The 72,089-nt window shown below is 40.6% G+C and overlaps 1 protein-coding gene and 1 long non-coding RNA gene across 4 annotated transcripts; one reads left to right on the forward strand and one right to left on the reverse strand.

The window, feature by feature from the left end:
- Nucleotides 1–24,708: 24,708 nt before the first annotated feature.
- Nucleotides 24,709–44,397, reverse strand: LOC118368427 (uncharacterized). 3 transcript variants are annotated; one of them, XR_008093127.1, is made up of 7 exons: nt 44,248–44,397; nt 43,312–43,470; nt 42,936–43,044; nt 42,513–42,723; nt 38,111–38,142; nt 33,953–34,599; nt 24,709–29,047 (listed from the first exon to the last, which is right to left on the reverse strand). It is a non-coding gene; the product is annotated as an uncharacterized LOC118368427 (long non-coding RNA). The 3 variants fall into 3 exon arrangements; XR_004822328.2 differs by lacking the exon at nt 24,709–29,047 and having other exon boundaries at nt 29,054–36,940; nt 44,248–44,396; XR_004822327.2 differs by lacking the exon at nt 24,709–29,047 and having other exon boundaries at nt 29,054–34,599; nt 44,248–44,395.
- A 152-nt stretch (nt 44,398–44,549) lies between these two features.
- LOC118368426 (paired box protein Pax-1-like) lies at nt 44,550–49,273 on the forward strand. The gene is made up of 5 exons (XM_035752506.2): nt 44,550–44,750; nt 45,215–45,841; nt 46,809–46,942; nt 47,223–47,430; nt 48,582–49,273. Exons 1-5 carry the CDS (start codon nt 44,747–44,749, stop codon nt 48,674–48,676), a joined length of 1,068 nt encoding a protein of 355 aa, XP_035608399.1. The 5' UTR covers nt 44,550–44,746; the 3' UTR covers nt 48,677–49,273.
- Nucleotides 49,274–72,089: the final 22,816 nt, after the last annotated feature.

Raw genomic sequence — 72,089 nt, forward strand, 5'->3', positions numbered from 1 at the left:
CACAGAGTTGGTGAATGGATGATCTCCGCATTTGTGGTTCCCACCGTGAAACATGGTGGAGGAGGAGTGATGGTGTGGGGGTGCTTTGCTGGTGACACTGTCAGTAATTTATTTAGAATTCAAGGCACACTTAATCAGCATGGGTACCACAGCATTCTGCAGCGATACGCCATCCCATCTGGTTTGCGCTTAGTGGGACAAATTTTTTTTTCAACAGGACAATGACCCAAAACACACCTCCAGGCTGTGTAAGGGCTATTTGACCATGAAGCAGAGTGATGGTGCTGCATCAGATGACCTGGCCTCCACATTCACCTGACCTCAACCCAATTGAGATGGTTTTGGATGAGTTGTACCACAGAGTGAAGGAAAAGCAGCCAACAAGTGCTCAGCAAATGTGGGAACTCAATCAAGACTGTTGGAAAAACAATACCCCTGAAGCTGGTTGAGAGAATGCCAAGAGTGTGCAAAGCTGTCATCAAGGCAAAGTGTGGCTATTTTGAATAATGCAAAATATAAAATACGGTTTGATTTGTTTAATACTTTTGACTGGTACTGTTCATAAATGAGATATTTCTGTATTTCATTTTCATCAAATTTGCTGAAATTTCTCAAAACATTTTAAGAAAGCCTGTCTCTTTAAGAACTCAGTGATGATGTCACTGCTATCAGAAGCTGACAGAGTGTTCAGTTCATTAACCTATTGCATCAGGATAAAAACTGAATGTTTCTAAATGTGAAATCTTATGTTTATTTGACTTTAATGATAAAGAAATAGAAAATATTCCTGTAAAGGACTGTGTTAAATATTTAGGAATACATCTGTCAAAAAACCACTTTGTCAGACAACATTTGAATATCTCTCCTAAAATTAAGAAAGCCAAAAATGTATTCAATAATTGGCTCCAAAGCGATCTTTCTATACTTGGGAAAGTACTTCTGTCTCGTTATGTGTACCCCACATTATCGTTATGTGTAAATCCTACTACTTGTAAAGAGATCAATAAGACCTTTCTTGACTTCATCTGGAAAAATAAGTCTCACAAACTAAAAAGTCAGTCCTTTCTAACAAAAGAGCTGAAGGCGGACTAGAAGTGTTGGATTTTGTTGACATAAATAACACTTTCAAGATAAACTGGTTCAATATGGTATTTCATTCCAAACAGTGTTTTTAATAAGTTGGGAGCTCTTCAATTTTTACTGAAATGTAATTATATTCCTGAAAGATGACCTGCTAAATTGGCTAGGTTTCACCAACAAGCTTTAATGGCCTGGAAAATATGTTTCCTGCACAATTTTTCCCCACATAAAACTATTTTGTGGAACAATTCAGACATAACTATAAGGAATAAGTCATTGTTCTACCCCAGCTGGCAAGAGAGGAATGTTGATTTTGTTCTTGATGTTTTTGACAACAACGGTAATATTCTCACATATGAACAATTTATAACATTGAAAGAGTTTCCAATACCTTTCAAAAAGTTTATTTCTGTGATCAAAGCCATTCCCAGTGGTCTAACTACACTAATGAAAACTAATCTTAGCTTTGGTAATGATCACAAAGTTTATCCAGAACTCAGATTGGAAGGCATGGGCTTACTTGAGAAATCATGTTGTAATAAATAAACAAGACACATTCTTCATTCACAAAACCAACTTACACCGAGAAGAAAGTTTTTCTGGAACATGCTTATTCCTGACATTGTCTGGAAAAATGCATGGTTAAGGCCTTACAAATACTGTATACCAAACAAAGTTAAGGAAGTGCAATTTTGCATAAGATATATCCATGTAATTCTATGATATCCAAATTTGTGGCTATTGATGATATCTGCGTTTTCTGTGAAAAAGAAGGTGAGAATCTGTCTCACTTGTTCTTTGAATGTAAATTTGTGTCAGAATTTTGGGAAAACCTTGCAAAGTACTTATTTACCATTATGAACACTACCTATGTTTTTGACATGAAATATATAATATGTTACTATTGCAATGATAACAAGACCACTGAAATTATTGTGCATTTTTTTTATTCTTGTTGCGAAATACTTCATACACAAACAAAAATTCAAAAATTCTATACTAAATATATATTTTTGATTTAATTAGATTTTATTAAAACATTAACCCTTGTGAACAATAACAATAAGATTTTTTCAGAGTGATTACAATTGCACTTTTTTAAATATCTTTTGTTTGTTTCAGTATTTTCTCGTTAATACCTGCGTTCTGTTTTGTATGATGTAAGAATGTAAATTGTTGACCTGTAATTTGAATTTAAAAAATAAAAATGTACATAAAAAAATAAAAAAATAAATGTTCAGTTCATTAACAAGTGCAGCTCGCCACTTACTACTGTGAACACAAATAAAAAAAAAATCTGACCAATTTATTCCGTCACTGTGCGTGAATACCAGTAATGTAAGTAAGGTATTTGTTTTCCCCCTGTTTTACTGACAAAGTTGTCAATAGTTAACATTTTTCATCATTATTACAGCATTCTGTATCTTGTTTTGACGCTAACTATCTAACATTGTTAGCAAACATTTCACCTGTAATTGTTTGCTGGTTAGTCTGATCTTGCTTGCTAATTGTATGTTCATTTCAGTCATTGGATTATTATAACACATCAGACCTGTATAACTTGTTTTGTTATTGCTAAATTAATATGTGCCTTATCTTAGTATTGATGCCATTGTATACATGTTTATTATTATTTCCAGAACACATTTTGTATGGATAAAAGGACAGTAAATTGGATAATCACAGCTGGGTGACATGGCACAGAATTGCAAAAATGGTTCATCTCCAATCAACATTAAAGAACCCTAAACTGAGCAACTGGCTCTTTCACCGTCTCTCTAATAGGAGTAACTTTACCTACTCTCTAATTCAAAGGTTTTCACTTTGTCATTATGGGGTATTGTGTGTAGATGGGTGAGATTTATTTTGTTGAATGAATCCATTTTGAACTCAGGCTGTAACCAAATGTGGAATAAGTCAAAGGGTATGCATTCTTTCTGAAGGCACTGTGGTGTATAAGAGATCATACAAGATGTTTTGTAATGATTTCTATGTTGAAGACCTAAATAATATTTGGCAGTCTGGTCTGTGTAATGAGGAGCAACCAGACGCTGCACATAACACATTTACAGTGTATTTGGAAAGTATTCAGACCCCTTGACCTTTTCCACATTTTGTTACATTACAGCGTTATTCTAAAATGGATTAAATCATTTCTCCCCTCATCAATCTACACACAATACCCCATAATGACAAAGCAACAACTGGTTTTTAGAGATTTGTGCAAATTTATTCAAACAGAAATCTTACATTTACATAAGTATTCAGACCCTTTACTCAGTACTTTGTTGAAGCACTTTTGGCAGTGATTACAGCCTTGGGAATGATGCTACAAACTTGGCACACCTGTATTTGGGGAGTTTCTGCAATTCTTCTCTGCAGATCCTCTCAAGCTCTGTCAGGTTGGATGGGAAGCATTGCTGCACAGATATTTTTCAGGTCTCTCCAGAAATGTTCGATCAGGTTCAAGTCCGGGCTCTGGCTGGTCCACTCAAGGACATTCAGAGACTTGTCCTGAAGCCACTCCTATGTTGTCCTGGTTGTGTGCTTAGGGTCGTTGTCCTGTTGGAAGGTGAACCTTCACCCCAGTTTCAGGTCCTGAGCACTCTGGAGCAGGTTTTCATCAAGGATCTCTCTGTACTTTGCTCTGTTCGTCATTCTCTCAATCCTGACTAGTCTCACAGTCCCTGCTGCTGAAAAACATCCACACAGCATGATGCTGCCACCACTATGCTTCACTGTAGGGATAGTGCCAGGTTTCCTCCAGGTGTGATGCTTGGCATTCAGGCCAAAGAGTTCAATCTTGTTTTCTTTAGACCAGAGAATCTTGTTTCTCATGGTCTGATTCCTTTAGGTGCCTTTTGGCAAACTCCAAGCTGACTGTCATGTGCCTTTTACTAAGGAGTGGCTTCTGTCTGGCTACTCTACTATTAAGGCCTGATTGGTGGAGTCCTGCAGAGATGGTTGTTTTTCTGGAAGGTTCTTCCATCTCCACAGAGGAACTCTGGAACTCTGTCAGAGTGACCATCGGGTTCTTGGTCACCTCCCTGACCCAGGCCCCTCTACCCCAATTGCTCAGTAAGGCCTGGTGGCCAGGTCTAGAAGGAGTGTTGGTGGTTCCAAACTTCTTCCATTTAAGAATAATGGAGGCCACTGTTCTTAGGGACCTTCAATGCTGCAGAAATATTGTGGTACCCTTCCCCAGATCTGTCCCTTGACACGTTCCTGTCTCGGAGCTCTACGGTGGACTCCAATCAAGTTGTAGAAACATCTGAAGGATGATCAATGGAAACAAGATTCACCTGAGCTCTATTTCGAGTCTCATAGCAAAGGGTCTGAATACTTATGTAAATAAGATATTTCTGTTTTTAATTTTTAATACATTAGCAAAAAATAAACAACAAAAAGGTGTTTGCTTTGTCTTTATTAGGCATTGTGTGTAGATTGATTAGAACAAAAAAAAAATTAAATACATTTTTGAGTAAGGTTGTAACATAACAAAATGTGGAAAAAGCCACTTCAGAACACTTCCGAATGCATTGTATGAAAAGGCTTGTTCCAGTTACGAATAAGCATTATGGTAAAAACTGCTAAATCCTTGTGGCTTGATGTGGAACTGAAAAATGTTGTGGTTGAGAGGAATGAGGAAAAAGGAATGGCAAATGAGTCTGGCTGCCCAGCTGATCGTCAAACGTGCTGTAAATTGAGAAGTCATGTGACTAAACTAAACAAAAAGAATAAGAAACTTTACAAATAAGCAAAGATAAATTATATAAAGAATGATGGTAAAAAAGCTTTGGAGCAACTTAAATACAATTTTGGGCAAAAACGCAAACACAGCCCCATCCTTCATTGAATCAGATGATTGATTCATCACAAAACACATTTATATTTCCAACTACATAAAATAAACAAATAATTGACAAGATCAGCAAACTTAGGCATGACATGACAACAACAAACTCTGAATCTACTTATCCATTCATAACATACCAAAGTATGAAAGACAAGCATTGTAATTTTGAATTCCAGAAAGTCAGTGTGGAAGAGGTGAAAAAATGATTATTGTCTATCAACAATGACAAGCACCTTGGTCTGCTTACTTGGATAGAAAACTACTGAGAATGATAGCAAACCTTATTGCCACTCTTATTTGCCCACTCTTTAATCTAAGCCTACAGGAAAGTGTGTGCCCTCTGGCCTGGAGGGAAGCAAAAGTCATTCTGCTACCCAAGAATAGCAAAGCACCCTTTGCTGGCTCAAACAGCCGACCAATCAGCCTGCTACCAACCCTTAGTCAACTTTTATAAAAAATGGTGTTTTACCAAATACAGTGCTATTTAACAGTAAACATCTGACTTTCAACATGCTTATAGGTAGGTGCACTCAACATGTACAGATAGCACTTACACAAATGATTGATGATTGGCTAAAATAAATTGATAATAAGAAGCTTGTGGAAGCTGTTTTGTTAGACTTCAGTGCTGCTTTTGACATTTTCGTTCATAATCTGCTGCTGGAAAAACATGTGTTATGTCTTTACATCCCCTGCTATATTGTGGATCGAGAGTTCACTGTCTAACAGAACACAGAGGATGTTCTTTAATGGAAGCCTCTCCAACATAATCCAAGTAGAGTCAGGCATTCCCCAGGGCAGTTTGCTAGGCCCCTTACTTTTTCCAATCTTACTAATTACCTGTCACTTGCACTGAGCAAAGCCTGTGTTATCTATGTATGCCGATGAATCAACATTATACACGTCTGCTACCACAGCAAGTGAAATCACTGCAACCCTTAACAAAGGGTGACTAATAAGCTAGTGATAAATATTTCCAAAACTAAAAGCATTATATTTGGGACAAACCATTTGCTCAATCCTAAACCTCAACTTAATCTTGTAATGGATCATTTGGAAATTGAGCAAGTTGAGGGGACTAAACTGCTTGGTGTGACCCTGGATTGTAAACTGTCATTGTAAAAACATATTGATGCAATTGTAGCTGAGATGGGGAGAGGTATGTCCATTACAAAGCACTGCTCTGCTTTCTTGACAAGGCTACCAACAAACAAGTCATACAGGCCTAGTTTTGTCGCACCTGGGCTACTGTCCAATCATATGGTCAAGTGCCACAAATAGGGCCATAGGCAAATTATAGTTGTCCCAGAACAGAGCAGCACGCCTTGAACCTTAATTGTACACAGAGAGCTAACATCAATGACATAGATGTCAATCTCTTCTGGTTAAAAGTAGAGGAGAGATTGACCGCATCGCTACTTGTCTTTGTGAGAGGGATTGACATGTTGCAAGTACCGAGTTGTCTGCTCAAGCGACTAGTGCACAGCTCAGACACCCATGCATACCCCACAAGACATGCAACCACGGGTCTCTTCATAGTCCCCAGGTCCAGAATAGACTCCGGGAAACACAGTACCACACAGAGCCATGACTACAGGGAACTCTATTCCACATCAAGTAACTCATGCAAGCAGTAAAATTTTATAGAAAAAACAGATAAAACTACACCTTATGGAACAACTCAGACTGTGAAGAGACATACAGGAACACACACATGCTAGCACACACACTGTACACACACTTACCTTTTAATATTGATGTATAGTGGTATTGTACATTTGTGCTGTGGATATGTAGTGGTGTGCTAGCAGTAATACAGTAATGGTTCTCCATAGAACAATAAACTATGGATGTGTAAAGATGGTTGAATGTGGTTGTAGAGGTTAATTTTTGTTGACATTATTATAACACAGCCATGAAGGCACGGGCCTACACACTGGGGGGCCAAGCCCACTGTGCAAAACCTGGTTGAATCAATGTTCTTTCCACATCATTTCAACAACAACAAAAATTATGTGATGATGTCGAATCAATGTCGAAAATTGATTGGATTTGCAAAAAGTCATCAATGTAACGGAATTTAACATTTTTTCACTCAAATTTGTACCTAAATCCAATGACAGGGTGAATTTTCTTTTGTTGATTTCACATTGAATTCATGTTAGTTGACAACTCAACCAAATGTAAATCAAAACTAGATGTTGCACTAACGTCTGTGCACAGTGGGTCTCTACTTGCCAGTGTTCCAAACAGGACATTATTTGTCTTTTTTACCTAAACATACAAACACAATCAGATAGAATTCATAGCAAGCAGTGGACTAAAATGACATTTAGATGAACTGGGATGACATTTACCCTCATGGGATGGGTGGCCAAAAAGTAGCTAACTAAAAGCCACGAATATGACCTCATTGAGGCTGTCACTGTGCTTCTATGGCTATATGCATCATGCCACTGCTTATTTCATTTGTTCATTTAGAAAATAAGACAGCGCACAATCCAGTGCCTTTATCACAGTCAACACATCTATATTTCAGCTTTAATTAGCTTTAAAATGCAACATTTTCTCTCAGCTTCATTGCAAAATGTGTAGAATAGTATGAGACTAGGTATAAAACTGTACATTTTCATCTCTACCTCATCGCAAAATGTGTAGAATTGCAGGAAATTAGCATCAAAACAGCAAGATTTTCTCTCAGCCTCATGACAAAATGTGTAGAATAAAATGATTCATTTTTTTGGGGGGGGGCACACCCACATTTTTGCTGGCCCACCCTAATGAATATCTGGTTACGCTACTGTCACAACATCATTATAACAGCATCACTCTTAGAATTTGCACTTTCAACTAGCCTTTGTTTTGGTTAGCACTTAACGTGCTTCATTTCATGGCACATTTACATGACTTGGACTTCATAGTTGATATAAAGAGTCTTCAAACAAATAATTATATTATGCATACACAACATAGAGTATTAGGCCTATTGTGTAATGTGTACTTCATATCCAGTCTCTTTTAAAGCTACATTTGAAAGTATATTGAGAGCTTTATCGAAGTGCCTTTGAAGGTAGGAAAAGACTAATCTACTTTGTTCACTAATACAAAGAAGAATCCTATAAAATGTTTCACTCGAGAACAGATTAAATGATATGGAGCTCTAAAGAATTTTATGACAATGCTCTTTCGGATAACGGCCAATTGTTCAATGATGGCAAGTGAAATACCCTTGAAATGTGATTGCATGTGATTAAGTTGTCTTCTGTCAAGGAGAAGTCCTGTAGAATTTTTAAGCAAGACATTTAGCTCACTTAGAAACAAACTAATTGTTATTTTTATTAGATATTATAGCCCCCCCTGCCTTCCGGAACTGTATAAACCTACAGTATATACCCTATATCTGTATCTGTAGAAGGCATATTGTACTAGTATCAACTGTATTTTTGTCTTATTATTCTTGATAACAGTTTCTATGTATTACATATGCTAAAAATGTAGGCATATACTAAATCTGACATAGTAAGCACTAAGCATACAGTAATCTAGTTTTTGAAAACTACCAGAGTCTCAGGGTTTATATTCTGATCTCAAACATGTTGACGTGAAAATAAAAGCCTTTTTGGACCTTAGATGGTGCTGAAATCAGCAATGACTACTCATCTGTGAGTCACACCTGGTAATCAGTGCTTGCCTCTCTGCATTGTAGACCTTATAGTGTGTTTTTGAGCATTTATGTGTGTGTATGTGTGTGTGTGTTCATAAGCTTCTGAAAGTAGTCCGTATGGTGCACAGTGAAACATCAAGATCCAATCCAGATACATCACTCATAGAGCACAATGGAGTGAAACAGGAGGGCCCAAAAGGATGTAACACTCACCTTGAACCAGACCAATCCTTAAAGAAGCAAGCATTACCCATCTGCACATTTCTGAAGCCTTTTGATTAACAATGTGTCCAAAATAAAAGCAGAAAAGGGAAAATGCAATTTATAAATGTCAGTGTTGCTTTTACAGATGGGCAGCCAACATATCAGGATAATTAAGTTGTAGATATTCTTTTATGCAGGCCCACGATAGCAATTAACACATTTTGTGGAGAGGTGAAAACTTTTTTCGAAAGTGGTGAAGATAGATAGAAATCCATTAGAGGAGGTAATAAAATTGGACTCCCATTATAAAAAATTGAAAGGACGCCTTTATAAAGTGATATCAATTGAAAAATAAACCTCCAAGGGCAAATTAATGACTGAGAACTCATCTTTAATTGGCCATCTTGTTGGTTTATATGAATACAACTCCATTAAAAAGGTAAGGCCCATCCACATTTTCCTTTGACTGCATGGCAAGGCCCTCTTGAGCTATGGGTTCTAGAAAGCAAGGGGGGTTATAATATCGACTAAAAATAACCATTTGTGCATTGCTAAGCTAGCTAAATGTCTTGCTTAACGCAATATAAAACACGATTCTACATGCTCACCTAAGTTGAATCATTGTAGGAAGCTGAATAAGAACAACAATGCCTGTTAAGAATAACAAGTATATTTTCAATCTCTTAAAAGTTTGACAGCAACCTATTCTTTATGCTTAATTTTACAGTGACATGATTTACATCTTGTGTCTTCACCGCCAACCTTGTGTAATTCACTTGTTGTTTCAAACAGTGAACTCTGGTGCTGAATAAAGTACTATTGGTGTGATAAAAAATACTCATGAAACTATTATATGTGAATACAGCAGTCATGAGGATAGAATAGAATGACATTCAAGTGATTGCGGCTATTTGGCAAGGGGAGGATATTTATTCTGCACATAGACCAGCTCAATGTCTATTACAGAACCTGAATGAGGTATCTATCACACAGTTTATTCACTATTACTATGGTGGACTATTCCTAATTTCTCAATATCCATTCCCCAGAGTAATCACAGTGTATTGGTTTTTGATTTACAGACAACTTTCTAAGTGCGCTTTTCATGCCAGTTTTCCTCAGGGTCTAGACTAGATTGTACATCTCTCTACTCCCCTCTCTGTCGCCATCTAATGGTGGGAGTATATTCAGTCTAAGCCCTGGAGCCCAGCTGAGGAAGAGTAGCAGTAGCAGCAGCAGCACATCGTCCCCTCTCAGGTAATTACTTCTTTTATCCCAGAACCACAAACAGCTACTTTCACATTGGACATCCAGCCGTCCTAATGGCCCATTATTTAAATAAATGGGGGTAACAGTGTGGGGTTGGTGACCCCCTCAGAGCCGGCAGGCCTCTCCATACAGGCACACCTGCTTAGACAAGGTAACGTTTATAACTGACACCTTCACGGGCCACAACAAAATGGCTGGCGGGGTCAGTGCTGGAGGAGTGCACCGGGCCCATCATATTGCAAACATATCCATTTGCTCAAGCTTTGCTCTTGTGGTTGCCAGGCTACCAACTAATATACGGTGACCAAGCGTGCGTCAGAAAAACAGAAGTAAGATGTTGACTTTGAGATAAGTACCTCTTCAAATTAAACAGCGCCATCACATTGCATTGAAAAATAACATTTCAAGAGGTCGACTTTAAATGGCTCCCATTTGGCAAAAAAAAATCCCTGTGTTCTTTAACTCTCTAAAATCCCAGAATTTGCATACCAGTTGTGTTAGTTAGGACCAATTAATCATTAATGTTTTAATTGCGTAGAATGAAGGGGATAATATCATTCTACCACATTTTTTAGTCTGTGCTTATGTCAACTGAACATTCAGATGTCTCCTTATTAAAGTACACAAAAAGATCATTATGTCCTGCGGTGTTTAAACGTTGTTATCGTGCTGTTTGAGGGAACATTTGGTGAATTGGATACAGGAGAGGGTTAGGCCTCGTTTGGCTAATGTGATCGGTCACACTTACACACTGATAGTCAAGGCATGTCAACTCCCTCTCTCAATGTTCCAGACTCAAGGTTCAGGTAAAATATTTTTTGATGGAGCTGATTGTACCACTAACCACACTCACCATGAAGTGTCCATTGGGCCTGTTGGGAAGGAGCCAAAGCAGACACAGGGCCAGAGTGATGCTCAGTAGTACAACACATTTGAATGTTGCTGAAATCAAAGGGCCCAGTCTACCCTTGTTTTAGATTAAGTTATACACTGTTAATGTATGTATTATTTGGTCAGTTTCTGATAATAGATAGGTAACTGGAATGAAGAGATAGAAGTTCTTCTTCTATGTTTTTGTTTTATTATTTCACTGCCATATTGTGTGCCATCTTGTCTATCCATCTTGTCTCAAGAGGACCACAATGGAAATAAGTCCCAGACTTTATTGTGTGTTATCCTCGATGATTTTATTCAATGTGCATGTATGTCTTTTTTGCTTGTTTTTTAAATGGTTGAATTAATAAACTAAACAAAACTAAACATCACCCAAACTCCTCTGATGGCCAACTCCCACGAGTTCGTTGGATTTCCAATCCTCCAGATAACCCTTGGGGTGGGGGGTCTGTTGAGGAGAGGGGGGTGGGGTACTTAAAACGTCCATTCTGGGTTCAGGAGTCGGTGGCATGATGAAGCCTTTTTCTTACCAACTCTCCCACGAAACTCCTATCACCTGGAATGGCCCCAGTGAAAGGAGAGGCTGATGTCACCGGGGAGGAGGTATTGATTGACCGGGAGAAGCAGAGGGCGATGCAATTAAGGGACAGAAAAAATACAGCGTCAAAGACTGTGTACATAAAGAGACACTGCAGTGGGGCCACACAAAGGCCAGGCCAGGGCCCATTCAGACCTTGTTGTTCCAAGTTGGTCTGGGGTCTTCTCCAAGGACTGAAGGCCTGTGTGGGGAGGACACTGGATGTTGCTAGGATGTCACTGAGTGGCTGAAGAGAGCAGAGCTCCCGTTGTCTGGAACTATCAGGGTGTCAGGTAATTACGGATGATAAACATCTCAAGGGGGGACCAACTGAGATAACCGGAGACTGGCTCGTCACAACCCATTCTCTTTCTTTTCCCTTTTCCCTTCTCCTCCTTTTTCTCTTTCTAGAATGGTGTGTAGGAGTAATAAGTTGCGACGGACTAACAATATGTGATGTGGCTCTAAACCCTTCATGGTGTAGGAGCCGAGCTCATTTCTATGCCTGAATAGAGGTCATATATGGGATTAGAGGATTGGAGATATTAGCTATAAATGCATTTGATGCATAACAGAACAATCTTTCATTAGTTAGACAAAACATTCTTAACACTTTTGGATACGTCCTTTGAGGAAATATACCATTCTCTGACATAAGGAGATCGTTGTTGAATCTATTTAAGTCATGGTAGAGTGGTAATGAATTGAATAGTGTCTCTCCTTAAATCTGTGGGTGGTTTTGAATTGGGCTCAGCCTGCATTTACCCACAAAAAAAAACTGAATTCCACAGTGTTTATTTACCAAATGCCTTTTCCACTCACCCTGGGTGTGCTGAATGATTTCTGAGAACTGCTTGTGAAACATAATAGCACAAGCCTGCACTGTGCCCGTTCATTCAAATGGTATGCATTGTGAAAATGTCCAGTGTTAACACCAATATAACTGAGCTTCATATCTCTCTGTATCTACAGAGTATGTGCTCACATCAGCTGCCAGTAAATGTTGTAAAGAGATACAGTATGGATTTTATTTAGGCAGGAATGAATAGGTTCAGTGTGAGGAAGTGGCTCCTCACCTGAAGACATTCTGGTTTTATCCTATTTATTTCTTTAAGAGCAAGTTGTGTTTTGTGTATGTATTTAGTCACTCATTCACTTGCACATCTTTAACAGTTCTAAAGTTAACTTATCCGCCATCTCAACCTCAACAGCAAATTGTGTTCATGTGTTTAGTTGTTTCTTTGTTTCTATTGGCTGAGATCTAACGATGTGGCTAATTGAGGTTGTGGTTACCAGATAGCATGTGAACACGTCAGAATTATAGGACATTTGTGTTAAAACTATAAAAATGTCTCTCAGCCTCAGGCAAACTGTGTAGAACAGCAGAAAATTAGCTCAGAGATTCTTGAAAGTCAAGACAATCTTTGAAAAAAATAGATTTTGTTACATTATTTGAGCGTTATATGTACATTTAGGGGAATTGTATAAGGGAAAGATTTGTTTTAGGACATTTCTACATGCTTTCAATATTATTCATTTCCATGTCGGCTCTATGCCCTTGTCCAAAACAAAGGATCCCAATTTCAAAGTCTCCAAAAAAGTGTTGTTAACAAAAAAAACAGGCATTCATGGAAATTAACAGAAAAATCTTCTAATTTAGTTTCTTGCAATAGCCTTCTGACTTTAAAGATGATTCCTCTCAAAAGTGTAATTCCTAAGAGATGTGTCCGGAGTTTGTGTCGACTCCGTCAGATTTGTTTCAAATCCTAAATGAATCAGGAATGAGCTTGGTCAACTATACAACAAGGACCCCTTATTCATGTAATTACACGTAGTGCAACAAGACCACTCATGGTCTATAAAGTTTTCCACTGTTGATAGATTTAAACAAACAATGTTGGAATCACCACGGTCACAACAATTAACTATCAATTCCATCTACATGATAGATAAAGATAGAATATGAATAGTGGTTCAAATATATTGCATTTAATTAGGTTTCAGTCAAAGCTACTGAGGGAAAAAAAATGCTATTGTGTATACCACTTGAATAAAAAACAAAAAAACTCCTTAAAACATCAACTCCATCAGATTTTTGTTTCAAGTCAATGCCATCAGAATGCTGAAAGATCTGAGAGTGGTTATTAGTATTGGGGATTTTCAAATTAATAATTTTCCACATTTTACAAATGTTTGTATTGAACTTTTATTTTGAAAGGAAAATATATGTATGTTTTGAGTATCTATTGTCGTGGCTTGTGAACTCCGTCACTGATGGAGTCAATATTTTTTTGTCAATAAAATATTATAATCACTATTCTGCAACATATGCTTACATTTTTTAAAGTATTTGCTGTACCAGACCTAAAGGATAAGGTTGGCTTTATAAATGCAATTTTTTTCTAAATGTAGAAAAAACATGCCTAAATGCTAACGAAATTTGCCCTGGAGCATTTAATGGTGCTTTAAAACAAAACAAAAAGAAGTTTGGAGATTTGTATTACATATTTCATTAACCTTGCTCGGTCCTATTGATTTAGGACCATGGAGAGTTACTGCAAGTTGCAAAGACATCAGGAGCTGCCTCCACTATTCCGGCACCATTTCAACTTCATCGTTTCAATACCATCAAATCACCTATACAGTGATAACTTAAAGATACTAAAAAACAACTTAGTCTAATCAAGGTAAGCTGAATATCATGTTGCTGTCCATTGTACTGATTTATGTGTGTGTGTGTGTGTGTGCGTGTGTGTGTGTGTGTGTGTGCAGCAGCGTCATGCACATAGGGGGCACAGGGGCACAGGGGCAGGTGCCCCCTCAGATTTGTCCTGTTTTTGTTTCTCTGTAATACTATTAGCCACCTAACAATCCCCATCTCCAGGACCATTCACAGTTGAACTCACTCAGTTTAGCTCAACACTGATTGGCTTTTATTTATACTTTTTTTATCAAGGGATACCAAGTGCTTGCTGGCTTCCCTTGCTGTTGAATTCAATGCTACGGGCGGCAACAATGTCAGACTCTTTTTGGGCTACACATACTGAGACAGATGGGTGGTGTTTTGCGCTCTCGGATGCTTTCTTCGGTGAGATACATTCAACCACTTGCGAGTTGAAGAACAATTATGAAACAGAGAGACGAAGGATAAATTCTACATGATTCTATTTTATTTTTGTTAGCATTGTTGGGGACGCCTGGCTTCCCTTGACACCCATGATTACACACCACTGATTCTTGGTTGAGTTTAGCCCCTTCAAATCAAATCAAATCAAATGTATTTATATAGCCCTTCTTAGATCAGCTGATATCTCAAAGTGCTGTACAGAAACCCAGCCTAAAATCCCAAACAGCAAGCAATGCAGGTGTAGAAGCACGGGGGCTAGGAAAAACTCTAGGCCAACATTTAGGAAGAAACCTGCATTAAAAGTGTTCTTATAAAAATAGTAATTTTAAGAAATGTAATTGACAGGAAGAAGCACCCCAGATGCATCATCACTTTCCATCATCATATCTCTTCTATGTCGACTATGTAGATGATCACTCGTACAGTGTGTTACTGCTTCTTGATGTTGTGTTGCTGTAGCCCCCTGTGTTCATCCTGTATTCTACCTGTGGACTGTAGAACCAGTGATGAGGAGGATGCCTTCCATCCACTCACAGAGACACTGGGACAGGTCGACCCTGTCGACCCCTGGCACCCTGCATTTGATCGGCCACTTCTCCTGGAGACAGAGAGCCCCCCCTCCACTTCATGTGGTGTCACCTGTCCTGATGAGCTTCCTCTGACCCCCCTCACACACACAAACACACACGCACACACGTTAACAGAAAGACACCCTGTGCATCTGTCTGTACCCATGAGCACAATCCGAGCTCATCCGTCACCCAGGTGTCAAGCTGAATGTGCTCCGCCGCTAATTTCTCCCCTCATCCTTGTTTCTACATCAAATTGAGGCCACCGTCTGCCTGTCATTGGAAACTCATTTGCATTTTCTCATTAGCCAGCCACCTTTTATCATTCAAATGTGTACAATATCTCTCTTTCCATGCACATCGCCCCAAACAATAAAGAAAGGCTAGAGGTGGCGGGCAAGCGCTTAAACATCCACTTCATACGCCACCTGAAGATGCAGCAGGATCCTACCCGAAAATATTTATTCTCTGTGTTCCGTGTACACTACATTTACAAATAAAATAAAATTGTATTTGTCACATGCACTGAATACAACAGGTGTAGTAGACCTTACAGTGAAATATTTACTTACAAGCCCTTAACAACAAGTAAAAAATATAATAAAAAGTAACACAATAAAATAACAATAGGAAGGCTATATGCAGGGGGTACCGGTACCGAGTCAATGTGCGGGGGTACAGGTTATTTTTTACATGTAGGTAAGGGTAAAGTGACTATGTATAGATAATAAACAGTGAGTAGCAGCAGTGTACAAACAGAGAGGGGATGGGGGAGTCAATGTAAATAGTCCAAGTGGCCATTTGATCAATTGTTCAGCAGTCTTATGGCTTGGGGGTAGAAGCTGTTAAGGAGCCTTGGGTGATTGGAGTCTTTGACAATTTGTTGGGCCTTCCTCTGACACCGCCTAGTAAATAGGTCCTGGATGTCAGGAATCTTGGCCCCAGTGATGTACTGGACCATACGCATTACTCTCTGTAGCGCCATGCCGAGCAGTTGCCATAGAAGACGGTGATGCAACCGGTCCAGATGCTGTGCAGCGGTATGACTTTTTTAGGATCTGGGGACCCATGCCAAATCTTTTCAGTCTCCTGAGGGGGAAAATGTGTTGTCGTGCCCTCTTCATGACTGTCTTGGTGTGTTTGGACCATGATAGTTGGTGATGTGGAGACCAAGGATCTTGAAACTCTCGACCCGCTCCACTACACCCCCATCAATGTGAATGGAGGTGAGTTCGGCCCTGTTTTTCCTGTAGTTTACAATCAGCTCCTTCGTCTTGCTCATGTTGAGGGAGAGATTGTTGTCCTGGCACCACACTGCCAGCTCTCTGACATCCTCCTTATAGGGTGTCTAATTGTTGTCGGTGATCACTGTTGTGTCGTCAAAAAACGTAATGATGGTGTTGGAGTCGTGCTTGGTCACGCAGTCGTGGGTGAACAGGGATTACAGGAGGGGACTAAGCATGCATCCCTGAGGGGCCCCAGTGTTGAGGATCAGCGTGGCAGATGTGTTATTGCCTACACTTACCACCTGGGGGAAGCCCGTCAGGAAGTTCAGGATCCAGTTGCAGAGGAAGGTGTTAAGTCCCAGGGTCCTTAGTTTACTGATGAGCTTTGTGAGCACTAGGGTGTTGAACGCTGAGCTGTAGTCAATAAATAGCATTCTCACATAGGTGTTACTTTTGTCCAGGTGGGAAAGGGCAGTGTGGAGTGTGATTGAGATTGCGTCATCTGTGGATCTGTTGTGGTGGTATGCGAATTGAAGTGGGTCTAGGGTTTCCGTGATGATGGTCTTGTTGTGAGCCATGACCAGCCTTTCAAAGCACTTCATGGCTACCGACGAGAGTGCTATGCGGCGGTATCCATTTAGGCAGGTTACCTTCGCTTTCTTGGGCACAGGGACTATGGAGGTTTGCTTGAAACATGTAGATATTACAGACTCGGTCAGGGAGAGGTTGAAAATGTCAGTGAAGACACTTGCCAGTTGGTCTGCGCGTGCTCTGTGTACACATCCTGGTAATCCGTCTGGCCCCACGGCCTTGTGAATGTTGATCTGATTAAAGGTCTTGCTCACATCGGCTACGGAGAGTGTGATCACACAATCACACAAACAGCTGGTGCTCTCATTCATGCTTCAGTGTCGCTTGCCTCAAAGCGAGCATAAAAGGCATTCAGCTCATCTGGTAGGCTCGCGTCACTGGGCAGCTCGCGGCTGGGTCTCCCTTTGTAGTTTGCAATCCCTGCCACATTCGAACGAGCATCAGAGCCGGTGTAGTAGGATTCAATCTTAGTTCTGTATTGACGCTTTGCCTGTTTGATGGTTCGTCTGAGGGTATAGCGGGATTAGTGAAAAGAGCACTTAGTACTTAAAACTTGTAGTATGTCCAACAAGAACAGGCCTACTTGTTTGATATTGTTTGGCAATGCTTTGGTAGAAGAATCTCTATTCTCTTTTTAGGTTTTATTTGTGTGGTAGCCTTTTTCCTCTGCAGAGACAGCTACAAATATTCTGCATTGTCTACCACTTGACCATGATTTAAAACATTCTGCCACTTTTTTACATGTTCAGTGAGACTATGAATGTGAAATAAGCATGGCCCATGGAATCAGAATATTTCCAATAAACATAGCTCTCAACGACTATCTGCTTCATAAAGGGAAGGGAAAGGGGATACCAAGTCAGTTGCACAACTGAACGCATTCAACCAAAATGTGTCTTCCACATTTAAACCATCCCCTCTGAATCAGAGACGTGCGGGGGGCTGGTTTAATCGACGTCCACGTTTTCAGTGCCCGGGGAACAATTGTTGTGGGGGTTTACTGTATTGCTTAAGGGCAGAACAAACAATTTTTCCATCTTGCCAGCTTGGGGATTTGAACAAGCAACCTTTGGTTACTGTCCCAAAAGTTACTGCACTTCAACTCAGTATATGGAAGGTGTTCCTTGGTATACTCAGTGTATATGTGTGTTTAATAATGGTCAGCACAACCTGTATTTAATCTAAACTAAATCATTTTCCAAACATTGAATATAATATATAATATAATAATATATGACAGTAAAAAATTAAGACTAAATCAGAAACTTTATTAATAATTTCGCTAGTCTAAAAAAGCAGTACTATTTTCTAGTCTAAGGGCTGGATTCAATCCGTATCGCCGAATTATTGCAGAAGACAGTGCATGACAGAGCAAAAGCCAAGCCATGAGGTCGAAGGAATTGTCCGTAGGGTCCCCAAGACCACAGTGGCCTCCATCATCCTGATGGAACGGAATAAGTTTGAAACCACAAAGACTCTTCCTAGAGCTGGCCGCCCGGCCAAACAGAGCAATCGGTTGAGAAGGTCAATTGTTTACAGACAGATTATTTCACTTATAATTCACTGTATCACAATTCCAGTGGGTCAGAAGTTTGCATACACTAAGTTGACTGTGCATTTAAATAGCTTGGAAAATTCCAGAAAATGACTTTAGAAGCTACAGATAGTCTAATTGACATAATTTGAGTCAATTGGAGGTGTATCTGTCAAATAATTTCAAGGCCTACCTTCAAACGCAGTGCCTCTTTGCTTGACATCATGGGAAAATCAAAAGAAATCAGCCAAGACCGCAGAAAACAATTGTAGACCTCCACAAGTCTGGTTCATCCTTGGGAGCAATTTACAAATGCCTGAAGGTACCATGTTCACCTGTACAAACAATAGTATGGAAGTATAAACATCATGGGACCATGCAGCATTCATAGCGCTCAGGAAGGAGACGCGTTCTGTCTCCTAGAGATAAACGTACTTTGGTGCGAAAAGTGCAACTCAATCCCAGAACAACAGCAAAGGACCTTGTGAAAATGCTGGAGGAAACAGGTACAAACATATCTATATCCACAGTAAAACGAGTCCTATATCGACATAACCTGAAAGGCTTCTCAGCAAGGAAGAAGACACTGCTCCAAAACAGCCATAAAAAACAGCACATGGGGACAAAGATCATACTTTTTGGAAAAATGTCCTCCGGTCTGATGAAACAAAAATAGAACTGTTTGGCCATAATGACCATTGTTATGTTTGGAGGAAAAAGGGGGAGGCTTGCAAGCCGAAGGACACCATCCCAACAGTGAAGCAAGGGGGTGGCAGCATCATGTTGTGGTGGTGCTTTGCTGCAGGAGGGACTGGTGCACTTCACAAAATAGATGGCATCATGAGGACGGAAAATTATGTGGATATATTGAAGCAACATCTCAAGACATCAGGAAGTTAAAGCTTATTCGCAAATGGGTCTTCCAAATGGACAATGACCCCAAGCATACTTCCAAAGTTGTGGCAAAATGGCTTAAGGACAACAAAGTCAAGGTATTGGAGTGGCCATCACAAAGCCCTGACCTCAATCCCATAGAAGATTTGTGGGCAGAACTGAAAAAGCATGTGCGAGCAAGGAGGCCTACAAACCTGACTCAGTTACAACAGCTCTGTCTTGAGGAATGGGCCAAAATTCACCCGACTTATTATGGAAAGCTTGTGGAAGGCTTCCTGAAACATTTGACCCTTGTTAAACAATTTAAAGGCAATGCTTCCATATACTAGTTCAGTGTATGTAAACTTCTGACCCACTGGGAATGTGATGAAAGAAATTTAAGCTGAAATATATAATTCTCTCTACTATTATTCTGACATTTCACATTCTTAAAATAAAGTGGTGATCTGAACTGACCTAAGACAGGGAATTTTTACTAGGCTTAATTAAATGTCAGGAATTGTGAGAAACTGAGTTTAAATGTAAGGTGTATGTGGACACCTGCTCGTCGAACATCTCATTCCAAAATCATGGGCATTAATATGGAGTTGGTCTCCACTTTTGCCTGTTTAACAGCCTCCACTCTTCTGGGAAATCTTTCCACTGGATGTTGGAACATTGCTGCGGGGACTTGTTTCCATTCAACCACAAGACAATTAATGAGGTCGGGCACTGATATTGGGCAATTAGGCCTGGCTCACAGTCGGCGTTCCAATTCATCCCAAAGGTTTTTGATGGGGTTGAGGTCAGGGTTCTGTGCAGTCCAGTCAAGTTCTTGCATACCGATCTGGACAAACCATTTCTGTATGGACCTCGCTTTGTGCACAGGGGCATTGCTAAAATAGGAAAGGACCTTCCCCAAACTATTTCCACAAAGTTGGAAGTAGAAAACCGTATAGAATGTCATTGCATGCTGTAGGTTTAAGATTTTCCTTCACTGGAGCTAAGGGGCCGAGCCTGAACCACGAAAAGCAGCCCCATACCATTATTCATCATCCACCAAACTTCACAGTTAGCTCTGTGCATCCGCCAAACCCAGATTCGTCCGTTAGACTACCAGATTGTGAAGCGTGATTCATCACTCCAGAGGGCACGTTTCTACTGCTCCAGAGTCCAATGGCGGTGAGCTTTACACAACTCCAGCTGGCGCTTGTCATTGCGCATGCTGATCTTAGGCTTGTGTGCGGCTGCTCAGCCATGGAAACCCATTTTATTAAGCTCCAGACAAACAGTTGGAAAGGTGGCATGCTATGACGGTGCCACGTTAATTGTCACTGAGCACGTTAATTGTCACTGAGCTCTTCAGTAAGGCCATTCTACTGCCAATGTTTGTCTGTGGAGATTGCATACTTTTGTATACAGTACATAGTGTATTTCAGTTAACTAGTTATTTATCAATTCATTACATTACTTTGAGCCTGGTCCAGTATCTTGTTGGGTACTTTGTACATTTTGTAAATACCTGCACCGGCTCCAAGAATCTTAATATAAATAACTGGATATTCTGCTTCCTGCCTCTCCTTGCTCACCAACACCAGCCAGACAGCTCAAACCATCCTGGGCAACTAAGGGGCATACCATCAACCCCTTCATAGCTACACACACTCAACCACCTCCATGTCTACTAGTATGGACTTGCTGTAGATGCTACATTTCTGTCAGTCTGTAATAGCTCTGTATGTCTACATTATACACTCCAAATCGGCTCCCCAAGCAACATGAGTGATGTCAGCCTGTTCTGGAGTCCCCTCTGTGGACAAGCTATTGACGGATGCCGAGGTGGAAATCACAAATACTCTAAAACTGAGTCAGAGACGCTGTGCTGCTCTGGAGAGGGACTTAAAAGCTTCAGCTTCAAACTAAGGGGAGGATGAGATGGGATGGGATAGATAGGTGTGTGACAGGGGAGATATCCCCCCCCAACGTCTTTTCAGAATAAATATATTTTTAATTTGGGCTCTTTTATTAACCAGCAAAATCACTTCAAAATGAATAGCAGATTGTTACGTCTTCTAGTGGCTCTTACTGTGCTTTATCATGAGTTTGCATCAGTGAGCAATTCATCTCCAGCCAATCTTCACTCTGAATGTGTTTTATATGAGGCCCCATTTATCATAGGCTGTCATCTCTTAACTGTATCATTATTCAGTGTAGAGTTATAAATTGGAATCATGAAAAAAAATGCATATAATCTGATGCAATAACTGCTCCTCCTTTATTGGCTTGTGAAAAGAAAATAGTAAATACAATTGTCTGTCAAGATTCTGGAAGATAGTCGGCTCTTCCTAGACTGAAATGAAATTAGGTCTGCAGAGAAGCAGGATCAATGTCAGCAGATTTGTTCAACGTTCACCGTGGAGGGGACCGGGTTGAACAGATGAATGGCAGAGTCAAGGGAGACTGATATCTCTAAACCTCAAAGAAATCCCTTGCTTAGATGTCAATATTTCTTCATATAAAGAGTCAAATCCATCAGAGGTATCTTTTCAACTTCTAGAGACTGTTTCTTCACACTTTCACAATTGGGTGACATGTAGTGTGAACTCAATTAGATGTGTGGTTCTGTTTTCTTGCCGGGTCTCTGCTGTAGTTATTGATGTCTTTTCACCTCAAAGAAATGATAGATTTGAAGTTGGAATACAGTGAATAGGGATAAACAATATGGGGTTAACCATTCCATAACCTGAATGTTCAACAGAGAGAAAGATGATCATAGACCTCCACTAAGTCAGTTTGGAAGATGTACTTCCTTAAGGTTTTTTGAAGTCTTTCATCAATGATTGGAAAAGGTTCGTCATACAACAATTAACAGATTTATTAAAATGCTACATAATACGTAAAGCTGCTTTGTATTTTAAATATACTCAATGAAAGTCATCAAATGTGGCCTTATTCCCGCCCTTGTGGGGCATGTCATGCACAATAGATGGGTCTACACATGTTAAAACCTCAACTTACACCAGCTTTACACCAGTTTGCCTACTTTCATAACCTCAATAGATTCATCACCAAGGCCAGTAGAGTATCATCTCAACATAATAGATACAGTACCTACCATTTATGTCTCTGACTGGCCCTACAAACAACGTTTACATTTTGTAAGCTCCACTCCTCTCTTCCTCCTCTCTCCTTTCATCCCATGTAGATATGCCTGTTAGAGCAGTGCTGCCCAGGCTCTGAGATTGCTGGGTAAAGACTATAACCCTCTGGTGCAACATGAAACTCATGACGACTCCCTTTTCAATAACTCCTGTGGTTTTACATATGTTCTGATGTCTGTATTTTAGTATTTCATAGTATCTGTTTGAATAAAACACTTTAAAAGGCTATACACATTCAGAATTAAGCCCGGAAGGATACAGGAGGTGCAGATGAAGCAATGTAGACTGGGAGGGGCAAAGTATATCGTTTTGACAACTCAGACTATTCAGGGAAAACCAATTCCTCATTTTTCTGGTCTATGCTGCCATCTACTGGTTTTGGAAGAGAGTGGAGTACATCAGTGATGCCCCAAATCCTGTGTGGGATTGTTTTCAAAACCAACAACTGATATGTTTAATTGAAATGTTCATGATATTGATTATTGCAGTTGATTTTTTGGTCAGAATGAATGTGTTTATTTTTTGCTTTAATGCAGATATTTATCATTTACTTAGCAGGGGCAATGTCCGTTGCACTTCAGGGGAAGTGAAGTAAGTATAGGTTGATATTGGGTGCGTTCCTCTGCACAGACGTTGCTGACGCCTGCCAGATCTTAACGCCTGAGTTTTACTTATCAGAAAACCACATCATGTTTTATAGCAATCTGTCAGTCGATAACACAGTCGATGACGTGGCACACAACCATTGGTTAATGCATGCAAAGTCAGCAGGGGAATGCAACCGTTGTCTTATTCCATCCTACACCAGGAAATAAGTAATGTACATGGTGTCATGGGGCTTCCTGTATGTAAATAGATCTTAGAGAGGGAAGTTCCACTCCAGACCAGACGGTGGTGCATTTGCACTTGGTAGAAATTTAACCAGGGCCTCTTTACAAGAACTTCATCCTGATCGGAGTATTGTGAACGTCTTGGTTAAATATTTTTTCTTATCGATCATCAACCAGTTGATGAGTATAAGTTAACAATGGTCCTTTTGCTGTGGATTGGGTCATACGAAAGGGGATTACAATGTTTTCTGTGATCTATGATAGTAGTCTATGAGCATTACAGTATTATAGTATTACTACCTTAGACCTTTCTACGCATTATCACCTTAGACCTTTCTACGCATTACTACCTTAGACCTTTTCTACGCATTACTACCTTAGACCTTTCTACGCATGATCACCATAGACCTTTCTATGCATTATCACATTAGACTGTTAAACGCATTATCACCTTAGACATTTCTACGCATGATCACCTTAGACCGTTCTACGCATTATCTTTGTAGACATTTCTACGCATTATCACCTTAGCCCGTTCTACGCATTATCTTTGTAGACATTTCTACACATTATCACCGTAGACATTTCTACGCATGATCACCTTAGACCTTTTCTACGCATTACCACCTTAGACCTTTGTGCATAATTACCTTAGACCGTTCACGCATTATCACCTTAGACCTTTATATACATTATTTGTCATCTAGACATGAATTGTCCTTGTATGTGTTATTCTGTCACACAATGCTTTCTCTTACTGTAACTTTATTCCTTCTCATTCAAAATCATTACGATGTTCATAATATCATCCTATGTTATATAGAAACAAATGTTTGATAATAAAGTTGCAATGTGTTCAGTGATTACTGGTTCATCAAGCACAAAGATGATATAATAACAAAGTTGTCAGTGTTATGTGGCAAAAGACAAGAGGAGTCATAAGAGATTGTTCAAGTCCAAGTCTGTCTGAAAAATTCCACTGTTTGTGTGTTGGCCAGAATTCTATTTATTCACCCCTATAGGCCCTTATTTCCACCTGCATGTTCAGGGTGTTTATATGTAAACTACTATGGGGGGGTCACCCCAGGGCCTATTTACTGTTAAGGAGCAAGGCTCGGTCATGCTCTCTCCCTCGCTCTCTCTCTAACACACACAAACATGCATGCAAGCACATACGCACATTCTCTCTCTCTCTCTGTGTGGTGTGAAGCGATAACTGGTGCTGGAATTCTCCGACAAATGAAAACAAACTGTTCTTTATGGCCCTTTGGCACGATTTTAATTCAGTGGTTTCAGCACTCTTCAAACAGTTCTTCAGTAGAAGCATTTCATTTGAATTGTAGAATGAGGACACAAGATCATCAGAGGATACAATTAAAATCGTCCAAAAGAAAAGTTTGATGAAGTCAAGCTATGGGTATGCAGTGATGCAGGATATAAAATAGGCCTCTTGTATACTCTAGTTATATCACTGTCTTCCATGACTTTGTTGTTTTCCTTGTCTCTCTGTTTCCAATTACACTAAGACATGAGGAGGCCGATAAGGCTTTATGAGCTTGTGTTGGAAGTTCTCTGGTTGTACTGTTGAGCAGTGGTGTAAAGTATTTAAGTAAAAATACTTTAAAGTACTACTTAAGTTGTTTTTGGGGTTACCTGTACTTTACTCTACCATTTATATTTTTCATGACTTTTACTTCACTACATTCCTAAAGCAAATAATGTACCTTTTACTACATGCATTTTCCCTGACACCCAAAAGCCAAAAGTACTTGTTACATTTCGAATGCTTAGCAGGACAGGAAAAGGGTCCAATTCACTCACTTCTCAAGAGAACATCCCTGGTCATCCCTACTTTCTCTGCTCTGATGGACTCACTAAACACAAATGCTTTGTTTGTAAATGATGTCTGAGTGTTGGAGTGTGCCTCTGGCTATCTTTAAAAAAAGTGATCTGGTTTGCTTAATATAAGGTATTGAAATGATTTATATATATATTTTTTTACTTTTGATACTTAAGTATACATTAGCAATTACATGTACGTTTGATACATAAGTTTATTTGAAACCAAATACTTTTAGACTTTTACTCAAGCAGTATTTTACTGGGTGACTCGCTTTTACTTGAGTAATTTTCTATTAAGGTATCTTTACTTTTACTCAAGTGTTACAATTGGGTACTTTTTCTACCACTGCTGCTGAGCTATCTCATAAACACTAATGACTGTAGTAATGGGGCTCTCCTCACTGGTCAGTCCGCTGAAGGATAGTGGTTCTGTCTGGAGGAAATAGAAGAGAAGTAGGATCATCCTTTTTACTGAAAGTAGACATATTTAGCAGTGTGAAAGAATAAAATACGCTGTAGACGCTTCTCAGATTTGATTTATTCAACTTCAGAAGCAGCAATCCAAATCAGACTTAAGTAGCTGAAATGCCAAGCTCAAGCTCAGTTCGTCTCCGTCTTGACTGAGATGCCAGGTGACCTCTGAACGACGCGTTCCTATTCACCCGTGGCCTGCCCCTCGTTAGAGGGCCTGATTCTGCAATCGTGTCATCACTTCGCACCGCCTTATCGACAGCATCTCAGCTATCTACATTCTCCCTGAGAACTCAATATGACCCAGAGTGCAGTGGAGGGGGATGGGGGATGTCTGTATGTTTGCAAAGGTGCAGAGACGAGACTTAAAGGCACACTTCAAAGGGATTGGGCTATCGCCGCTCATCCCACCTTCGCTGTCCTGGGCCCAGTAAAGGCTTTAAGCCACTGGGTTTAATGATGTTGCACCTCTGTAAAGTTCTACCACAGAGTAGTTTCAAAGCACCACATCCATGAACAAAACCTGAATGAAGTTGGCCCATTTGAAATGGCAATCCAATTTTAAAAAAATAGTTTTACACATTTCTACATTGTTAAATTGATTTTTTTTTTTCAAGACATCTTTAAAAAATTACTTCTTATTTTTTTGCTGTGCGCGAGCAGAAAAAAAGAAAACTGTTTAAACCAGCCAGTCAAATGTGTCCTCCAGGATTTGCTTGTGCTTGCTTTGGCTTAAGTTCAGAAAACAAACGAGGGGGGAAAACATCTACTGATAGAATTAATCATCGGAAGACAAGGAGACAGTGACAAATCCATTTCTACATTTAACTCAAACATTTAAACTCTAGAATGCTAATAATGTCACGCTTGATTTAGGCTGGCTTCTTTTAAAGAAAGTGTATCACTTTCAACCTGTTCCTCCAGTTCTGAAGAGTCATACAGTACCACTGAGGAATAGCCTACAACTGAAATACAACTGAAGCAGCCAACACACAAAACCCAAGAATAATGAGCAAATTGTACAAAAATAATCACATTTTAAAACTAAAAATGATATATATATATTTTTTTATTGTATTCCGGTCATTCCTTTTTTGTTATTTAACATGGATATTTTTGAGTTTTCTAATTGAATTCTCATGCCGATATTTTGATATGCTGATAGAGATCTAAATCATTGAACGGTAGCTTATAGGCACTGTCAATAATTTTCACTATACATGCATCCCAGTAGAAAGAGGAAGGGCCACAATCTGGCCTCCCATCCTGACTTCTTCTGGAAACTCAATGGCAATGAGACCTCGATTTGTTTAGATTGTTAATCAAGGCCCATTATCACTTTGATCTGGAGATGTAAACTCTATGTTTGGGAAGGGCCTGGCTACATGGTGGGAGAGCAACAGGATACACAGAACAGAATAGCACAGCACAGGAGGCCTGCTAGCCTCTGCTTGGCTCTGAGGTTGTGGGCCCGTCTCCATGGGGAATTGGTGGTCTATTTGGGTCTGGAATCCATTCAAGCCTCCCTGGCGGGGCTCCCCGAATGTTCCTCTCTGAAACCAGGCATTCTTCCGTGTTATTGATATTAAAGAAATGCCGCTGACGGAGCACAGCTTAACCTGGCTCTTACCATTATCAGGCAAATCCATCATTTCCATACTGACAATTTCTCAGAGCACAAGAGACCTCAAGTCATCCTCCTCGGGAGGGTATCTCTTCTCAAGTGGTCGGGTTTGACGATGCACATCTTCATACGCAACACTTAGAGGTTATGTTTACACACTGATGTCACTGCTGGCAAGTTCAAAATACACCCCACTGAATCCAAGTACTGTGTTTCATAATAGTCAAATGAAAGGATGCAATCATCTTCATCACCACCCTAACCATTTTCAGCTTTATCTTCTTCATGATTGCAACAAAGAGAACAGCTTTCCTCTTCAGCCCTCAAGTTGCTATTAGCACCCAGTCTTGTGTGATGATGACTCGGTGCTCTACTTCATTCAGAGGTCCTTGCTGTTTCATTGAGTGAGGGTAGCTCTGGAACTGTGTCCCTACATCTACTGCCAAGGAAAGATTCTCCTTCTCTCGATTTGGTGTAGTAATTTTCTCTCCCTGTTGGGCAGAAGGTCTGGGACCGGTTCCTCTTCAAGGAGAGACACTCAGACTTCCATTTCTCTGGATGTTTTTGAGATGTAGTGTAAGGTTATGCTCTGCAGCATATGGAGACACTTTGAATCTTCCATGAAAGCCTCTCCTTCGGGGTAATTGCACAATGATTCCGAGAGGGACGCTTTGATTTAGCAACAGCATTGTTGACATCAAGTTTCCAACCATTCACGTTTCTATTGGCAGCACTGTCTTGATAGGAAGAAAGTAAGTCCAACGCAAAGGTGTTTGCCATATAGCTGAACGGCATAAAATGATCCTTAATTGATCCCTCTAAACAAACTGTCTGTGAGATAATGACAGGGTAGCATTATTGAGGTGGGGGGGAAGGATAATTTCCCTTTGTTGCAAATTTCTGCTAAAGGTGTGAACCTCATCTAATTATACCAGATTAACGTAATCTCTCCTTGACTTTTCATAGCACTGCGAGCTCGCTCACATGCTTGTATGCGCAAAGAGACACCTTTGACCAACCCTGTAATTACCACTATCACTATTAAGACACTGGCTTTATATGTGGAAAAGATGGTTTCATCAACATTGCATATTGACATTTAGCAATCTCTGATGTTGTTTTCTATGCAAAAGTGGTTCAACTAAAGCCTCATATCTGAGGCCTCTACACCCCAAACCTGCCACAAAATCATTCTAAAATGAATATGAATGGAGTAATAATTGACATATAACATTCCCATGTCAGTGTCATCATAAACTGTTCCTCTCTGTCAGTCAATGTCTTATTGTCTTTCAGGATGGCACATGGAAAACTCAACGGGGACATGACTAGGACATTCCTCTGCTAAAAACCCCAGTCACCTTTATGTACAGTGCCTTCAGAAAGTGTTCACACATTTTGTTGTGTTACAGCCTGAACTGGATCCAATTGAGATTTTTGTGTTACTCTCAGTATCACTCATCATTTATTCAAGCATGGTGGTGGCTGCAATATGTTATGGGTATGCTTGTCATTGACAAGGACTATGGATTTTTTTTAGGATAAAAACAAACGGAATAGAGCTAAGCACAGGCAAAATCCTAGAGGAAAACCTGGTTCAGTCTGCTTTCCAACAGACACTGGGAGACAAATTCACCATTCAGCAGGACAGTAACCTGAAACACAAGACAAATATACACGGGAGTTGCTTACCAAGATTACATTGAATGTTCCTGAGTGGCCTAGTTACAGTTTTGACTTAAATCAGCTTGAAAATCTATGGCAAGACATGAAAATGGCTGTCTAGCAATGATCAACAACCAACTTGACAGAGCTTGAAGAATTGTTAAAAGAATAATGTGCAAATATTGTACAATCCAGGTGTGCAAATCTCTTAGAGACTCACCCAGAAAGACTCACAGCTGTAATCGCTGGCAAAGGTGATTTTAACATGTGTTGACTCAGGGATGTGAATGTTTATGTAAATGAGATATTTCGGTGTTTCATTTTCAATACATTTGCTAAAATGTCTAAAAACATGTTTTCACTTTGTCAATATGGGGTATTGTGTGTGGATGGGTGAGAATAGTTTTTATTTAATCCATTTTGAATTCAGGCTGTAACACAACAAATTGTGTAATAAGTCAAGGGGTATGAATACTTTCTGAGGTGCTGCATATTCTGATCATTACCCATTTCATTACACAGCACAAAATGAAACAGATTCAAATGATTCTCTTTAATGTAGACTATTTTGTCAAAGAATGCATCTTGTCCGCTGCACCCCACGGTCAGTAAATGGGAATACAGAGCGCAGCTAATCTGCGACTACACCCCCTATAGGTTTTGTAACTGAATCACACAGAGCTCTCAGCCTTGTCCAGTGTCCAGGCATATAAAGACTTTTCAGGAACAACAAGCACAACAGGCTCCTGGTACAGCAGTTGAAGGTTAGGATGTGTTTGGGGGAAGGTGTGCAAACCTAGAGAACTTCTTGTTATACAGGTTGTCATGTGCTTTCAGCTACAGCTCACCTCCTCTCCTGTCATATCTGTTCTATCCCGTAGCATTCCCTGATACAGCCAACAGAGGCATCATGGCAGTTTGTTTGTTTCTCATTTCAAACATTCAAAAATGTCCCACCGGTATTCTCTTATTGCCCTGTCCATCTATTAGGACATACTGTATATGCTCTGCTTTTGGACATTTCACAATGAGGTAAACTGAACAGCCTCTCACTGCTGATGGGGTAAAGTGGCGGTGTGTGGCTGTATGTTTAGAAGGGGATTTTTAATCACATTGCACTGTGCCGGGGCTAACTCAATCCAGGGCCCAACTCAATTATAGCACATACAGATTATCTTAATTTGATCACTCTGTTGTCACTGAATGTCCCTGAGCTGCAGGGAATGCAGATGAGCTTTGGGATTTACAAATATTCACTGAAAACCTGCTGTAACGATTCTCCTCCTCTTATGAAGAGGAGTAGGAAATATCGGACCAATGCGCAGCGTGGTAAGTGTCCATGTTGTTTATTATAACCGGAACACTGAAACAAAAGTAGAACAAAACGCAACAGCCTCACACACCCTCTCTCTCTGTAAAGTTAGTTTATTTATCTTTATTCCAGATACGTTTATGATCAGAGGTCACACTTGTAACGTCGCTAATAAGTATTATTTTTGTCTGAAAATATGCTGGGAAATGGACGTCTAACATTGGAACAGGCATGGATATTAAAATACTCATACAAAACAGAAAACAATCAACCACAACTCAAAAATGGGAAAACAGGCTACCTAAGTATGGTTCTCAATCAGAGACAACGATTGCCAGCTGCCTCTGATTGGGAACCATACCAGGCCAAACACATAGAGATAGAAAACATAGAACACAAAACATAGAATGCCCACCCCAACTCATGCCCTGACCAAACTAAAATAGAGACATAAAAAAGGAACTAAGGTCAGGACGTGACACCTGCACTAACACATGTTTATATTGGTATTGCACATTCCATGGAGCCTAAATTTGACCAGTTTACATCCTAACCACCAATCAAGCAACATTATGGACTAAACGTTCATATCCTGTTGCTGCAGGATTATTTTGATGTGATAATATATATATATATATATATATATATTTGATGTGTCAAAATAAGATCCTCTATCTGTAATTCTAAAGTAGTGACTTAAATGTAAATGATGTAAATGTGATTTCTGCAGTATGCACCCTCCATCTACTTGTGTGTTTGGGTGTGTGTGTGTATGTTTGTGTTTTGTCTTGGCCAGCAAGTCCAGGCTTGGATGCAGTCCTGCCTGTCCCTATTCTATGCAAACATGTCAGGCATTTCGCCACTTGTATGAGTGAGCTACGGTCCCCCATTTTGGAAGGTTTAAAAGAAGACTTATTAAATCATGTGTGCACTGTATTTCAAATACTATGAAATTAAATCTAATTTGGATTCTGCAATTGTTCAAGTGTTACTTAAGTTTAAGTGTTAAAGTAAGTGTTATTCAAGAGTTATTTTCTAGAATGCAAATAACTTTTTTAATGAGTAGTCAATTCTAAATACTCTAAACTGACTGTAAGTAAGATTCAGCTGGTTCCACATTCAATACTGATTTGAATACCCAGGGCTAGGATTACTAAACATATAGTTGAGGTTCAAATTCATGTTGATTCTGCATTTATGTGACACTACACTTTGTGAATGTGGGATGTCTAGTTGATTAATCCATGTGTGTCTGGACAAACAGGTCTCCTTTGTACAGACACTGGACTTAACTTATGCAGCTTTCAACAAATCACTGAAATGACAGACGACTACCAGTATGAATACATATGCATTTCAGGAAGTCAGTGGCTCTCTTATGAGAAACGTGGAAGTGAGGCGCTGGCGGGAATACATTGAGAACACCCAAAACAAACCCACTTCTAGCCCCAACTGGCATCCACGCCATGTTAGAAATAAGGGAACGTATTTATGGGTGTCTGGCAGTGGTTCACTGAGGTCCACACAGATACAACAAGGCTGCCTGGATGCCAGTGCCTTGCCTCCTGATCACCCTAGATTTCACATCCACCCACAGCAACTAAGTGCTGGATTCAATCTGTATCGCTGAAGTATCGTGAACGATCTGTGTGAAAATGTAAAGGTAATTTACGATTGAGCCGAAATATGCAGCATTTCATGTGAACACAGTCTCCACAAACGTGGGAACATTGACTTTAAATTTCAATCGAGCTATAATGTGTATCTTCCGTGATATTGGGCGATACGGATTGAATCCAGCCCTAAAGCCTGTACGGGAGACGATTAGTCCTCATCTTGAGCCACCAATTTAACGGTGACTCTCCGGGGTTCAGACCACTCTTGTGTCCATGATCACCAGATCAAAAGGGCTTGTGTTTTTCTGCTTTCTACTTTAAAAGAAATAAAAATCCAATGATGTGAAACCAATTACAGATAAGTGAAATGCTGTTGCATTCAGTGGTATAAGTACATGATAACAATATTAAAAAATGAATCATACATCAATTATTTGGTCGGATGTAATTTACTGTAATTACTCTTCATCTCCAGAGTAAACAAGAATGATAAAGTCACCTACAGAAACTTAAACCAAACCTGAAGTTTTATGCAACTGTTTTCATTTTGGAGTGCATGATATAACAACTCAAAGATGCTGAACCTACATTGCTAAAAATCTATATTTTTACCATCCCTACAGATATCAATCCTATTGTTAAAGTTGTTACAGACGAAGGTCAACACATGGAACAAAAGTGGTTCGCTTTTTCCGTCCCTAATATAACAAAATCAAGATGGCTATACCAAACATAAGTCTTTAAAACACATACACACATGAGCACACACACAGTATAGAGACAATGTTCTGTTCTGTTGTGACATCAAAACTCACTCTGTCTTTTGGATTCCAATGTCAGGACTTCACTATTATGCTGCTGGTAACACTGACAGATTTTGAGCTTGGCTTTTGGAGGAAGACACACGGTTCTCATAAACCCATTAATCTTGAAAGGAGCAACTGTCAGAAAACATACACTACCCCTATCCCTGACATAGAAAAGGTCTGTCCAAGGCCTTGATTTCTGGTTTGCCGGAAAATGATATCACACTGCCTCTCGATAGCAGGCCTTGAATGTCCCAGAGCACACTTTTCTGGGCTGGCCCGGCCACAGCATTCTTGTATGAACAAGGACAGCACACACTAACCCTAACAGAGGTGAAAAAGCAACACTACATATACACATATTCTGAACTTATATATCTGAGGGGTACAGCTCAATGGGGATTCTCCACGCTCTGAGTTGCTCTCAAAAAGCACAACCCATGGTTGTTGCAGGTTATAAAATAGGTGGGCATGACTTCAAAGCTTCTGTCCCTTCAAGCCTGTGCTGTGTAAAATTATACTAGAAATACTTGACATGAAAACATCAGAGGAGAAGTGCAATGAATTAAAAATAAAATGTTGTTACTATACAACTCTGGGGTCAATAATATTTGTCCTTATCAAAATGTTCAATACTACAAATCACATTTTATTGTCAAATGCTTCATAATGAAAAGATGTAGAAAAGGTGTAGAGAAACTTACCCACAATGCAGAGGGAAAAAAGTACATAATGAGTAATGATAACTTGGCTATATACACGGGGTACTTACAAGTACAGAGTCGATGTGCAGGGGTACGAGGTAAATTACTTAGATACAGTGCATTCGGAAAGTTATCAGACCCCTTCCCTTTTACACATTTTGTTACGTTACAGCCTTATTCTTAAATTGATCAAATATGTATTTTTTCCTCATCAATCACACATTGCCCCATACTGACGAGCGAAAACAGGTTTGTAGAAATGTTTGCAAATGTATTAAAAATAGAAAATGGAAATAAGCTTCATTACATGAGTATTCAGACCCTTTGCTATGAGACTCGAAATTGAGCTCAGGTGCATCCTGTTTCTCTTGATCATCCTTCAGATGATTCTACAACTTGATTGGAGTCCACCTGTGGTAAAATCTTTTGATTGGACATGATTTGGAAAGGCACTCACCTGTCTATATAGGGTTGCACAGCTGACAGTGCATGTCAGAGCAAAAACCAAGCCATGAGGTCGAAGGAATTCTCTGTAGAGCTCCGAGACAGGATGGTGTCGAGGCACAGATCTGGGGAAGGGTACCAAAAAATGTCTGCAACATTGAAGGTCCTCAAGAACAGAATGGCCTCCATTCTTATATGGAGTTCCTCTGTGGAGATGGGAGAACCTTCCAGAAGGACAACCATCTCTGCAGCACTCCACCAATCAGGCCATTATGGTAGATTGGCCAGACTCTACAAGATTCTCTGGTCTAATGAAACCAAGGTTGAACTCTTTGGCCTGAATGCCAAGCGTCACATCTGGAGGAAACCTGGCACCATCCCTACGGTGAAGCATGGTGGTGGCAGATGAACGGAGCCAAGTACAGAGAGAAACTTGATGAAAAACTGCTCCAGATCGCTCAGGACCTCAGATTGGGGTGAAAGTTTACCTTCCAACAGGACAATGACCCTAAGCACACAGTAGCTTCGGGGCAAGTCTTTGAATATTCTTGAGTGGCCCAGCCCCAGCCTGGGCTTGAACTCGATCAAACATCTCTGGAGAGACCTGAAAATAGATGTGCAGCGACACTCCCCATCCAACCTGATAGAGCTTGAGAGAATCTGCAGAGAAGAATGGGAGAAACTCATCAAATACAGGTGTGCCAAGCTTGTAGCGTCATACCCAAGAAGATTTGAGGCTGTAATCACTGCCAAAGGTGCTTCAACTTAGTACTGAGTAAAGGTCTGAATATTTACAGTAACATTCAAAAGTTTGGACACACCTACTCATTTCAGGGTTTTCTTTATTTTATTGTTTTCTCCATGATTTTCCAGATTGACTGACCTTCATGTCCTAGAGTAATGATGGACTGTCATTTCTCTTTGCTTATTTGAGCTGTTCTTACTATAATATGTACTTGGTCTTTTACCAAATAGGGCTATCTTCTGTATGCCACCCCTACCTTGTCACAACACAACTGATTGGCTGAAACGCATTAAGATGGAAAGAAATTACACAAATACATTTCTAACAAGGCACACCTGTTAATTGAAATGCATTCCATGTGATGACCTCATGAAGCTGGTTGAGAGAATGCCAAGAGTGTGCAAAGCTGTCATCAAGGCAAAGGGTTGCTACTTTGAAGAATCTAATTTGTTTAACACTTTTTGGGTTACTACATGATTCCATATGTGTTATGTCATAGTTTTGATTTCTTCACTATTTATCTACAATGTAAAAAATAAAGAAAAACTTGAATGAGGAAGTGTGTCCAAACTTTTGACTGGTACTGTATGTAAAAGTGATATTTCTAAAAACCTGTTTTTGCTTTGTCATTACGGGGTATGTTGTGTATATTGATGATGAGAAAAAACAATTTAATCAATTTTAGAGTAACACGGAACCCAAACTGGCTGCGCGCATGCGCCATCGTGCATACATTTATTTTGTCCCCCTACACCAAACGCCAAATGTCACCAGGTTAAAATATCAAAACAAACTCTGAACCAATGACATTAATTTGGGGACAGGTCGAAAAGCATTAAACATGTATGGCAATTTAGCTAGTTAGCTTGCACTTGCTAGCTAATTTGTCCTATTTAGCTAGCTTGCTGTTGCTAGCTAATTTGTCCTGGGATATAAACATTGAGTTGTTATTTTACCTGAAATGCACAAGCTCCTCTACTCCGCCAATTAATCCACACATAAAACTGCCGACTGAATCGTTTCTAGTCATCTCTCCTCCTTCCAGGCTTTTTCATCTTTGAACTTATATGGTGATTGGCATCTAAACTTTCTCAGTATTACCACAATGACCGGCAAAACAGTTAGTCTTTCAATCACCCACGTGGGTATAACCAATGAGGAGATGGCACGTGGGTAGCTGCTTCTATAAACCAATGAGGAGATGGGAGAGGCAGGACTTTCAGCGCGATCTGCGTCAGAAATAGGAATTACTTCTATTTTAGCCCTTGGCATCGCAGACGCTAGTTGGCGCGCGTGAGCAGTGTGGGTGCAATAATTCTACATTTATTTTGCGACGCTCGCGCATGCGACGTGTCCCGTCTGGTCAGCTGGTCTGGCTATAACGTAACAAAATGTTGAAAAGGTCAAGTGGTTTGAATACTTTCTGAATGCACTGTATGTACAAATTGGTAGGGATAAAGTGTCTCAGCAACAGGATAGATAGATAGATAGATAATAAACACTTGCCATGCTGTAGCATAGAGAACAGTCTATAGTATACTATAAGGTGTCACATATTTATAAAGTAAAAAGAAAAGAAGTCAATGCAATAATACATCTACAGTATGTAATCCAGAATTGTTCCATATCATGGGAAGATATCCAAGTAGACCAAACATGAGTCAGTAGCCTTCTTTGGAGTTTTAAGTGTTCCAGTAAATTGATAGCAGACCGAGAGAACACCACTCAAAACCGGCCATGCCACACTGCCAAAAACCAACAATGGAATGCCAACGGCGTCACAGATTATAAAACCTGTAGTAGAAACATTACAACACAAATACCGAAGAAGGCTCTCCAACGTCATATGCAAACATTATCAAGCCAATTAAAACAATTGCATTGATCCAATTAGGATTAATATCTTGGAAACATACCTTATAAACGACACACTGATGTAGCCAAATTAAGCTTATTAGAAGGCTTAATCAAGAATACAGAATAGATTTAGTCACAGAATCACACAAAGCCTAAATGTTATTAAAGGAATACATGAGTATGTGATCACTTCATATTGAGTGTTTCAAATGAATTCCTGAACTTTTGCAACACAAACCCATGAAACTATGTCAGTTCATAATTTCAGAGGCCTTCATCATCTTTTGATAGCCCATGCTCTGGTCTCGTCTTGTCTAATCTCATATGTAGAGGCAGTTGTAGTAGAGGTAGTATTCGAATGCATTCTGTCCAGGTAGTAATCTAATAATCACAAAATCACTAATAAACACAAAAAGGGCAAACATTATGATTATCTTCATTCGCATTACTAGTTTAAAAAAAACACACACTACCTGATTCAACAATCTGACCATCATCCCTCAGCCATTGCATTCATACACACTGTATCTGTGTGATCCCTTACACGTCTTTGCAGTTTTTGCATTCCATTATTGCTAATTAGTTTCATGATAGATGAGGTTTGAGAGAGGATGATGTATCTTTGTCTTGGTTAACCCCTACGTCAGATGTTACACACAGGCGTGTCTCATTATGATCCTCTAAGATAATATTTCCATATGGACAAATTGAATTTGTGGTCACTGATTACTGTGGTTTTATCTTTGTAGGGGACACTGTTCCATTCTCTCCAGATATGCCTCTCCTTGCGTGTATTACAGTAAGCCTTCATCTATTAAAGCAGTGAATGCATTGTGGGACTCAACTATCTATGAGTAATGAAAATAGCTGCTTTATGGTTGTGTTTACCAGATATGCTTTGCTGATGGGTACGTGAGAGTAGTGTGTAGGGTGGTGGGGGCAACAAGTCTAAATAGACAGAGATCAAACTGAGAATGTTAACAATCACCCTATTCATATTTTCTGACGACATTTTATTGGATCACAGCACAATAAATGTAAAAAAGACCTATTTTATATTTTCCTTGATATATTTCCATGCTTAATGAAAGCCAGATTTGTCCCCAATATTTAGCAACACTGTCATGGATTTCAAGTGCAGCCAACACTATAGAATATAAACAATGTAGCATGTTATGGATTTCAAGTGCAGCCAACAATATAGAATATAAACAATGAAGCATTACCTCAACTAACCTGTGCTCCCCACACATTGTACCTGTATATAGGCTCACTACTGTTCTTTTATTGTTTATCTTGAATTATTAGTTATTTTTACGTTTTATTTAAATTTGTTATGTGTTTTGTTGTTGTTTTACTTCAGTTTTTTTGTAAATACTTTCTTAACAGTTATTTTTCTTAAAACTGCGTTGTTGGCTAAGGGCTTGTAAAGTAAGCATTTCACTCTAACTGCACCTGTTGTATTCAGTGCATGCGACAAATAGCTGGTCTCTTATTGGTGCCATAGGACACACACTCACAAACACATGAACACACACACACACAAAAGCACAAATATTCAGCACTTACCAGCCATCTCTGCCAACAATGTCCATTAATTCCTGTAAAGGAAATACATCATGAAGTGGAGCCATTTTAGTCCACAGCCATTCATTCTTGTTTTTACACTCCACAGTACAGATAATACACATTTAACAAATGAAATCCAAATGAGTTCACTTGCAAGCCCAGCTGTGCTACATTGCGAAGCATATTTATTTGGGGACAAAATATGTTAGTTTTTCTCTGTATAAAAGCTTGGTTTCTGAGATGGAGGAGTACTGTACAAATCTAATGTATTTGTCTGAGTGGGTTTTTGGATTGCTGCACATACAGCCTAGAATCAAAAGGGATGCATATTCCTACACGGCTAGACAAGGCTCCCTCCCCATGTAACAATTAGACTCCCCTCTGCACACGGGACGTGTTTCGAAAAGGTCACAAGCAATTACTGAACCGGATAAAAGCTGGCATGTCTCACATGGCACTGCACACTCTCATTAGGCGTGTACTGCAGCCTAGAGTGGGTCTCTGGGCCATAAAATCCCTGTGCTGCTCCCTGCCTTCCAACCCTCCTCTAATAGGTCTGCACCCACCAGCGTTAGCAGCACAAGGGAAACTACACATCACCTCTGGATCAGATATAAGGGGAAAGGAGTACTGGCAAACACTGTGAGAGGATGAGGGCCTACTGTGCATCACAGTGCTTACTCAAAACCTGACAAGGGAAGGATGGTATTTCCCCAATCATAAAGACAGGCTTAATTTGTATGGATGTTTTAAAAGATGGGATTAATAGAAATAAAAGAGTATGATTATTATGTGTATCTATTAATATAGTCATACTCATGAACCATATAGGTTCATATAGGTCCCATACAAATGCAAGCCAAAGAGGAGATAAAGGCATGGGAGGAGTCTCTAAACTGCACGAAAATGCAACAGAGATCCTTTATTGATGTGATCCATGCACAGGATACCTTGCCCTCAAACAGAATACTTGTGGCCTTATTGAAATCGAATTTTAGTACACCCAGTTTTACACTCTCTGGCCCATGTCGATCCTAGTGCGCTAGATGCACTCATTGTGGACCCTGTCTAACACTTTCCATACTGAGGTATGAGATCACAAAACTCACAAACGCGAAATCAAAACCGGATAAAACACTATGGCCCATCAAGTAGAAAAGGGCCATTTGAATCCTTAACTAATAGACTGTACTGTATATCGTATACATCTGCCTTTTCAACGTCTGAAGGCCAAATGCATGGGGACGATTTTTCCGCTAGTAATTCATATGGAAAAGTTCAAAATGTGAATCATGCTATTAATAGTTCATTTAAATCGAGCATCCTATTATATGAAAAATATAATTGACATAAATATCACACACACACACACACACACAAACAAACAAACAAACAAACACACACACACACACACTTACTCACGTACCTCCAGGCCACACACACACACACACACACACACACACACACACACACACACACACACACACACACACCAAAAAACCACCAAATACACACACACACACACACACACACACACACACAAATAATACTCACGTGCCTCCAGGCCACACACACACACACACACACACACACACACACACACACACACACACACACACACGGGCATACAAATAAATAAAATGTAAATAATATGTAATATTGCTAACCTAAAATGCCCGATAAGCTATAGTGAATTAAGTTGTGGGTAAGTGCAATTCATTATTAAACAGTCGATTTGCATATGTTTCGTTTATTCCACTGGGAATAAGGGCCAGTAATTTCATTAAAGAAGAAAGAAAAGTAATTGAATTAAGGAATGAACTAGCCTCCGCTATATGAAAACTAAACATCTAAGAAGTCCTTCATTCAAGGATAAGATCATGCACACTTGAAGAGAGGATTCCTCAACGTCACTTGAAACAAAGATCAATCAATACTGAAGGACTGGGTCTGTGCACCTGCAATCTTCAACCGTATTCAAATTCAAGTTAAAACAAGCGACGGATATCCACCCAAATTTGTTTGCATCCCTCTATCATTGAAAACTATGAATAAACATGTTAAAACAATGTATCAATTCATGGGGAGATGAGGCATGTGTTGACAGTAAACCACAGCAAGAAAGTGTTGATTTTTTTAATGGCCAAATATTATTTCGATGATCAATCGTTGAAATAGGCAACTTCTGGAAAGATTTCTAAACGAAATATAATCGAAAAGGCAACTTAACCAAATGTAAGTGGGCTAGCTGCAAAATCGAAATTTCATGCAAAATCGAAAAATAAAATAAAATAGAGGAATCAGACGGGTTTATTCAGAATTGCTGGTGCATCGCGGTGTGTTTTTCTTTAGTAGTAAACCGTGGAGGGGTGTGATCGGAAAAACAACAATGCATTATCGTTTATTACGCATAGGCTTATCTATTGAGCAGCATATGGGCTCAGAATATGGGCTGTCCGCGAGAATAGGCCTAAGTATTTAAATACCGGACTACCGTAAGACCTAAAGCCTAATACACGGCTATATGATGTCATTTAAGACGATTGTGAATACCTACAGTAACGTGTGAAATATAATTAGCCTGCAGTGTTCACAAGACGCAACTAAGGTTACAAAGGTCTCCGCTTCAGCTAAACATACTTATAACCCTGATGTGTGCACGGCGTTTAATGCATAAGGCATTGAGAACACTACCCATAGGCCCTACATGTACAGTGACGAAACCGCCAGTTTCCCGAAAACGACAGCTTCCTTGCAACACATCTAGTGATGCGGTGGTGATGTGTGTGCCAAGCTAAAGTAAGCGCATACCAGCCTCCTGCGTCATGGGTTGTAACCACAGAGGTGACATGAGACGAGAGGTGGACACCTGTTGGGACCCAGGTCCACGCGCATGCTGGCCTTTCTCCAGCCGCTACCGCAACTGGAGAATGTGCTGGTTTGAGGCGCCCGAGACCAGGATATAGCCCATACAGAAACACCAACACAAACACAAACACCAACTATTCGATCAAACTAGTAATGGAAAAGCATAACCTTTTGGTGTCAGTTCATATTTTTTTTGGCGTGATGCCAGTCGTTAATGATTGAAATGATGCATACAGATTGAACTGAGACACATCTAACTCCTGGAAATCAAACATGAGAGACAAGAGATGTTTTGGGCTGATTCGTTATCTAAAATATATTCTATTTCAACTATGTTAGAAAGTGATAATATCTTTCAACCGTTACAAAAACTACATTTAATTCATGCAAATGTTAATCGATTCACAACGGGCATTTAGGGAACTTCATAACTGTTTGTTTGGTTTTGTCACGTGACTTTTGCAGCGCCACAGTTGAACACGACCTTCCTACTTTACCAGCAGGTCATTCTTCTCCCAGACATGTATTTAGGCACTTTTTAAATCAGGAACATGCACAAAAAAAGACTCCATAGACCTAGAAAGACTTCAGTCAATTTTGAGGGCCTTTATGTACATAATGCAATATTGAAAGTGTTAAAACTATTGCGTAATAGGCTAGCGAGCAGATACACAGTGTATCTGTCACTACATTTTACTGATACAATCGTACAGCCTAAAATAATATTACTCCCCAGTCCCTTTATAAAAGTCATAATTATCCTTTTCAATTGATCATTGGTGCTTATGTATCTAGTACGCAAATATTCAACAATGTTGAAGATTCGTTTTGCATATACATTTCTCTACAGAGATAATTAAAATATTATAAGTAATTGGCCTTTGATATACGAAAGCACAAACTCGAAAATGTTCAACTAGTTATAGGCTACAGAAATAATCAAATGTAAATCATATGTTATTAAAATGCCATGTAGCCTATTGCTTATAATCCCACTATACATGTTGCATTGTTTCTGAATTTTCCTGAAAAAAAGGAAGATGAATAAAAACAAATGCATGTAAACCTACTTGACCAAATATCTAACGCTGCTAATAGTAATAAATAAGTAAGTATTCATTCATTTTAAAAGCTATGGATAACAGTTTAATTAGCTTGTTGACATTATATAATATTGCCTGTTAGCAACAGAAATGTTTCATATTTTCAGCGTCAAAGTGCAGACGTTTAAACGATTATCTTCTCAGACATGCCTTCATAAAAACACAATGCAAAACTCGAAAGAAAATAAATATACTTTGTAATTTGGTAATTGATGAAAGTCGACCCATTGATTTGTAATTTGCTCTGTAGATTTAGTAAGCGGCTGAATCAGCTCTATATCAGATAGGCCTACCAGTTTTACCGTGCCTCCAAAGTACAAATTTACTCGCAATACATTCAAATACAGCTCGTATTTAAACTTAAACTATTTCACGTTGTAGTTCTTGTCAAAAAAGTTTCTGAAAAATATATTTGAAACATGCATTTATACCTGACACATCACGACATGTTTGTGTTCCAGTGGTCCTCTTAGCCAAATAATCTGCACAGTTGTGGCAGTATGTTGGAATCTGTTAAAACTAGATGACTGCATGCGAGGTGTAATTCCTATTCTTTCCAGATGAGGGATGAGTTTCTGTTGAGCAGTCCTATGGATTTCTAAAATAGTTTTCAACAGAATTCCACAGAATCCAAGCAAAAGCCTGTCAAGAAGATAAACAAAACAGATATATAGACCTAATGTAGTTCTGTCGCGTATCACTTCATCAAGATAGTCAATAAATTATGCTAATTTCATTGAGAAACATTCAATTTAGCATTGTATGCATTATGTTTGATTTCCTATTGCTGGCAGACAACCTGGAGAGCATTGAGCATCAATATCACACTAACTGTATTTTCACAGTAACTGTACCATAATGAGCGATCGCCCTGTCCTCTTATTTCGCCTCCATCCAAGGTTGCTGTGGTGACCCAACCTGATGTTTTCCATGTGTCTCGATCCCTTTAAGACCTGTAGTGAACTGGCCAAGAAAGAGAGGATAGTGACACTGCACCTTGTTACGGTTGGGACGACAGTTAACTTTTACTACAGACATTTTGCAAGCTTATAAACGATACTTTTTTAACTTCCACAGGAAACACAGAGAACATGCTGTGATAATGCAAGGCTCTGGAATTCAGTCAATACCCTATAGTCTGGGAGCATTACAAGCCACAAAGGTATTGATTACATGGGTCCTATAGCATGTTTGATGCTAAGGATGGAGGTGTAAAAAAAAGGCCCTTACCAGTTAGTGAGTCCCTTGGTCTGGCTTGTAATCGAAACTTCATGTGACACTATTCTATTAGCCCATGGTCTGCTCGTTCTGGCGTCTATTGGCTCGCGGATCAAATCATGGGCTTCAGCTCAGCTCCCAGGTGTGACGCACGGGCGGTCAGTTTGTGCCCTCAATGCCAAAAAAACAAACACATGTTAACATATGGTGACATTGTAAAGCATACTGGAAAATATATTAGTAATTAAAGACAATTGTAATAACATAATAATAGGCATTACAATATAAAAACATCGAGGCGGGATTTAGCCTAGTGGTTAGAGCGTTGGACTAGTAACCGAAAGGATGCAAGATCGATTCCCTGAGCTGACAAGGTAAAAAACACGAATCTGTCGTTCTGCCCTTGAATAAGGCAGTTAACCCACTCTTCCTAGGCCGTTATTGAAAACAATAATTTGTTCTTAATTTACTTGCCTGCTAAGAAAATACAAATATTTCTAATCAAAATGGCGTTGGCAAATGTTGGGGAAATGTATCAACGTTGATGGAGTTAAACGATTCTGAAACATGATGTTTTTATGAAAATAATAAACAAGGCTTAGTAAATGTTTTTATAAATCAAACGTCATAGAAATATATCATTTCTATCCCATACCAATATTCTTTGCAATTGCACTTTACGCACGAGCCTATACATGTGCTAATACATTTCGTCCACACATATAACAGGTTTATAACAGAATATGTGTAAGTGATCTCTGATCTTGACCTAAAGAGTTCAAGATCAGAGATTTTTTTGGGGGGGGTGGATGCGATTCTAGTGCTCTGATCAAAATGTATAGGTTTCACTGCATGCTATATTACCAAGTGTCACTCACAAACTATTATAAACACAATTAACATTAGTGGAAGTGCCTATTTGAAGTCCATCCAAAAGCACAAGCTCACCTCATTTGAAATAATCTCTTCCATGGTTTTGAATAGTCACTCCATCTTTTCTATTTAACCTGCCAATGCATCATGTTTGATAAACGTTTTCCCTCAGACACTTCCCCCTATGTAAAACACCCAGAGGTTGAATTGAGCAAACCGGATGGTGCATGTGTGTAACAGCCTTTCCACAGTCAGGACGGCCAATGAAATCATACCAGAGCTCCAACGTAACTGGTAAAATTGACGTGGAGGGACGCGTCAAATGAATCCCAGCAAACTTCAGCCTCCGGTATAACTCAAATTTGCCTTTATCGGATTAAGATCACTTCAGTGCCATTGTACCGAGTAGTTTCTCTCAAAGCACTGTGACAGAAGAGTGGAAAGAACATCGTGAGGAGACTTTTTAGAAGTCCCAGTTGTTCTTTAACTTTTTGCTTCCTTCGTGCAGAAGGGAGAACCACCGCATTCAGCCATTGAGGGGCAACTATTTCAAAGCATCTCGAACCACAGGCAAATGGGTAAGATTGCGTTAACATCTGCATGCTTCAGTGAAAGAAAGCTTATGGAAGCATAACCGTGCTTAACACGCCTGCATAACGTCAGAAAGAACCAGAAAGTTTATTTCGGGGTGTAAGTAAAGTGGAAAGACACATCCCTTTCCAGAACGAATGGAAAGATATGCTAATGTGAAAATATTCATAATCTGGGAGTTCATATTCAATGGTTGATTAAATGGATAGTTAATGTAAAGGATGCAATTAATTTACATAACACTTAAAAAGTGTCAAAAGTATCTCTCAGATCCAAGGTAGGTTAAATATAAGGTAAGTTAAATATATCTTCCTGCTGTGAATAGTAATAATAACTTGCATTAGCACGCATTGTCCATGGTTAAATTTACTGTATGTATGGAGAGCATGAAAATAGTTTTGTCTGCTTTTCGTGACAGTTGAATATGTCCATGTATCTTCATTCCCTGCAGAGCAAACCTATGGGGAGGTGAATCAGTTGGGTGGTGTATTCGTCAATGGACGACCGCTGCCCAACGCCATACGACTACGGATAGTGGAATTGGCCCAGCTTGGAATCAGACCCTGCGATATCAGTAGGCAACTTCGTGTCTCTCATGGCTGTGTGAGCAAGATACTAGCACGATACAATGAAACGGGTTCTATTTTACCCGGTGCCATCGGGGGGAGCAAACCACGGGTTACTACACCGAATGTGGTGAAGAACATAAGGGATTACAAACTAGGTGACCCGGGGATCTTTGCCTGGGAGATCCGGGACAGGCTTCTCGCAGACGGAGTTTGTGACAAATACAACGTGCCCTCAGTAAGCTCCATCAGCAGGATTTTACGGAACAAGATTGGAAATCTTTCCCAGCCGAACCAGTATGAGAGCAGCAAGCAAGCCCCCACACAGGCCGGCCTCTCTTACAACCACATATACCCCTATTCATACCCCAACGCTATGTCACCCAATGGCAAAATGGGCAGCAGTCCCGGAGTACCCGTGACGGCCGGGCATGTAAGCATATCAAGGGCCTGGCCATCAGCACACACTGTCACCAACATTCTGGGTATCAGGGCCTTCATGGATCATCAAGGTGTGTAATATTGAATTTATTTTCCAGACAAATGATTGCGTGCTGATCTGAATTGCACCATGCACACACAGTTGTAACTCATTTTCCAATAATTATCCAAGTACATTTGGGGTCACAGGTTCGAGCTATTTGACGTGCTGTTCAGTTTATTACTCATTCTATGATGAATTGATTTATACATCCTGTTTTGACGTTAGTTCATCAGAGAGGAAATGTGCCCTATACATCTTTGTAGGCCTTGGTTTGGTGCCTCAAGGAAAACAACTTACTCTGTAGGTCTACTCACTCGTGCCTGTAGGCAAACACCTTGCTTAGGCTAGGATACTTATTAAAGCCTCCTCGTTCCCCGTGGGACCTAAGGTCAATATAAGGTCCTACTCCGTCATGTTTTTAGTGATGTGTTGCCTCGAGGCCCCAGATGGATTGTTAGCCACGGCATGGCTGCAGTTCTGCCATCAAATAAACGAATTAATTTAGCAAGTAGCCTAGCATGTAGCTAATTTTGAAAGGGCATAGTTGTGACACATTCTTTAGAACGACGTGATATAATAATATATCATTTTATGTGACACTGACAATTTCCGCTTGATATGAACGTGTGATAGATAGCCTTGTTGCATTTATCCCATTTCCTATAGATTCCTGACCAACCCTATATAAAGTTCTGGATTCAGAAACAAAAACAACAGGCCTTGCTGGGATTCGCACAATTTGGCACACTATTCTTCTTTTGAAAACATATTGTTTTGATAGCATTTTAAGAAATATGGCCGATATAACGCACAATGTTAAGTAGAACATGTCATTGAGTAGGTCCCGTTTACTATTTCAGTCACTAAGGCTAGGCTACTGTGTTTCTATTGGATCATTCGATAGGCCTGGTGATGAAAAGGCCTAACTGATCAACAATAGATCAGAGACATTTTGATCCGACATTGAAAAGTGCAATCTGCTGTTTCCTAATCAGCTATTGCTGGAGCAGAGGGATATCCACCGAAAATGGAGGACTGGAGTAGTGTCAACAGAGCGACGTTTCCCTCTGCTCATGCAGTCAACGGAATTGACAAATCAGTCATTGATGCGGACATAAAATATGCACAGGTAAAGACAACAGGGACTCCTATGAATGCAGAATACGAGCTGCGTCCTGTATCTACAGAGAGACTGGGCTCGAAGTGTAATATAGTGTGTATTGAAACTGGGATTAGTCTGTTTAATAAAATATTGTTTCCTCCAGCATTTTTCAAAGCAGATTAATATAAATTGGGTTGAATGTATATATAGGCCTACACACTTAGGGTACGTCATAGATGTGAAATGTTTCGTTGTGGGAAACCTAAGTCTGACATTTTCTGCCTTTGTTTGTATTTTTTTGTTGCAGCCTTCATCAACATTATCCAGTTATGTCCCAGCTTGTTCCTACTCATCTTCGAACCAGTATGGCGTTTATAGTGGGCCAGGTAGCTATGTGACCCCTGGACACCATTGGCAGTCCCAGAACTCAAGTTTGTCCCTCCCAAGCAGCGGCATGTCAATGCACGCGGGAGACATACACTCTTCAATGGCGTTCAAACATCCATCGCGAGAAGGTAGGCGATATCTTGTTTGATAGAGTTCGGTTCTGATCACAACTGCGATAACGTAGTTTTAGCGTAATTTGAAAACCACTGGCAGCTGACTCGTTTCCCTTAAATTGTCCTTAATCTATGGAAAAATGAATCGTTATGTAAAATACATTCAGTTAATATTTTCTTATTTTTCTTTTCTTTATATAGCCTATACACCCCCCCCACCACCACCACCATACACACACATACGTTTATAAGGCTACGATTAATCTAGCAGCAGATGTCTAATTGTGGAAATTAAGTTATGTTACTGTCAAAACTCTCAATATGTATCATAGAGTACGAATAATGGGAGACTCAAAACTAGGGTATTAGTGTAAAAGCAGTGTAGGACTACATTTGGGTCTCGAAATTGTAGCAGCCTAAAATTATTGATGTAGCTACAATAACCTTGATGGCGCGGACCTATAGTGAATATATATCGATGTCAGAGAAATACGAAATATTTTAGGCTGAGATATGCCTAAATATGTCCTTGAAATAAGTGATCTCGGTTGAATGATCTCGGCCCTTATACAGGTATTCTAGTTATGCTTCGATTAAAACGTTTCCTTGTCATTTTTATATTTATATTTTAATTTCAAATTAATTTATGAAGTTAATCAAAGTGTTATAAAAAGTTTGTTATTAGCCTACATTTACAGATGATATGACGTTGACGAAAAGGATGCCTATGCATGGATAAATTCAAATGAATCGAGGTGTGAACCCGAGAAGACGGAATTTGAAGGTTAAATTGCAGCTTGCGATAAATGTTGTCAGTAAATTAATGAAAAGTGGAGGTCTAAAATGTAAATGTCATGTGAAGGTTAAAAAGGAAAATAATAATTGCGTCAAATAATGTATGGATAATTAAAATATGGTGTCAAATTAATAGCCTTATAGCCTAACATTGACTATTATAAATATGATTATTATAATTATTATTTATAACCTATTTTGTATTTAAATGTTGCATGCATGGTGTCATCTTACTTTCAGGTAGGTAGGATATAGGCCTAAGAGAAAACTATTTAGTTTTTAAATAAATATTGCCATTCTTTCTGAGTTTTGCTGAAGTAAAGAGTAATTGCTTGTGTGCTATGCAAACGTCTTCTGTTTATGTTCTGCAGGAGACAGAAAGCCCACCAGTCCACTAAGCAAGCAGCATCAGCACGAGGCGTTGAGCAGTGTACACGGACTCAATCTCCCTACCTCATCCTCTTAAATCAGGGAGCTCGTGCCGCAAACCGAGGACTGAGAACTTACAATTGGCCTATGTAACGAGCTGCAGACCTTGCCTTACCCAATTGAATTGCATTTCAAGAATTCAAACAGTAAGTGGAAGCACTATTTATGATTTGTTTGCCAAAGTGTTAAATATTGAATGTGCCCTTATAACCTGACGCATATGCATACAAAAGTAGCCAACCAAAGATGACCTACAGTCGATATGTGGCTTTACGAATGTAAACTTATGAGGACTAATGTCCTCATGTAGTGGATGTGGTTGGTGGTTTTGTCATATTTTCATTGAAATAACCTACTTGATGTATATTTCTGTAAAATACAGGATTTAAATGGAATAATGTCTGTCATTGATTTTTCATTTTGCTATAGTCTAAATAAGGGGTCGCATTGACAATTGAACTGTATCCTGTATACGCAAAACATTATATTTTCTTGATTGGTTTCAAATCTGGTTTCTGCATACAAACTCAACGATGTGAACAAAGTGATGAATTGTAAATGTAAAATAACTGCAAAAGCTTTAATTATATATTTTTATAAATCCATTGTAAATATTCTAAATAAAGGCATTATAAAAAAAGAACTGCTCCTGTCATGAATGAACATGCCAAACACATACTGCAAAACATTTTCCCAAGTCACATGTGTTTGATAAGCGATTTAAGGCTCAGATATGATTTCACTGGGTGCCACAGAACAGTAAAAAAGTTGTTGAACGTAGCAATTAGATTTCGATAGGCAGCAAGATGGCCAAAATCGATATGCGAAGTTATCGGTATGAGTGAAATCACTGCAGATAGCATCATGCTGGGCCAACGTGTGGGTGCTAATCCCTTTTCCTCTCATGGGCGCCTTGCTTCTGTGTTAATGGAGCTTACTGCATTCGGCGCCTCCAGTGATGGTATCTTGGCTCCTTCTGGATACTTGCCATGAGGCAAATCAAATAACCGATCAAGTGCATGTTATTTTGCAATAGAGGCTGGGGCTGGGATTACACACACACACACACACACACACACACACACACACACACACACACACACACACACACACACACACACACACACACACACACACACACACACACACACACACACACACACACACACACACACACACACACACACACACACACACGTTAAGGGATGATGTGATAATTGAAACACCTCATTGCATTACATTACTTACAAACAATGGGAATATACTTTGCACATTGTGGAATAACAGTGAAATTACATGGCCTAGATTTGGATAATTCATTGCTTATATGTTGGTTGCGTAGTGTTCAGTATGCCATTTTCATTAGAGATACTGTGCTTTCAGCACCTGCCATTCAAAGGTCTGTGCACGGGCCGTTGCAGATTATTGACCATGTCCACACGACTAGGACCAGCCCAACCTCACATTCAAGTCGTGCATATATGCAGTCCCAGCCAAGCACAGCCCAGCCAGCCTAGGACGGATGGCTCCGAAGGATTTGCATTCTCTAATACTAACAATCAGCATATTTATTACGTCCACAAAGGTATTTATAATTCCAGGCCCAACACCCCATCCAAAAGTTAGTGCGTCTCACTGGAGCCAACTATTGACTAACATGTTGTGCGTGCCATAGGCTACAGCCATCCCATAAACTGTACATTCCAATTCACAAAGTAAAATGCACATCGCAATTAGCCTACATAGTCTGTATTTGTCATGCATCTCGAATTCGATTAGTTACATTTAAAACTAAATGCGAACATTTTCTAGACTATAAAGGGCGGTAATTTTAGGAGACAAGATACTTGGATCAACAATCAAAATGGGATAGGTCTATCATTTTGGAAATGGTTTATGTTAAATGTTGCAAAACAATATGCATAAACTTAACGTCGTACAGTGAAACATATATTTTATGAGGACACTAACGATTTGGTCATCCTAATCCGTCAGTTAGGCTATTAGTGTTATTATGGTTTGTGCAAAACAATATTGGTGTAGCGCTCTGTAATAATGTACTTTAAAAACTGAATGAAGAACATACATTATAAATATAATCAAAATACATCAAGATCTAATAGTATTTCATATATTTTTTTCCGTCTATCGAATTCAAGCAACATGGGGAAAGTAGCGGTTGAGTAGATTGCTTTTGGGACAATAATAAGCTCAATCTCTTTACAAATAATGCAACTTCAAAATCCTTAAAAATATGGGGTATTGGGTTTACTGAGTTTTACACATTCAAAGACTTACACTGCGCTGCCACAAAGTGAAAAAGCGAGGAAAACCAGTTTAAATTAGTTTAATTTGATTTTAAATGGGTCGTCAAAATACGTCTTTCCAGAGATTAGTTGAGGAAAATTACCTCAGATAAGAGACGTTTACAGTGCCGATTTTTTACATGGTCCAGACTACAGTTCAGAGATAGATAGGATCTCCATTAGGCCTAATCCACCTGACCAGCGGTCTCCTGCATCTGTTGATACAGTTTCCAGTTACGCAAATCAACCCCAGAGAACTCTCGATGAGAGAGGACCAATCAATGACCAGGTGTGTTGCTGAGGTGAAAAGGCATTTCTATGTGTATTTCCATGTTCGTCTGATCAAGAACAATTGACAATTGTTAATTCTGACAACCAATGCCATCACAATTCCATGTTGAATGTGTGTGTGTGTGTGTGTGTGTGTGTGTGTGTGTGTGTGTGTGTGTGTGTGTGTGTGTGTGTGTGTGTGTGTGTGTGTGTGTGTGTGTGTGTGTGTGTGTGTGTGTGTGTGTGTGTGTGTGTGTGTGTGTGTGTGTGTGTGTGTGTGTGTGTGTGTGTGTGTGTGTGTGTGAGAGAGAGAGGGTGAAAGAGTGTGTGAGAGAGAGAAAGAGAGACAGAGACAGAGTTAGAGACAGAGAGACAAAACATTGACTTAATCAAGTACATCTAACCTTGATATTTCATTTTTGTATTCTTCAGTGTTGAACAAGTTCCATACAAACCATCTTTCTCTCTTAAAATTATCTTAATGTTATGTGAACACTGTAAGTGACATTCAGCTGCTTTTCAGTGCCAGAAAACACATCTACCAACTTCTGCTGCTTCAATGTAAGACTTGTGTTTAGGTTTTGACCTTTTACTGTAATAGGGTTGCAGCAAATGTAAAGTGAGTGTTACCATTATTCCCCTGATTTCATTAAGGGGGATTCCATCTCAAATCTAGTCTCTTGCCCATAAGATTTAAATCAGACCATGGTTTATCTTAGTTCTAAGACTGTTCACAGGCTTCTGAAACTCCATTTCTCCATTGTACATAGTTTAGCTGTTAAAAAAAAAATCTAAGAATATCACAAACTCAGACTCTCAAATTCAAAGGTGAATCATCAACTACTTATTCATTCATGTATAATTCCCCATCTACAGGCTTTTGACCAAGTATCTGGAAAGACTCCCTAAGCTCTATTTTAGAAGGGCTAATTCCTTACTCCTATCCTGCAAAGCCCACAGTGACTCGGCATATCCAAACATTAAGATGCCCCCCAGTACAAATGCTCAATGACTGGAGTCACTCTTGTTTTCCTGGATACCGCTTGGGGTTCAGAAAACACTCCCTCATGGTGGCTGGGTTACTTCCTGCGGGACCTGTCGTCATCAATCAGTGGCCAGAGTGATGCCCCCCCACCACGCCACTCTCTGGACATCTGTACCACCAGAGCAACAGGTGGGAGGCTTCCTGCTGGTCATTTCTCAGGTCAAAAATATGGCCCATGAAGATGTGGAACATGTATATTTTGACCAACCTATATGAACGTATAACTCTTTGGGTATTTTATATCTGATTTACATTTGGTTCTACAGTTATTGTAGAAAAAATATATAGCCCCCTATTTTCAAACAAGTTATTGTACGTTTAGAGGACTTTCTAGCGCAAAGGCAGAGAGTTAAAAAAAAAATATATAGAAATGTGGGCAGCAGATGCAACAAAAAGTGCCCTCTCTGTGAACCTGAAGAGCTTAAGTGTATACTATTCTGCTACTTAATGTTGTAAAGACTCTCTAGTGTGACAAGCTTTAAAATACAAAAAGTCAGTACGCAGGGAAGACTCAAAATCCTTGATACTAATGGGTCTGAAATTAGGCCATGTGCGTAATCCAAGCAATGGCACTCACTTCTGTGACTAGAATGATCCATCAGTGTCTTGTGTGTGTATAGGACAGATGGAGCTTGCTTTGTACAGACAAGAGCTCAATGTATGCACTTGACACTCATCTGGGTATGATTTAGGACTTCAACATTATCACAATGTTTTGAAGGGGGAAACTACCCTGGGCAGGCCAAAAGACGCTTAACGCAGTGTACAGTACCTTTGTGTGTACTACCATTCAGCAAGACAGAGAGCATCTCAGGACGAATGACAGAAAACCAGACAGAGATAGCTCCTGAAAAAGGGCAGAGGAAGATACACGGGAAACCTTCTGTGGAGAGTCGGAACTTGGCAACTGTTTGCTGTCTAGATGTCCATACATCTTCTTTCCTATGTGACAGACATGCAGCACATAATGTACAGAACTTAACGAGACTACAAAAATACAGCCATTTGGAAACTCAAACTAAACTCATGAATAAAAAAAAAAAAACACAAAACCAATGGTTCTCTAATTATGAAAAACATCAATGATTTCTTTTCCACTCTCTGTCTGTGCTGTCTGTCCTGTCCACATGATTTCCACTGGAGGCTGTAGTCCAGAGAGAGGATGATAAATGTCTCCCTCCCATGTTCTGACTTGCTCTGCCAGCTCACCACATCAACCAGGCGCTCTGAAAGCAAAGGGACAGAGACATGATGATGACATTTGGCTCTTCAAATGAAAACGTATCATTTCACGTATGCTAGGACTGGCTCTCTGGGGGATTCCGGGGCTGTATTGACCCGCAGAACGAGACAGCAGCAAAGGAAATGAAGAAATAAGAGCAATAACAACAGGATCTCTTTGAATTGCCGAGCTTCAGCTCTGATTATCACATACAGAAGATGAATGCGGCATGACATTCTGTTTGCATACACAAATAAAATAGTTCCCTTTTAGGACACTGCAGAGAATAGTTTTGCAAACCAGAATTACGCTTGCCATTCCTGTGCTGTATTAGTGTTGGGTATGCAAATATAGCAACAGACTCTTGTGTCATGTGTCCAAAGGGAGACACAGAACATCACTAAAGAATGTGCATGCCTCCTGAGGGAAAATATAGACTTCAGTGATTGTGTCAGCAGTTTTGAATGTCATAAATGTACAGTATATGTGCTGTGAGAGGAGCTCTCTGGGCAGAAGATGAGAGACACTGACAGGGCCCAGCAGGATTCTCTGTAATTTGTGAAGACTATAGAATGAATGTTCTGCCCATCTGTGACTTATTTAACTGTGCTGAAATACAGTATATACTTTGCTTAATGCTGCCACATACATGCCAAGCGTTACCAGCGAGCTGTGTGGCATCAGATTTAAAGGTTGCTGTCAACTGAATTTTTGGCTCAATTTCTTATGAGGTGATAATAGGAAGATGACTCTACTCAGAAAAATGTATGAGTGGTTAGCCACAGTATTGTTTGTCAATTTGGGCAGGAAAATGTATTTGCATGTGAACCAAGTTTGCTGCAGCTACAGAAATGAGACATTATTAATAAGTGCATCACACTTGTATTTGAAGAAGCATGATCAGAAAGGCAACTAGTGACGAGCATCAACATCAGCAAAAAGGTCTGCAACCACAATATTGATGTCATGTATCTTTTGACTGACAGTAAAGACAATAGAACGAAGGCATGAAACAGCATGATGAACATCATGTTCCTCTTTCGGACAATGACCCCTATGGTTCCCACAAACAACCACAATGTAATAAAACCGACAAACGTGTAGGAGGTTGATCAAGACGTCATACAGGTAGGTGTATGTTAAAGGCTATGGTCACAGACATGGTGTTGAATTGATGCTTGCGTTCCAGTCAAATGCAGCCAACAACAAAGGCATATTGCATGTACAGTCGCTTGTGAAAGTCTACACACCCCCTTCCAGTTTTCCCACTTTGCTGCCTTATAATGTTCTCAAAAGGGAATACATTGGATTTCTTTCCTACCGATTTACACAACCTACTCCATATTTCCAAAGTTAAAGAAAAATTATAGAACATTTTCCAAATTCATAATACATATAAAACAAAGATATCTGCATGTAGTATTGTATTGTATATCTGAGATGCACTATTGACATGTGTGTGTGTCTGTTCCGGGAGCGCGCAGAAGAACGCACCTGCCCATCGTTACCCTTAACGAGCCCACAATTAAGAAGCGCACCTTCAGAGGAGACACCAATGACCCTGACGAAGGCCAAAACATTTGTGTATTGACCTGCCCCTGAATGAAATAAATAATACAACATATTTATTGCGTATGTGTAATGGTTTTCTTCTGGGGAAAGAGAGGCGGACCAAAACGCAGCATGGTGGTTATTCATGGTACTTTAATAAAGACACTATACATGGCTGACTGGTGGTTCCGGCAGATCCTGGCTGACTGGCAGCTCTGGCAGATCCAGGTTGACTGGCAGATCCTGGCTGAATAGCGGATCCTGGCTGACTGGCGGATCTGGAAGATCCTGGCTGACTGGCGGATCCTGGCAGACTGGCAGTTCTGGCGGATCCTGGCTGACTGGCGGATCCTGGCTGACTGGCGGATCCGGAAGATCCTGGCTGACTGGCGGATCCTGGCAGACTGGCAGTTCTGGCGGATCCTGGCTGACTGGCGGATCCTGGCTGACTGGCGGATCCTGGCTGACTGACGGCTCTGGCAGATCCTGGCTGACTGGCAGTTCTGGCAGATCCTGGCGGCTCTGGCGGATCCTGGCAGACTGGCGGCACTGGCAGCTTCTGGCAGACTGGCGGCACTGGCGGCTCCTGGCAGACTGGCGGCACTGGCGGCCCCTGGCAGACTGGCGGCACTGGCGGCTCCTGGCAGACTGGCGGCACTGGCGGCACTGGCGGCGCTGGGCAGACTGGCGGCACTGGTGGCGCTGGGCAGACTGGCGGCACTGGCGGCGCTGGGCAGACTTGCGGCACTGGCGGCGCTGGGCAGACTGGCGGCACTGGCGGCGCTGGGCAGACTGGCGGCGCTGGGCAGACTGGCGGCATTGGCGGCGCTGGGCAGACTGGCGGCACTGGCGGCGCTGGGCAGACTGGCGTCACTGGCGGCGCTGGGCAGACTGGCGGCATTGGCCGCGCTGGAGAGGAAGGCTCTGGCCGCACTGGACAGAGAAGCGCTGGTGCCTCTGGACTGAGGAGCGGGAGCTCTGGCAGCGCCGGACAGGCGGGAGACTCTGGCAGCGCTGGACAGAGAAGCTCTGGTGCCTCTGGACTGGGGGGCTCTGGCGCCTCTGGACTGAGGGGCTCTGGTGCCTCTGGACTGAGGGGCGGAAACTCTGGTAGCGCCGGACAGGCGGAGCACCTGTGTTGATGGGACGGAGAGACAGCCTGGTGTGGGGTACCGGCCTTGTTGCAAACAGAATGGATGATTTGGAGTGGATTTTTTAACACAGGCTTTATTCTTTTCTTTTTTGGGGTGAATGCAATGTTGTTTATCCTCTGTATTTTTTTTTATTGTGGTGGCAGCATCATGTTATGGGTATGCTTGTCACCAGCAGGGACTGAGGAGTTTGTCAGGATCAAAATAAATATGAAAGGAGCAAAGCCCAGGGAAAAAGTCCTCTGAAAACCTAACCCTAGGATATAGTTATACAAATGTTCATGCCAAAGACACACCAAAATAGCTTTCCAAGAGGTGTTGAGTGTTCCTGAGTGGTCCAGTCTCAGCACTGACATAATTTTGCTTGAAAAATCAAAGACAAGGTTTAAATATTGCTGTCCATCAATGACTACCAACCAACTTTAATGAGCTTGAGCAATTTTGACAAAAACAGTGGATAAATCTAGCCCTAAGAGTTGTTAATAGAATCTTTTTCAAAATGATTCAGAGTTATAATGGCTGTCAAAGGTGCTTCCACCAAGTATTAACTCTGGAGTTTGAAGACATATGCAATAAATACATATTTATTTAAATTATTAATTTAACTTTGGAAATGTGGTGTTGGTTGTGTAGATTGGTCGAAAATAATACTTATTCCCATTTCAGATGTAATTTCAAGGCAGCAAAAGGCAACAAAATGTACAACTGTACATGTAACTTAACAAAACCCAAGTGAAGTTTTCTAAGTTCACCCAATTGAAGATTTCACATAAACTAAAGACAGCGATGTTCCCCAGCTTAGGTTTTAAATCACTGTCTCCCATTCTTGAGTCTTATACAGAGAAAGTAACAATTTAAATACGATTAAGTTGCAAGCATGGCCTTTCTCACCTTCTCTCATATAAAAGAGATGTCAATAGTCTGATTCCTTTTAAAGTTGCGGTAACTATTATTGATTGTATGTTTGTTTATTCCATGTGTAACTCTGTGTTGTTCTATGTGTCGAACTGCTTTGTTTTATCTTGGCCAGGTCACAGTTACAAATGAGAACTTGTTCTCAACTAGCCTACCTGGTTAAATAAAGGTGAAATAAAAATAAATGAAATAAAACTGACGTTATATAATGCTTTATAACTTATCAGCATCTATGTGTCACGAGGAACTGGGTGTGTGAGGTAAGAATCAGGCACAGAGAGCAGAGAGTTCCAAAGGGAAAAGTTCACTTTAATCTGGCACCAAAATACGATGCCCAAAAACACAGGGCGCAAAAATACTGACCAACCTAAAACACAGGGTACACAGGGTACACGGTCCGGAGCACTGCTGAGTTCTGAATAGGTATGGTAAGTTTATGTTTCAAACTGAACCAAACTGCAGTGTGTCCCAAGTTTCCAGACCTAAGAGGTGGTCTGGGTTGAGGACGAGTCAGTGATGGTTAACCCAGCGTCTGAAAGCTGGGTGGCCAGCGTTCTGCGCCTGAGGATGACGAACAAAGAGACGGGAAGTTCAGCGGTCCGGGTCTATGCTGAGTGACATGGCAGAGGCATGCAGAACCTGTCGAGCTGCGCTGGAATATCGTGTACAATAGGCCCTGGAATGAACACTGTCACCGTGGGGTCATTCAGAGAGATAGAGCAACAAAAGGTAAAAGGTAAACAACGCACGTTGTCATTAATCAACCCTCTGACCGCACCCTGCTCCTGCCACTCCCTTGGGATTTGTGATGACAGCCAGTTAGTACAGCCAGCCAGCAACCAGCAGACATTAGCTTTGTGTTTCTAAAAAACCTCCAGGCCAGGCTCACTGTGGGTTCATAAACTCAGACGGCTTCACAACTAAACCAACACACTCTTATGTAACCTATTGACTGACAACGTCTGGAACTTACTGTATGTCTCTGTGTCTAGATACTGCAGGTCACATATCTCTCTGTGGCAGCAACCTCATAGCGTAAAGGTAAGGAACGCAAATCGTTTGCTCTTTCTCCCACTAGCAGTTTCATATGTCTTTTGTTGGAGGGTTTACTTTATGTTGTACGTGTTTTCATTGTCCTGTGTTACTGCCGTGTCTCTCCGAAAGTGGCAAGGCTCAAGCTGGTAGAGGCAGCAGGGCACTCCAGCGGAACTATACAGTAGGCTGACCCACAGACAGCAGGGCCCTTTGATGAGCAATGAATGCGTCCAGCCGTGGAGAACCGTGCGTGTCGCTCTATTGGTCCTGCTCACTCAGACAAATCAGCATCTCTCATCTCACTACTCACACAGCTTGACCCAGAAAGTGGCTGTCAATTTGGCATGGAGTTAACAGGGGTTAATGTTAGGTTAGTCAGAGCAAGGCTGGGTTACAGAACGGGAGTGCAGGGCACGTGCCCCGCGGCCCTCGACCTTCAGAGGATGGGGCACCCTGGAGGTTGGGGGCCTCCAAAAAGCATATGAACACGTTCTAGGCAATGGCAAAATGTGACATTTATTTTAAACCACACAATTTTCTCTCATCCTCATGACAAAATGTGTAGAATAGCATTATAAAACTGCACATTTCTATCTCTGCCCAATGTCAAAATGTGTTGAAATGCAGGAAGTTAGCTGTTTCCCTCCGAAAAAAATATTTGGGGGGTTGGGAAGTAGGTGACCCGGGGCCCCAAATGCGTTAGTCTGGCCCTGTTGTTGAATGTTGAATAACTAGCCCTGCTGCTCCATGGGGATGGGATACTACCCCGACCGAGACTCACTGAGCTCACACTGGTTTGAGGTGTTGTGATGACATGAAAAGAGGGGCCCTCTGAGAGTTTTCCTGTTAAAGAAACAAGAACACAAAAACAAAAGGGAAAGTCCATTTCATGAACGAATATGATTGGCTTGTGTTGGATGACATTCAGTTAGAATTGAAAGTTGAGTAATAGGATGTGTAACTCCTTTAAGACTAGACAGGCCTCGGGACAGGCCTGCGAAAAGGAGGAGGACAAGGAAAATATGGGAGGGTATTTTCATATCACCATCATTCTATCAAAACACACAGCAGACCAGCACTGTCTCACCCAGATTGGTTCTCAGAGAGAAAGGGAAGAAAGCGGAGAACGCGGATGTGTGAAATGAACTATTTTCAAATGAAGAATGTGTAGAGATATAAACCATGTCTGTCCAATCAGCTCATGTGGTCTTCGTACTTGGAGTTTTGATAGATGGACATTTTTGCTTCAACTACTCATTGCTATACAGAATAAAAATGTAATTATATTGTGCTGTGTATTAAAACATTAAACTTATATACTTTGTTGATGTTCGCTTTGTTATTGCCACAATAATGTGATTTCATTTTACCTGAAGAAGAAAATCATATACTGTATATTTTGAGGAAGGAGGTACTGAACCCTTTCATGTAACCATTTCTCTATGGAAACTAAATTAATTCTGCTGTATGAATGTTCATTGAGATTCTGTATTTGAAAAATAGTATTGCATACTTAAGGACACATTTTCTGGAAAATACTGACAATTTTGACAACCAGTTCTCTGTTTTATGTAGTTCAATGAGGGTGATTTACCATTATGGTTTGTTGAAAGTACATCTATTCAACAAGTGAGCTAGGTTGAAGTTTTAGCCACATCATTATCGTTTTCTCCTTCAAAGTAAAATGACTAATTTTCTGAAACCAAATAGCCTCCTACAGGTAATGGGGAAGGTAACATGATCCTCAAGCATACATCTTTATTTGAGTGGATACATTTATGATGTGGGCCTATGTACAAATGAGGGGCAATATACCGACAAGGATCAGGTTAAGTAAATAGACTCAGAGATCAATTAATAATATGGATCAAAATAGCTTTTTTGCAGGCCTTACAAACAGCTTTCTCTTTCCAATCAGGACAAGCCAGTTGTTAGATGGCTGTTTTAAGCTCAGACAAACATCCGTCATCACCTACCATCACCGACAGAGTCAACCATGAGTCAACACTTAGTTCCCAGTCACAATAGCTAAGGTGGGCCTCCGAAGAAATGCTTAAACTGCATTCAGTTGTCTGGTGAGTCCCAGTTCGTTCAGCCCCAATGGCAAATCTGTCATGGTTTTAAAAACTAATGACATAAACAATGATCTTTTTTTTATTTTCGGTTTAGCGGTGTGTTTTACTTTGGAAATGTGGTTAGTGCCTTTTAATGGAAAGTGTGTGTGTGTGTGTGTTTCGGAATTATGCATAGGATGCACTTGAAGTGCATTTTTTATGGTGGATTTGTGTAGAACCAAGTTCCAACCCAACTTCAACGTCTGTAACCTACTTCTTCCTTCTGAAAAAACAACAACTGTATATCAAACTAAGCAGCACACGCAAGTGCATTAATTCCGACACAGTGTAAATATGCATCCTCAAAGGATTCGGTAAAACAGCTGCTGTTTTAACAAGTGGCTTCAAGGGAAATACAAAATGCTGTCATTAGTCGCCTCCCTGTACACTATCTCCTGCTAGGCAACAACTCTCCATTCACTCCCAGAGGGAGACAAAAGATGTGTGTCAGGCTGGCAGAGGACGTGCCTGTTTTCTCTTCCTGCTCTCAGTGCCAAGAAAGAGAATGTGTCTCCCAATGGGGAAGGCCTATCGATTGTTTTCTCTTCCTGCTCTCAGTGCCAAGAAAGAGAATGTGTCTCCCAATGGGGAAGGCCTATCGATTGTTTTCTCTTCCTGCTCTGTGCCAAGAAAGAGAATGTGTCTTCCAATGGGGAAGGCCTATCGATTGTTTTCTCTTCCTGCTCTCAGTGCCAAGAAAGAGAATGTGTCTCCCAATGGGGAAGGCCTATCGATTGTTTTCTCTTCCTGCTCTCAGTGCCAAGAAAGAGAATGTGTCTCCCAATGGGGAAGGCCTATCGATTGTTTTCTCTTCCTGATCTCAGTGCCAAGAAAGAGAATGTGTCTCCCAATGGGGAAGGCATATCGATTGTTTTCTCTTCCTGCTCTCAGTGCCAAGAAAGAGAATGTGTCTCCCAATGGGGAAGGCCTATCAATTGTTTTCTCTTCCTGCTCTCAGTGCCAAGAAAGAGAATGTGTCTCCCAATGGGGAAGGCCTATCGATTGTTTTCTCTTCCTGCTCTCAGTGCCAAGAAAGAGAATGTGTCTCCCAATGGGGAAGGCCTATCGATTGTTTTCTCTTCCTGCTCTCAGTGCCAAGAAAGAGAATGTGTCTCCCAATGGGGAAGGCCTATCGATTGTTTTCTCTTCCTGCTCTCAGTGCCAAGAAAGAGAATGTGTCTCCCAATGGGGAAGGCCTATCGATTGTTTTCTCTTCCTGATCTCAGTGCCAAGAAAGAGAATGTGTCTCCCAATGGGGAAGGCATATCGATTGTTTTCTCTTCCTGCTCTCAGTGCCAAGAAAGAGAATGTGTCTCCCAATGGGGAAGGCCTATCGATTGTTTTCTCTTCCTGCTCTCAGTGCCAAGAAAGAGAATGTGTCTCCCAATGGGGAAGGCCTATCGATTGTTTTCTCTTCCTGCTCTCAGTGCCAAGAAAGAGAATGTGTCTCCCAATGGGGAAGGCCTATCGATTGTTTTCTCTTCCTGCTCTCAGTGCCAAGAAAGAGAATGTGTCTCCCAATGGGGAAGGCCTATCGATTGTTTTCTCTTCCTGCTCTCAGTGCCAAGAAAGAGAATGTGTCTCCCAATGGGGAAGGCCTATCGATTGTTTTCTCTTCCTGCTCTCAGTGCCAAGAAAGAGAATGTGTCTCCCAATGGGGAAGGCCTATCGATTGTTTTCTCTTCCTGCTCTCAGTGCCAAGAAAGAGAATGTGTCTCCCAATGGGGAAGGCCTATCGATTGTTTTCTCTTCCTGCTCTCAGTGCCAAGAAAGAGAATGTGTCTCCCAATGGGGAAGGCCTATCGATTGTTTTCTCTTCCTGCTCTCAGTGCCAAGAAAGAGAATGTGTCTCCCAATGGGGAAGGCCTATCGATTGCAAGGTGAAAAGGTTTCAGAAACTCTTGGTGAAATCCAAGGCTGTCTGCCATTTTACTTCCCCCAAGAAGAAACAGTAAAAAAATACCATGGGAGGAACGTTTTCATTTTTTGAATATTGATAGCAGTTCAGGTTTTCATCCGTTTCAACAAGTGAAGAAAAAAAACTGTTGACATTTTCCCCAGTAAAAATAAAACATGGCACTGTATGAATTTAGTAGTATGGCATTCCACCTGGCACCTGCAAAACGAAAACAGACCAATTATTGTATTAGGGCTAACATGTCTCCCTACAGAATATGCCCTGGTATGCCCCTGCTAGAGGAACTGGCTGGCCCAACGAAAACACAAAGCTAAAACTGTCAATCTTCTCTACAGTATATAGTAACCATTTTAATTCGAAAGAAGCTTGAAAATTGATGGCCGTACTATGAATGGACCACAATAATCCTGTCATCAGCATAGTCAATTGTACAAAAGGGATTTTCTATTTTCTATTAATTGGCAGTCTTCCTTATTGGTTTCCTCTAAGACAGGGATCAGCAACTAGATTCACTCGCAGGCCAATTATTTGTTTTAATGGATGGTCAGGTGGCCGGAACACATTTACAAATCATTTGTAGACTGCAAATTGATATGCAAGAAGAGATATAAACAGATATAATATTTGACTAAAATATAATAATTTTATTTTGTACAAGATCACATATACAGTATCTCGTTAATAAGCATGAAAACACTTTGGAACAGATTTCCAAAATTAAATCACTTGGAGCTGATTTTCTGGTGTTTTTACAGTGTTTTACTGTGTCCAGCAATACTTTTTTAGAACATGGGGATCAAGTAAAATCACCCGCAGGCCAAATTCAGTCCACGGGCCACCAGTTGGGGAACCCTGCTCTAAGACATCAGAGGACAGTTTGGTCTCTTTGAGTTGTAGTTCTTAATTCCAAATGATGGCTGGTTATTAGGTCTTCTTCTTCCTTCTAGGCCTCCTCTAGTAGTCTGCCTACTTTCCTTGCATGGGAATAATAGAGAGGTCAGGAGAATGGTCTCTCTAGTTGGTGTTGATGGTGGGGATAAATGAAGATTGATGCCCCCGGTCTAATCATCACAGGTGTTCGCTTTTATGAGCAGCGTCTTCCACAAGCAGTTTCTCATTACACTGAGCAGAGCAGGAGGGCATTCAAGCCTCCTGCATTCCTACAATGCTCTGAGGAGTGTGTAATTTAGGAGACTAAATTTAGGGGGAGGCAAATCAGTTTTTATTCGAAGCAGACCTGACTCAAACAGAGATTCACCACACTGTGGTTGGACTTCAAACCAGCTCGTTACTTGCTCTTTCTCATTTTCAGACTGCTGTAAATCTCGTTCCGTCTGAACTCAGCGAATAAAGTCATTTGACTTTTGTTTAATTTGTTTCATCATGGCTGGAGACCCTCTTAACCATTTGCACATTGATGGCAGCAGCTGATTGATAATTTGTCAACTATATTCTGGTCAATGCACATCAATTCATATGCTCAAATTTCAGAGGACACCTGACAACATCCTGTGGCAACAGTTTGTAAACACACGATTATCTGAGCAAATCCAGTTATGCCGACTCAAGTTAAATAAAATAGAAAACACTGCTCTTCCGTAAGAGTGATCTTCCTAGTTAAGATAAACTGAGATGCAGAAGGGTTGGATTCCACCGTGAGTGTTCATCCATCATCATTGGTATACCAGAATAAAGGCCAGGTAAATGAGGCTGTTTGTTGTCCCTCAGAGCAAATATTGGATTGTCCAGATAATGCTGTGAGTCGCTTAGGATTTCCCACAAAGCCTAAGGTACACAGATGTCTAGCCTTTTTAATGGAGGAATTGATTCCTACTCTTTCTTCTTCTTCTTTCAAGCCAAACATCAGTAGCAGGCTCAAGTGGCAGAAAGTTTCCGTTGATGATCCAGACTGACACCAAAGTCTACTGGGAGATTAATGAGGAGGGAGTTCCGTCTCACTGACAGACACACGGGGCCTTGTTAAATCAAAACAGGTTACTGTGTTTCCAGAATAAGACAAAAACTTTCAGCACACTATTCTTTTTTACTGGTTTATGTAAAACTCCCTGTTATTACATATTTGTTACGTAGTAATAACACAAGTCATTCCCTTATAATTAAATTCAAATGGATACGACATAGGTATTAAGCAGATGTTCTAATGTGATTTTAAAGGTAATATGAACCTTTATTTGAATAAAAAGGAAAACCATCCGTTGGTCAGCTGGTTAAAAAGCCATCCCTGTCTCCTCCACTTTATAGTGCATTATCACCTCATTGGAACCAGTCATCTGTTAAACAAGCAGCCACAACTCAGTGAGGGAAAAGTGAGCCCTCTACTGCTGAGTTCTATCACCAGACTCTCTCTCTCTCTCCTCTTGTGCACACAACCTGTCAATGTCAGCTTCTGTTCCTTGCAGCCCTGCAGTGACTATGATCCGGGAGTTATCTGCCTAGTCAAGCACCACACAGCGCTATTGTGTTGTAAGTCACTATACAGTATTGTACATGATAGATCATGCTCCACATTGACAACCCAAAACATGTACATCAGTCAAAATTGTATACACAAAAAGATAGGCTAAGATGAAAACATACAAATGTCAGAAGGAACTTTTGAATTCACTTGAATTGCATCAGGAAAATTAACTGGGAACTAACTGTGGAATTGTATGACTGCAAGATAGGCAAACAACGTAGCAATGGAAAATAAAGTGTGTAGATATGACATTCACATAGATAATAGCAGCTTTCCGCTAGACTGGCTCCAAAATGAGTTGAGCACGTCTAAATCCTTGCAGCTCAGCCTTTGATCTTGTGTTACGTCTGTGAAGTATTCCGCGACTTTGTGTCCCTGTGTGTACGCTTTAATTAATTGTAGCCTCCCAGTCCTTTGTTTCTCTCACTGCAATGATATCACAGGAGCGAACATGGTGTCTCCCAGACTGGTGTGGCTGTTTGAAGTTCCACTAATAGTGAAGAAAAGTCATAGAGAGCCAGTCCTCGATGCTTCCCATTGATCTCGCCTCGCTGGCTACCCTTGAAAACCCTCTCGCCTTCAGTCCCACCGATAATCATCTTTAATGAATAGCTGTGTGCCACGGGAGTGCTGACTAATAGGGATCATGTCAAGGTTCAGGTCTCAAAAACAATCAGGGATTTCCATCTTAACCGTCTGGATGTCTTCCATAATGCCACACACTCTGTGATTGCTCTTGTAATGGGCTTACACCGAAAATAAAACTTGGCACCGTCTAAGCATTCTTGCCCAAGCCCAATCCAAAACCCCAAGCTTGAACCCTCCCTGCCTTCTATACCTCCTCGCCGCGGATGTGAACACTGCCTGTTGGGCTGTTTCAGCAGCTCTTTGTTGCTGTGTTCTGATCTCAGGTGGAGATAGCACTGTGCGAGTGATTGCCTTATAAAAGGCGAGATTGCAAAGTTGGCGACTCCTGGCTCAAGCACAGCTCCCTCTAAGTGTGTCTGAAAGGCCCAACTTGAACCATTTCCCCCACCTCCAGGGAGGCCCTTATCATCTGCAGGGGTCATCTGCAGGGGCCAGAGACTGTATATCACTTACAAAATACTACACTGATACTGTAAATGAAGTTTAATAGCTGTCGAGGCCAATTAAGGATTCTATGGTTTGTTCTTTTCCGATAAATCGGTAGCATAAAAACGTTTGAATGTTTCAAAAGAAACTGTGTTGCTCCAAGGCTATCAATCAGACAGTGGCAGCTGCCATATTCTGCTGATGTTTGTGGTCTGGCTAATCGTGTCATGTTGAAGTGATTGCACATGCCCTTTTCACTCCCCGGGGGCAGATGAGCATCATAATTACTCAAGTCTCACTCTGACAGGCTGCCATCGCTTTGATTTAGGTTGCTGTAATGATGTGTTTGGTAGCATCTAAGGCTTAGCCTGCTAATTTCTTTGTCACAATTAGTGTAATAGATTGAGATAAATGGCTGGTAGAACATGAACACACCTCCCTCATTACTGTAATCACCGCCAATGTTGTCACTACAGTGGTCAGTCGTTTCAAGGGAATTCAGGCAGCTCCCATTTGAAGAAACAACACAGTTAACCATTGCTAGCAACTGCACACACTTCAATTTGAATTGCAGGAATATTTTCAAGAATAAAAAAACAAACATATTTGTCTTACAACAGAGAAATAGTGAATATCTAATATGTAATAAACAGATATGACATCTCAAATCAGGATTTTGCCCAACTTGTACTTCCACATTGTCCTCTTATTTCTACTCTGACCTCTGTTAATCGGTGGAATAGAGTTTCTCAACTATCCGTAGAAGATTGCTCCTGTCTCAGTGAAGGTGAGCTGAAGAGGGAGAGCAGACACGTCTGAGGTAGAAGTGTTACCTCTGCTTTCCTGGTGCAACAGGTGTTGACCTGCCCAGAACAGCCTGAGCATAGCGAGATATCCCACTCAACCCTGCTGGGCCTGGGTCCACAATGACGTGCTACAGCAGCAGAGATATGGCTCCAATCTGATCATCAGACTGACTCGCTCTGATGGCCCTGGGTTCAACAGAGGTGCCATACAGAGAACACACGATAATGACAACTGTCAGAGAATCATGGCAAATCAGTGAATTGTAAATTACTATAAAACACCATGTTAATATATGGAAATGCAGGTTGTTACTTAGGTAATTGTAGCGTTACTGCAGGTATAAGAGAAACGTATTGTAGTGTTACTTATTTTCCCAGTGTATTCTGATTCAAGTGCGGAAGTAACAATCCTAGTAGATGTAGTCACATAAATCATGACAGGGTCAGATATTGCCCTACGTAAACACTACAGATACAATCATTGCTCAGGGACTACGTGTCCGACTATTTGCGCCATCTAGTGAAAAGTGATACTCTGACCTGTCCAGCAGCACACAAAGCCAGCCTCCATCCTCAGGTGAGATATCTCTGAAAGCTTCCCTCCTGAATCCCTTAACTAAATATTGTGAGTGTCCCTCTTGACATTCTAGAGCCTGCTTATTTACCTTCAGATCCCAAGGATTAGCAGCTTAGCACTTCTCCACAGTGGGCAGGTGGTCAAAGTTCACAATCCCTGAGAGTGGTGGGAGTCCTGGTGTTTAACCTGTTTGAAATGGTAAGGAGAATGACTATATTAGTTTAAGGGATACATTGAGATTGTTCATTTATTCTTTTTCAAAACAATTGATATTGTGAGAAGGAAAAATATAGAAAATCGTGAAAATATAGGATATAAATTCAATGCCTCTCAAAAAAAATGTAAGCACTTAAGGCTAATTATCTGATCAGACTCATAATCCCACTAATTCAATATAGATTCCAATACAACATCACCGAGCCAGCCTCCTGAATCCAGTTAAGAGCTTTACCCCAACTGCAATTACTGTTGAGACTTGGATTTTGTTCTGTAATGACTCAACTGAATTGGACTGCATAGCAGCCCTGTGCAGTGAGCCAAATGACTGCTAACATCCTCCTCTGTGGCTAGAGAAATGCTAGACCAGCCAAAATAAAAATTTGAATAAACTTTAACATGTCAGCAAGCTCTTATATATCATTTATTTTCAACTATCTTGGATGGATCAGAGGGAGATAATTGCTGACGAATTTGCAACAACAACAAAAAATCCTTCCCCCTTCTTCCCCTCGCATAACGTCAGACTTGGGTGTGCTTATAGCGCTCGTGTTTTGGTACAGCTGTGTACTCTGACAGGACTATTAAATAATATTACTCTGTGTGATGTGGACTGTAAAGCGTTTTAAGTGAATCATGTATACTTTGAATATGTCATTTAATGTTTCCATTTCCAAGCTTTTAGGGGAGGTAGAAGTACAACTTGGTGGTCTGACTTAAGCGCTTGTATGGGTTTGCATATCAATTCATTCAAGACAATAACAAGATTGCAAAAATATGACAACAATGCAACACATGATTTATTGATATGGTTACATGTATCACCAGTCTTCTCTGCAGCCAATGAAAAGCCCCAATGGAGCACCTGCTCTCCCTAGGCTTGAGTAAAGTGAACGGGCCTTGGGCGGACTGATAGAGTGCAAGACTTGACTAAATGAGGGCACATTGACTATGTGCACTGAAGGGAGGAATCTTCATCTGGGAGGCATCCACATGGGTGGTAAAGTGGGAGCTACGACAGCTTGGCCAAGTGGAAATGTAATCGCACCATACAGGTTTCAGTGAAAGCCGCTTTCTATGAGTACCAGGTAAGAAGGGATTGACAGGAACATGTAAAGATGTTCAACGCCACAGACACTGAATACGTTTATTAAAGCATATTCTTTTCACGTCACTTTCTCAGAAGCACACCACACACAAAAAGTTCTCAACCCTTTTGGCTGGTCTAAAGTCTGCATGCATCTACATATACTACCATGAAGCTGTCCAATGGAACATATCCTCTCTAGACCACTATGTAGAACCTGGATCCCTCCCTCTTTCGTGTGACGATGCAGTTCTACCTTAGCGCTGATCTTGACATCTGTCTCCTGCAAGAAGGACAATAGTGTGCCTATTCCCAACCACTGACCCCCTACAGCTGGCCCCATGCAAATGGAAAGTGTCCGCTTCCAACAGCTGCCCTCCAGAGGTAAACACAGACAGAGAGGGCTTGTTCACGCTTATCTCTTTACCTGACATCAGCTTCTTCACTCACGCCTAGATATTTAACTCTAGCTAAAAATCACTATAAAAACGGACTATTTGTATCTTATGGAATAAGTGGGGGAAAAGGCCCACAATTGGCAGTCCAATTGATGCCAATTTTCAGAAGATGCTTTATCTGCCAAACTTGAATCAGGGTACAAAAATAGACATCTCATAATTGTAGAATAGGATTTATTTTTTAATGGTGTTGCATGCAAAAGGAGATGACCAAGTTTGTGGGTGCATTTCCTCTGGAACACACCATACAGCCAGTGTTGTGCTGTGAATTTGTTCCTTTAGTCTTGTGGTGGGACATCTTTTCCAAGGACGTTTAGCCTAATCCACTTCAGCTGCCTTCGTTCCAGGCTGGTAACAGACACCCCAAGAACTGACTCTGCTGGTGTAACTGGGCAACCTGGACTCTGAGGTAGACATAACGTAGTAAACGTAAATCTGTCCCCCTCCATTTAGTATGATATGTTACGTTTCGAATGGTATGTATTCATTTGTGGCTGTCCATCATCCATTTTGTATGATATGATGCGAATTCTAATGTGCTGTGGCTAACGTTAGATAGGCTAGGGGTTAGAATTAAGGGTAAAGGTTAGAGGTAAGGTTAAAGGTTAGGACTTAAGTTAAAGGGTTACGGTTAGGGTTCAGGATGTGTTAGCTAACACTTAATTACAGTGGCTAATTAGCTAAATTGCGAAAGTTGTCCATGATGAAATTTGAACACGCAACCTTTGGGTTGGTAGACGTTCACTTTATACACCTACCCATCCACCCCAACCAACCACCCTCCTTTTGTTTTTGCCTTAAGTAACCTTCTGTCTAATGTAACAATAACATATCATACTAATTTAACTGTCCCAGATGTACATTTACTATGTTACGTCTAGTTTGAGACCAGACTGAACTGGGAGACAGTTTTTTTAAAAGCATTCGACGAGTCTGGGTATGATCCACTTTTATGAAATGATGAGTAACATTTTCTTATTGCAGCGCGCGCCCCATGCCCCTGCTGTGAGAACTTGCTGCCGCAGATATGACTCTCATTACGTGTGCACTGAAGTCCTCAGGAGAAAAGCCTACCGTATCAGCTTTCCATTTCCACTGCCTTGCCAAATGCAAACCATGTTGTACAGTTGACATGTGACAAATATTAGAGTTGTTACGAAATATTTCAAGTATAAACATAAATTATTATATGATTTCAACTACATATGAGAACCACTTCCTAAATCACACTTTATAAACCATGTTATTTTCCACATCTTGGTGAAATCTTGTGACCTTTTCATAGCCCGAGTTTCACTGAAAAATGTAGACATACAGAATTAAACCATAGATAGAAACACCCAACCAGTGTGGCTGTTGAAACACCCAACCAGAGTTACTGTTGAAACACCCAACCAGTGTGGCTGTTGAAACACCCAACCAGAGTGGGTGTTGAAACACCCAACCAGTGTGGCTGTTGAAACACCCAACCAGAGTGGCTGTTGAATAATACATTTCTTAAGATAAGGTTTGCATTTAAGAAATACTGTAGGTTTTGTAAGAAATACTGTAAAAAATAAACTTTAACTGCAGTATTATTGTGTTTTATTTGTTATATTTGGGAGAGTGCCAGTCTTCACACGTCGCTACTTGTGCTACCATTTTTCATTTTTGAAGGTGTTAAATATACACATCTATTATAAACGAAAGCTTCCTTTTCAAAATAAGCTAATTATGCGGCATCTTCATCATCCAGGATTTCTACATATGGACAGCTTTTCAATTCTGCTGCCTGGGATTCCGCACACCGCCCCTGAGAGTATTTTCCTGGATTCTAAAGGCAGTGGTCGGGTATGACACTGCTGGGTATTCTAACAGATGGAGACTCAGTATGAATCAGGTCTAAGTCTTGGCCAAGGCCTGAATGTGTGTGTTGGACTACACATCACATTTCTGAAGACCACACAGGTTCCACAAGCATGTCTAAATCTCTCTGCTGCCCTCTATCTTAGTCACAACATCTCCCCGTGGGATGAAGGTCACAAGTTCAACACCAACGGGGTACCCTCACAGAGGCCTTGTCAGGCCATTTAGTGCTGCTAATTACCCCTAAAAAATAGATGTATTTTGATTAATACAAATATGTTTTCCTGACTTTTTATTGGAGATAGGAAAACAATTATGAGGCTAATAGTATGTGGAGCGCTTACTCACAGACATAGGGATTTGTCCTAATCAAATGATTCTACAGGGGATTTTTAACATTTTTGAATTTAAATACCAGTGAGATGGTACATAGTATTTTTCCACTTAGTGGAGTTCAAGGAGCCATTGTGTTTCCCATCACTACTGTTTAAGCCTCCTGTCCAACATCTTTTATGCAACATGTGCTCCCAACCTGCTGCCTCTCCTATATAATCTCAAGGTGTTTATCGGCTGGAGGGAGAAGAACCTCAGCAGTGTGAGAAATGACCCCCCAGCCAGTGATCCCACAGCAACAACAACATCCTCCCAGTCCATCGTATTCCTGCGCAAATATACAGATAAAAAGATGATTTCATTACCTATGGAGCGGGTGTCTGAGCAGCAAGGGAGAGGAAGGCATAAGTGATCTCATCCAATGTGCTGAAGCCTCGCAGTTATAAATGAGTTTGTCATACCACCATGGTTGGCCATAAATGACCTCACCAGACGTGCTGCTGTAATAAACTAAACTAATAAGAATGTGCAGGAAGAAAAACACTGCCTGCGGTGAGCAAGACTACTAAGGACCGGGACCCGGCTGTTAAAAACATAAATCTTGCCCCTGATAAATCTCAACGGACGGCTGTCACCTGACTTGGCGAGTTGGAGTGAAGGGCGGGTTGAGTGGGTGGTGGGAGGATCAACGCTAGAGACACTCACACCTTGGACATCCGCAGCCGTGGAGGAAAGCACCCTCCACTGTGAAAAGAGATTTCCATATGTACTTGTACCTTCTGTGGCCCTTTAACCCAGAACAGATGTCCACAATAAATACCCTTGACCCACAGAGGCAATTCTAGCGTGCTATCGAGGACACTTTTTTGTAGTTTGCTGAACTTGTTTGTAGGTTTCTGGCTGGTCAACACCTGACCAATCTGCAAGGTTTAATATGGAAGTGTCAAGCTTATTTTTGTGTATCCCTGGACATAGGAGTATAGGAAACAGCAATATATTAAAATCTAATTGGGTAAAGTAACAGCTTATAGCTTGCATATACTGCTGG

The sequence above is a fragment of the Oncorhynchus keta genome, chromosome 35, assembly GCF_023373465.1.
Source record: "Oncorhynchus keta strain PuntledgeMale-10-30-2019 chromosome 35, Oket_V2, whole genome shotgun sequence".
Classification (NCBI taxonomy): Eukaryota; Metazoa; Chordata; class Actinopteri; order Salmoniformes; family Salmonidae; genus Oncorhynchus; species Oncorhynchus keta.

What these genes read in the sequence shown, in the direction of transcription:
- LOC118368426 (XM_035752506.2), top strand. An exon ending in CGGACATAAAATATGCACAG is followed by an intron (nt 46,943 to 47,222) that starts GTAAAGACAACA and finishes TTTTTGTTGCAG; the next exon opens with CCTTCATCAACATTATCCAG. An exon ending in CAAACATCCATCGCGAGAAG is followed by an intron (nt 47,431 to 48,581) that starts GTAGGCGATATC and finishes TATGTTCTGCAG; the next exon opens with GAGACAGAAAGCCCACCAGT.